General features: G+C 35.0%; 2 protein-coding genes across 3 annotated transcripts; one reads left to right on the top strand and one right to left on the bottom strand.

Moving 5' to 3' along the window:
* Positions 1 to 24,436: 24,436 nt before the first annotated feature.
* On the bottom strand, positions 24,437 to 27,127 carry NAP1L3 (nucleosome assembly protein 1 like 3). Its single transcript, XM_007992216.3, has one exon. The coding sequence runs from the start codon at positions 26,807 to 26,809 to the stop codon at positions 25,286 to 25,288; it is 1,524 nt and encodes a 507-aa protein (XP_007990407.1). The 5' UTR covers positions 26,810 to 27,127; the 3' UTR covers positions 24,437 to 25,285.
* Positions 27,128 to 27,362: 235 nt separating this feature from the next.
* On the top strand, positions 27,363 to 65,193 carry FAM133A (family with sequence similarity 133 member A). Of its 2 annotated transcripts, XM_007992217.3 has the most exons (4): positions 27,363 to 27,785; positions 28,193 to 28,265; positions 51,421 to 51,510; positions 62,239 to 65,193. In XM_007992217.3, exon 4 carries the CDS (start codon positions 62,342 to 62,344, stop codon positions 63,086 to 63,088), a length of 747 nt encoding a protein of 248 aa, XP_007990408.1. In that variant the 5' UTR covers positions 27,363 to 27,785; positions 28,193 to 28,265; positions 51,421 to 51,510; positions 62,239 to 62,341; the 3' UTR covers positions 63,089 to 65,193. The 2 variants fall into 2 exon arrangements, with proteins under 2 accessions (XP_007990408.1, XP_072869635.1); XM_073013534.1 differs by lacking the exons at positions 27,363 to 27,785; positions 28,193 to 28,265 and having other exon boundaries at positions 51,007 to 51,510; positions 62,239 to 65,187.
* The last annotated feature ends 6,896 nt before the right edge of the window (positions 65,194 to 72,089 follow it).

Raw genomic sequence — 72,089 nt, 5'->3', positions numbered from 1 at the left:
AAACAGCAAACTTGTCATTTCTGTATTTAAGGAATGCTTTATTCACAGAATTATACATTTTCACATGTTATACATGCACACACACACACACACACACACATATATAAATATTTATGTGTGTTATACCAATGCACAAAGGAAAAGGAAAACCAGCATTACATAAATAGTAATTTAGTGTAAGTTTTTTAGTGGAACAATTTGTTTTAAAATTTAATTAGCTCTATACAAAGAGAAAAAGTCAATAGAGAAAACAACAATAGGGTAAATAAACAATTCATTTCTAAAATAGAATTGCAAGCTGAAAATGAAAATTAGGGAATAATTCAATTTATAATACTATCCAGAAGAATAAAATACTTAGGAATAAATTTAACCAAGGAGGTATGATACATGTATGCTGAACTACAAAACATTCCTAAAAAAAATTATAGAAATCCTGGATAAATGTAAAGCATTCCACATTTATGGATTAGATGAATTAGTATTGTCAATATGGCAATACTCCCCATATCGATATGGAAAGTCAATGAAATTTCTGTCAAATTTCCAGGTGGCTTTTTTTTTTTTTTTTTTAACAGAAATTGGCATGCAAATCCTAAAATTCACAGTGAAATTAAAGAAAACCAGAATAACCAACATAATTGCATAAGAACAAAACTTGGAGCACTCAAGTTCTTACTTCAAAACTTACTACAAAGCTACAGTAATCAAAACTGTGTGGTACTAGCATGAAGAAGGACATATGAATCAATGCAAGTAAACTGAGAGTCTAGTCGAAATAAAAGAAAAAATGTTAAAGACAACTAAAGAGAAAGGTCAGGTTATCTACAAAGTGTAGCTCTTTGTAGCCCATGTTCTCCAACTGACAGAGGTTTCAGTCCTCCCTGGAGCAAAGCTCCCAGGGAGAGGAGCGGGATGCCATCTTTGCTGTTTGGGCTACAGTGAACCTCTCAGCATCATTTCTATATGCTGACTGTGAGCAATCTGGAAAAGGAAAAATATCCCATTTACAGTAGCCACACATAAAATTAAATTCTAAGGGGTTACCTTAACCAAAAAAGTGAAAAATCTCCATAAAAAATCATAAAATAGTTATGAAATAAATTTCAGATAACACAAAAAATGGAAAGATATACAATGCTCCTGAATTGAAAGTATCAACATGGTTAAAATGTCAATAATACCCAAAGCAATTTACAGTTTCAATGCAATCCCTATCAAAATACCAACAGTTTTCACAGAAATAGAAAAAAAAAATCCTAAAACTTATATGGAACTACAAAATAAATAGCCAAAGCTGTGGTATGCACAAAGAACAAAACTGGAGGAATCACATTACCTGACTTCAAATTATACTACAGAGCTGTAGTAATCAAAATAGCATGTTACTGACATGAAATCAGACACATAGACCAATGAAACAGAATAGAAAATCCAGAAATAAATCCACACACCTACGGTAAACTCATTTTTGACAAAGATGCCGAGAACATACACTGGGGAAAAGATGGTCTCTTAAATAAATGATGCTGGGAAAAGTGAATATCCCTATGCAGAAGAAAGAAACTAGATCCCTATCTATCACCATATACAAAATAAAAACTTAAATCTAAGACATCAAACTAGAAAATTACCAGACAAAAACATTAGGGAAAATTCCCAGGACATTTGTCTAGGCAGAAATTTCTTGAGCATTACCCCACAAGCACAGGCAACTATAATTAAAATAGACATATGGGATCACATCAAGTTAAAAAGCTTCTGCACCGCAAAAAATACAATCAACAAAGTGAAGAGATAACCTACAGAGTGGAAAAAAAAAAAATGGAAAACTACCCATCTGGCAAGAGATTAATAATCAAAATATAGATTAATAAGAAGCTCAAACAACTCTATAGAAAACAGTCTAATAATCCAATCAAAAAAATGGGCAAAAAGTTTTAATGGACATTTCTCAAAAAAAGACATACAAATGGCAAACAGGCATATAAACAGGTGCTCAACATTACTGATTATTAGACAAATATAAATCAAAACTACAATGCGATATCACCTCACCCCAATCAAAATGACTTACCCCACAAGCACAGGCAACTATAATTAAAATAGACATATGGGATCACATCAAGTTAAAAAGCTTCTGCACAGCAAAAAATACAATCAACAAAGTGAAGAGATAACCCACAGAGTGAAAAAAAAAAAAAAAAAAGGAAAACTACCCATCTGGCAAGAGATTAATAACCAAAAGACAGAGAATAACAAATGCTGATGAGGATGTGGAGAAAAAGGAACCCACATATACTGTTAGTGAGAATGTAAGTTAGTACAACGTAAGTTCTTAAACAAAACAAACAAACAAAAGAAAAAACTAAAAATTGAGCTACCACATGATTCCACAATCCTGCTGCTGGGTATATACCCAAAGGAAAGGAAATCAGTATGTTAAAGGGATATCTGCACTCCTATGTTTGTTGCAGTACTCCTTACAATAGCCAAAATTTGGAAGCAAACTAAATGTCCATCAACTGATGAATGGATAAAGAAAGTGTGGTACATATACTCAGTGTAGTACTATTCAGCTATATATTAAAAAAATGAGACCCAGTAACTTGCAACAACATGCAGAAAATTGGAGATTATTATATTGAGTGAAATAACCGAGACACAGAAAAACAAACATCGGATGTTCTCACTTGTTTGTGAGATCATAAAATCAAAATAATTAAACTCATGGACATAGATAGTAGAAGGATGGTTATCAGAGGCTTTGAAGGTTAGTGGTGTGGGGGCTGCAGGGGGAGGTGGGGATGGTTAGTGGGTACAAAAATATAGAAAGGATAAACAAAATCTACTATTTGATAGCATAGTAAGATGATTACAGTCAATTGTGACTTAATTGTACTTAATTTAAAATAACTTTAAAAGTATAATTGGATTGTAACTTAAAGGATAAATACTTGAGAGGATGGACACCTCATTAAGTATAATGTGCTTATTTCACATGACATGCCTGTATCAAAACACCTCATTTATCCCATAAATATATACCCCTACTATGTACCCACAAAAATTAAAAAATAAATAAATAAAAATTTAAAAAGAAAGATAAGTATATAAATAATAAATACAATTTAGAGAAAGTAAAAAGACAACCAACAAAATAGAAAATTTTTGCAAATAATATACCTAATAAAGGGACTTGTATGCAGAATATACAAAGTCTTCCAACTCACTAGAAAAAAGACAAATAAACAAATAGTTGGCAAAAAATCTGAATAAACATTTCATCAAAGATATTAAAATTATCTATAAGCATGTGAAAAGATGCTTAATATTATTAGTCATCAGGGACATACAAATCAAAACCACAATGAGATACCACTTTACATTCCCTAGGATGACTGTAATAAAAAGGACAGAAAATAGTCAAATTACTGTAATTAGCATATCCATTACCTCAAACTTTTATCATTTCCTAGTGATGGATGAATGTTCTTTGAACATTCAAAATCCTCTCTAACTCATTACATATTGTACACATGTATCAAAATATCACCCTGTACCTCATAAATATGTACGATTATTATGTGTCAATTAAAAATAAAATAACACTTTGTAAAAAGACAAAAAATAACAAGTGTTAGTAAGAATGTCATGAAATTAGAATCTTCATACGTTGCTAGTGGAAATGTAAAATGGTGCAGCTGCTTTGGAAAACAGTCTGACACTTCCTCAAAAGGGAAAACATAGAGTTATCATGTGACCCAGCAATCCCATTCCTGGGTTTATTTTTACTCAAGAACAATAAAAACATATGTCTGCATGAATGTTCATAATAGCATTATTCATAAGAGCCAAAAAATTGAAACAACCCAAATATCATTAGTTGGTGAATGGATAAACAAATCATGCTATATAAATGCAATGGAATATAATTTAGCCATTTAAAGGACTAAAGTATTGATACATGCTATGATACAGATAAACCTTGGAAACATACTAAATGAAAGAAGCCAGTCACAAAAGATCATATGTTATATGATTCAATTTCTATGAAATGTCCAGAATAAGCAAATCTATAGAAACAGAAGGTAGATAAGTGGTTGTCTAAAGTTTGGGGCGAAGGAGAAGGAATTTGGAGAAAATGGGGTGCGACTGCTAATGGATAAAGGATTTCTAAACAGGGTAATGAAAACTTTGATTGTGATCATTGAACCACTCTGCAAATATACTAAAAATCTTTGAATTGTATACCCTAAGGTAAACTGTAATGTTTATTAATTATATTTCAAAGAAGTCACCATTTTCAGAAGGACCAAATTGCAAAATAATTGAATAATTACTTTTGGAGGTTGGAGAAGGGTGAGTTGTTCTTGATTTTTTTTTATATGTGATACTGTGGAAAGGAATAAGGGAGAAATAGAGAGCAGAAGGGTGACTCCTTTTACTTTAATATTATTTAAAATGTAAAGTCATAGCCTTGTCTCAGGGATTTACCAAGTATAAAAAATATACCTAATTACTGACAAAAGAACTTGATGTCTTAGAGTGAAGAATGTATAAAAAGTTATGAACTATGTTCAACTTCAAAATTTGTTCTACTTTGATTTCTATGCTTGGGATGTTTGCATTGTTTCGGGCTTTGTCTGTAGTGAGTGTGCTGCTGCTAAGTTATTTTTAATCTTTAAAAAGACAGCAGTCTCTTTTGGATGGTCAGTTCCTCAGCTGGGATTTTAAAAACTAGATCAATTTTATCAATAAACTTATTTTATCCAATTTAGAAGTAAAAACAATCCCCTTGCCTGAGACTTCCAATTAAATTTTACAGATTACAGTATACTTAAGTATGCAAAAAATGCTGTAGAAAAGCAATAGCCAAGCAAAAGTTGACTTCACAATTTGTCCAGAAAGTCAAAAGCAAGAAAGAACGTGCAAAAAAATTAAGATAGAGAAGAGTGATGGTGACAAAACAAGGAGAAAGTAGAACACTAGAGGAAGTGAGAGATACACACTGAAACAAGGAGACAGGAAGAGACATAAAAAGAGGCAGCTGTAAAGATAGTCTAGACCCTGTATTTCAAAATCCTTTTTTTGGTTTACAGAAGGAAATTCACTTACTCTACATATGTCTGAATAATACAGATTGAGAAATATGCTAGTACAATTGCTTCATCTGGAACATCGTGGCTAGATGAGCTGTGGCAAGTGTGAAGTTTCTGCTCAAGGAAATGCTGGCTTTTGTTTTTCAATTTTCCTTTTTTCATTTTAATTTTTATTTTTAGTTCTGGGGTACATGTGCAGGATGTGCAGGTTTGTTGCGTAGATAAATGTGTACGATGGTGATTTGCTGCACCTATCAACCCGTCACCTGGGTATTAAGCCCAACATGAATTAGCTATTTTTCCTATTGTTCTCCCCCCTCTCACCACAACCCCCAACAGGACTCAGTGTGTGTTGTTCCCCTCCCTGAGTACATGTGTTCTCATTGATCATCTTTCACTTATAAGTGAGAACATGCAGTGTTTGATTTTCTGTTCCTGCATTAGCTTGCTGAGGATAATGACTTCCAGATTCATTCGTATCCCTAAAATGGACACAATCTCACTCCTTTTATGGCTCTATAGTATTTCATAGTGTATACGTACCACATTTTTAAAATCCAGTCTAACGTTGATTGGCATTTGAGTTGATTCCATGTCTTTACTCTTGTGAATAGTGCTGCAATAAACATACACATCATGTATCTTTGTAATAGAATAATTTACATTCCTTTGGGTATATACCCAGTAATGGGATTGCTAGGTCAAATAGTAGTTCTGGTTCTAGATCCTTGAGGAATCACCACACTGTCTTTCACAATGGTTGAACTAATTTGCATTCCCACCAACAGTGTAAAAGTATTCCTATTTCTCTGCAAGCTCGCAAATATGTGTTGTTTCTTGGTTTTTTAATAATTGCCATTCTGACTGGTGTGAGATGGTATCTCACTGCAGTTTTGACTTGTATTTCTTTAATGATCAGTGATGTTGAGCTTTTCTTCATACGTTTGTTGGCAGAATGAATGTCTTCTTTTGAAAAGTGTCTGTCCATGTCCTTTGCCCACTTTTTAATAGGGTTGTTTGCTCTTGTAAATTTGTTTCAGTTTCTTGTGGATTCTGGATATTAGCCTTTGTCAGATGGATAGATTGCAAAAATTTTCCCCCACTCTGTGGGTTGTCTGTTTGCTCTGATAGTTTATTTTGCTGTGCAGAAGCTCATTAGTTTAATTAGATCCCATTTGTCAATTTTTGCTTTTGTTGCAATTGCTTTTGGTGATTTCATCATGAAATCTTTGCCCATGCCTATGTCCTGAATGGTGTTGCCTAGATTTTCTTCTAGGATTTTTATACTTTAGGGTTTTACATTTAAATCTTTAATCCACCTTGAGTCAATTTTTGCATAATGTGTGAGGAAGGAGTTCAGTTTCAATTTTCTGCATATGGCTAGCCAATTTTCCCAACATCATTTATTAAGTAAGGAATGCTTTCCCCATTTCTTGTTTTTGTCAGGTTTATCAAAGATCAGATGGTTGTAGATATGCAGTCTTATTTCTGAGTTCTCTGTTCTGTTCTATTGCTCTTTGTGTCTGTTCTGGTACCAGTACCATGTTGTTTTGGTTATTGTAGCCTTATAGTATAGTTTAAAGTCTGGTAGCATGATGCCTCCAGCTTTGTTTTTTTTGCTTAGGATTATCTTGGCTATATGAGCTCTTTTTTGGTTCTATATGAATTTTAATTTTTTTTTCTAATTTTGTGAAGAATGGCAATGGTGGTTTAATGGGAATAGCATCTAATATATAAATTACTTTGGGGAGTATGGCCATTTTTACAATATTGATTCTTCCTATCCATGAGCATTGGATATTTTTCCATTTGTTTGTGTCCCCTCTGTTTTCCTTTAGCAGTGGTTTGTAGTACTCCTTGAAAAGGTCCTTCACTTCCCTTATTAGCTGTATTCCTAGGTATTTTCTTCTCTTTGTTGCAGTTGTGAATGGGAGTTCATTCATGTTTCGGCTCTCTGCTTGCCCGTTGTTGGTATATAGGAATGCTTGTTACTTCTGCCCATTGATTTTGTATCCTGAGACTTTGCTGAAGTTGCTTATCAGCTTAAGAATCTTTTGGGCTGAGATAATGGGGTTTCCTAGATATAGGATCATGTCATTTGCAAACAAAGACACTTTGACTTCCTCTCATCCTATTTGAATGCCTTTTTGAATTACTCTTGACTGATTGCCCTGGCCAGAACTTCCAACACTATGTTGAATAGGAGTGGTGAGAGAGGGTATCCTTGTCTTGTGCTGGGTTTCAAGGTGAATGCTTACAGCATTTATTCATTCAGTATGATATTGGCTGTGGGTTTGTCATAAATGTCTCCTGCTATTTTGATGTATGTCCCTTTAATACCTAGTTTATTAAGAGTTTTTAATAAGAAGAGATGCTGAATTTTATCAAAGGCCTTTAGTGCGTATATTGAGAAAATGATGTGGTTTTTGTCTTTAGAGCTGTTTATGTGATGAATTATATTTATTGATTTGCATATGTTGAACCAGCCTTGCATCTTGGGAATGAAGCCAAGTTGATCGTGGTGGATAAGCTTTTTCATGTGCTGCTGTATTTGATTTTCCAGTATTTTATTGAGAATTTTTGCATTGATATTCATCAGGGATATTGGTCTTAAGTTTTCTTTTGTTGTTGTTGTATCTCTGCAAGGTTTGGATATCAGGATGATGCTGGCCTCATAGAATGAGTTAAGGAGAAATCCCTACCTTTCTATTGTTTAGAATAGTTTCAGAGAAAATGTATCAGCTCCTCTTTGTATTTCTGGTAGAATTCAGCTTGATGTTGCACAAGCATTTGATAAAATTCACATCCCTTTGAAACAAAATCCTTCAAAAAACTGGAGATAGAAGGAACATATCTCAACATCATAAAAGCCACATACAACAGACCCAAAGCTTAGTATCACACTGAATGTGAAAAAATACTGAAAGCCTTCATACTAAAATCCACAACACAACGTGGATGCCCACTTTCACCACTGTTATTCAACATAGTATTGAAAGTTCTAGCTAGAGACAAGAGAAAGAAATAGCATCCAAATTGGAAAGAAAAAATGAACTTATTTTTATTTGCAGATAAAGATAATGTGATCTTATATTTGGATAAGTCTAAACAATCCATCAAAAAATTCTTAAAATTGGTTAATTCAGGATAGTTGCAGGATAGAAGATCAACATAAAAAATCAGTCGCATTTCTATATGTCAACAGCAAACAGTCTAAACAAAATCAAGAAAGTAATCCCTTATACAAGAGCTACAAGGATTGGAAAAATCAATATTGTTAAAATGTTGATACTGCCTAAAGGAATCTACACATTTAATGCAACCTCTATCAAAACACCAAAGACATTCTTCACAAAAGTAGAAAAACAACCCTAAAATTCACACAGACACACAAAAGACCCAGGATAGTAACAGTCATAGCTATTCTGATAAAAGAAAAAAACTGGAGTAATTGCATTACATTATTTAAAATTGTACTACAGAGCTATAGTAACCAAAACGGTACGGTGCCAGCATGAAAACAGACACATAGACCAATGTAAAAGAATAGAGAACCCAGAAACAAATCCACACATCTGCAGTGAACTCATTTTTGACAAAGATGCCAAGAAGATATATTGAGGAGAAAAAAAAACAGTCTCTTCAATAAATGGTGTCAGAAAAAAATGGATATTCATATGCAGAAAAATGAAACTAGACCCCTACCTATCACTGCACACAAAAATCAAACCAATATGAACTAAAGATTTAAATACCAGGCCTCAAAATATGAAACTACTAAATGAAAACATTGGGAAACTCTCTAGGTCATTGGAATGAGCAAATACTTTTTGAGTAATACAGCACAAATAAGCAATTGAAGCAAAAATGGACAAATGGTATAATATAAAGTTAAAAAGCTTCTGCACAGCAAAGGAAACAATCAACAAAGTGAAGAGACAACCAAGAGAATGGGTGAAAATATCTGCAAACTATCCATCTGACAAGGGATTAATATCAAGAATGTATGAGGAACTCAACTCTATAGAAAAAAATCTAATAATCTAATTTTTAAAATGGCAAAAGATCGGAATAGACATTTCTCAAAAGAAGACATGTGATATGGTTTGCATCTGTGTCCCCAAAAAATCTCATGTCAGTAGGTAATCCTTAATATTTGAGATGGGGCCTAGGAGGAGGTGACAGAATCTTGGGGGTGGATCTTCCATGAATGGCTTACCACCATTTCCTTGGTGCTGTTCTTATGATAGAGCTCTCATGAGATCTGGCTGTTTGAAAATGTGTAGCACGTCCCCCACCCCCTTAATCCTACCCTGGCCATATGATGTCTGCTTTCCCCCTTCTGCCATAATGGTAAGTTTCCTGAGGCCTCCCCAGAAGTTGAGCAGATGCTGGCATTATACTTTCTGTGGAACCATGAGTCAATGAAACACATTTTCTTTATAAATTACCCAGTTTCTGGTACTTTTGTATAGCAGTGGAAGAATAGACTAAAATAGATAATTAATGGGGCATTGATATAAAGATATCAGAAAATGTGGAAGCAGCACATGTGGGTAACAGGCAGAGGTCAGAACAGTTTGGATGGCTCAGAAAAAGACAGGAAGATGAGGGAAGGTTTGGAACTTCCTAGAGACTGGTTGAATGATTATGACCTAAATGGTGATGGTGATATGGGCAGTGAAGGCCAGGCTGAAGAGGTAGGTCTCAGATGGAAAAGAGGAATCTATTGGGAATTGAAGCAGTGGTCACTTTTGTTACGCTTAGCAAAGAGATTCACTGCATTGTGTCCCTGCTGTAAGGGTCCATGGAATTTTGAAATTTGAAGTGACAATTTAGGGTATCCAGTAGAATAAATTTCTAAGCCGCAAACTGTGCAAGAAGTAACTTGGCTGCTTCTAGTGGCCTATGCTATATTTTTGAGCAAAGAAATGATCTGAAATTGAAACTTATATTTAAAAAGGAAGCAGAGCATAAAAGTTCTGAATATTTTAAGCCTGACCATGTAATAGAAAGGAAAAGTCAATTTTCAGAGGAGGAATTCAAGAAGGCTGCAGAGATTTGCATAAGTGAAAAGCAGGTAAATGCTAATAGCCAAGACAATGGGGAAAAGGCCTGGAAGGTATTTCAGAGACCTTTGCAGCAGCCCCTCCCATCAGAGACCAGGAGGCCTGGAAGGAAAGAATGGTTTCATGAGCCAGGCTCAGGGACTCATTGTCCTATGCAGCCTTGGGGCATTGTTCCCCATATCCCAGTTGCTCTAGCTCTAGCCATGGCTCAAAGGGGCCCTGGTACAGCTCAGGCTGCTGCTTCAGAGAGTGAAAGCCATAAGCCTTGGTGGCTTCCATGTGGTGTTAAGCCAGTGGGTGCAGAGTGAAAGAATTGAGGCTTGGGTGTCTTTGCCTAGATTTCGGAGGATGTAAGGAAAATCCTGGATGTCTAGGCAGGAGCCTGCTTCAGGAAAGAAGCACTCATGGGGAAACTCTGGTAGGGAAATGTGAATGAAAAACGTAGCGCTTGAGCACCTACAAAAGTCCCCACTGGAGCACTCCCTAGTGTAGCTGTGGGAAGAGGGCCACCCTCCTCCAGCCTCCAGAATGTTACATCCACTGGCTTGCAACGTGTGCCTGGAAAAGCTGAAGGCACTGAACACCAGCCCATGAGAGCCACTTCAGGGAATGAACCCTGCAAAATCACAGGTTCAGATCTGTTCCAGGCCTTGGGACCCCACCCTTAGGATCACTGTGGCTAGGATGTTAGACATGGAGTCAAATAAGATTATTTTGAAGCTTTAAGATTTAATTACTGCCCTGCTGGATTTTGGATTTGAATGGGACCTCTTGCTCCTTTTTTTTTTTTTTTTTTTTTTTTTTTTTTTTGGTTTATTTCTCCCTTTTGGAATGGGAATAATTACCCAATGCTTGTACCCCCATTGCAACACATTTTTGATTTTCCAGGCTCATAGGCAGCAGGGACTAGCCTTGTCTCAGATGAGGCTTTGAACTTTGTACTTTTGATTTAATGTTGAAATGAGGTAAGACTTTGGGGGATTATTAAGAAGGGATAATTATATTTTGCAATTTAAAAAGGACACGAGATTTTGGGGTCCAGGGGAGAAATCATAAGGTTTAGATCTGTGTCCCCAGCCAAATCTCATGTCAAAATGTAATCCCCAATATTGAAGGTAGGGCCTTGGATCAAGTGATTGAATCACAGGGTGGATCCTTCATGAATGGCTTAGCACCATTTCCTTGGTGCTGTTCTCATGATAGAGTTCTCATGAGATCTGGTTGTTTGAAAGTGTGTAGCACCTCCCCACAACTTGCTCCTACTGTGGCCATGTGATGTGTGTGCTCTATGTTCACCTTCTGCCACAATTGTAAGGTTCTTGAGGCCTCCCCAGAAGCCAAGCAGATGTCAGCATCATGCTTGCTGTACATCTTGTGGAACCATGAGCCAATTAAACCTCTTTTCTTCATAAATTACCCAGTCTCAGATGATTCTTTAAGGCAGTTCAAGAATGGACTAATAGAACATACAAATGGCAAACCGATATGTGAAAAGGTGCTCAATATCAGAGAAATGCAAATCAAAACTACAATGAGATATTTTCTCATCTCAGCTAATGTGGCTTTTATCCAAAAGGCAGGATATAACAAATGCTGGCAAGGATGTGGAAAAAAGGAAACCCTAATACACTGTTGGTGGGAATGTACTTTAGTACAATAACTATGGAGAATAGTTTTAGTTTTCTCAAAAAACTAAAAATAGAGCTATGATATTATCTGGCAATCCGACTGCTAGGTATATATCCAAAAGAAGGAAATCACTATATCAAAGAGATATCTGCACTCTCACGTTTATTGCAGCACTATTTACAATGGCCCAGATTTGGAAGCAACCTAAATGTCTATCAGCGGAAGAATGGATAAAGAAAATGTGGTACATATGCACAATGGAGTACTATACAGTCATAAAAAAAAATGAGATCCTGTCATTTGCAACAACTTAGATAGAACTAGAGGTCATTATGTTAAGTGAAATAAGCCAGGCAAAGAAATACAAACTTTGCATGTTCTCACTTATTTGTGGGGGGTAAACATTAGAACAATAGAACTCAGGAGACAGAGAGTAAAACAAAAGGGAAGGGTTTTGAGGTGGGGTGGGTAGTGGGGATGGTTAGTGGGTACAAAACTATAGTTTAGATAGTATGGATAAGATCCAAAATTTGGTAGCACAACAGGGTGACTACAGTCAACAATGGTTTAAAGAGTATAACTGGATTGTTCGTAACATAAAGAAAGAATAAATGTTTTAGATGATCAATATCTCATTTACTCTGATGTGATTACTATGCACTGTTTGCCTGTGTCAAAACATTTTATGTACCTCATATATTAACATACCTATTATGTATGCACAAAAATTTTAAAAAAGAACTGAAAAGTAAGAAACAGACACATTTTTGGACCATAAAACCAAGCCTTCTCTGCTGTTTCTCAGAAATAATTGGAAAAGGAAACTAGATTGTGATTAGTCTACCTGGTCAGATTAGTTAGGTTACTTGGGGAAAGGAATGCTAAGACTAGGTTATTATGGTATTAAAGGGAAAAGTAACCATTGAAGGTCAGAGATGTTGGAAAATCTTTGTTTTTTAGTAATAGTTAATTATTCAAAAAATGGAATGAGAAAGAAGCATGGTTTTGTGAACCTCCTGCTAACTAGCTTTTCTGTGACTTTGGACAGGAATTAGATGCAATGAGCCCAAGATTTCTCACCTATGCAATGAGGAAATAGGTAATCTTTAACATTCTGTTGGTGTCAGCATTGCTAAAATAAATATTTGTTCTTAAGATGACCATTCTGAAGGGAACAACTCCTGTGTGTATGCTTTAATACATTTTTTAAAAATGTAATTCTAATATTGCATAGCTCAAATATGTGCCTATATAGCACTTGCACAATTTTGTATGTTTGTTTTTTTACTTTAGCTGCACATAATTTTCTCCTTGATCCGTATATATCCACCATAATTCTAACACGTTTCTTTTTCTCCCACTTTGTTTTCTTTTGATCACAACTGTAAGTTCTGATCATGATATCAAGTTTAGAATGATAAAAATTATGAATATAAATTACTCCAAATCCTGGGACATATAGATAAACAGTATCTACATATTTGCATATTGCACGTAACATATTTACAGTCATGCAACACATAAAGATGTTTCAGTCAATGATGGAACACATATAAATGGTGGACACATAAATTTATAATGGAACTGAAAAATTCCTATCACCTAATAAAGTCACAGCCATCCAAACATCGTAGCACGACACACTACTCATCTGTGTGTAATCTGTTTGCTGGTGTCAACAAACCTACTGCATTTCCAGTTATAGAAAAGTACAGCACATACAATTACATACAGTACATAATACCTGACAATGATAATAAATGACTGTTACTGGTTTGTATACTTACTACACTTCCTATCATTATTTTAGAATTTATTGCTTCTACTTATTAAAAAATAACTACAAAACAGCCTCAGACATGTCCTTCAGGAAGTATTGTCATAGGAGGTAACAGCTCCATGTATAGTATTGTCTCTGAAGACCTTCCAGCGGGACAAGATGTGGAGGTGGACGACAGTGATATTGATGACCCTGACCCTGTGTAGCCGAGGCTAGTGTGTGTGTTTATGTCATAGTTTTTAACAAAAACAACTTTAAAAAGTAAAAAATGAAAATAAAACATTTAAAAATAGAAAAGGTTTAAAGAATAAGGATATAAAGACAAGAATTTTGTCTACTGTGCAATGTGTTTGTGTTTTTAGCTAACTGCTATTATGAGTGAAGATATTTTTTAAAACTAAAAAATTTTAAGTCAACAGTTACAGTAAGCTAGGTTAATTTACCATTGAAGAAGGAAAGGTTTTTATATATATATAAATTTAGTGTCACCTAATTGTACAGTGTTTATAAAGTCTACAGGAATGTACAGCAATGTCCTAGGTCCTCACATTCACTCACTAAGCACTCACTAACTCACCCAGAGTGACTTCCCATCCGCAAGCTCCATTCACGTTAAGTGTCCCACACAAGTGTACCATGTTGCCATCTGTTATGCTATATTTTCCTCTACCTTTTGTGTGTTTCAATATATGTAAATACATAACTATCTGTTTTATTACAATGGCCTACAGTATTCAGTACAGTAACATGCTGTATAGGTTTGTAGCCTAGGAGTAATGGACTATACCATATATCCTAGGTGTATAGAACACTATACTATCTAGGTTTGTGTAAGTATACTCTATGATGTTCACAGAACAACAAAATCACCTAACACTAGAAAGTATACCTGTTTTTAAGCATACATACATATATTTCCATATTCTGTGGCATTTTTCATTAAACAATTTATCCTAGGTATCTTTCAGTGTCAGTATAGATCTACATTACTACTTTAAATGGTCTTCAAATTATTCAACCTTATGAATAAACTGTAACTTATAAACTGAGTTTTCTATTGCTGGACACTTATATTGTTTTCAATATTTCAGTATTATAAGCAATACTGAAATGAACAGTATTAAAATTGTTTTTTCTTCACTATTATTTCCTTAGGACAAACTCCTTGAACATTTGTTGGTTCAAAGAGTATGCACATTTTTCAGGTTTTTGTTAAGTATCATTAAACAGTACTCCAGTTATGTATACTCTTTTACCTTTCCACTTGCAGCATATCACAGTGCATTGTCATTTTAATTTTTATTTTCTTATTACTAGCACAGGTAATTTTTTTTTTATTTTTCTGAATTGCCTATTCCTTTCTTTTACAAGTAGTTTTATATTTATACGTTTTTTTACCAATGGTGTTAGTATGGTCTTTACTTGCAAATATCAAAACAGATCCTGAAATTGAATGAGGAATGTAACTCAGTCTCTTTTACTTTTCTTTAGGTATAAGTTACCATTAGGAAAACTATCACAAAGCAAGTTGCGAGATACAGAAGACAGGCGAAGTAAAGAAACTCAAACATCAAGAAATTTTGATGTATTTTTTAAAAAGTGCCTAATTCATTTTTACTGGCTATAAATACACAAACACTTTGTGGGAGCTAGATTTAATACCAAATACATGATTCTTCTCCAAAAAAAAAAAAAAAACGATTCTCTCTTTTTGCATATAAATGTTACTATAATTAAAGTTTGCCAATACCATTTGTGATCTCGTTTCCTCATAAAAATATCTTGAAATAAAAATCAAACTGCTGGGTTAATACTTCTTCAAAACTGTACCTTAATACATAGCATTTGTTTTGTTGGTTCTTGTAAAGTTACTTCATCAGTAATAATTATATAGGAGGAAATACTTACACTATCCTTACAAACCTAATTGCAGCCTTTGAAAAGACTCCTTTCTAAAACTGTTGTTCAGAAAATCAACCAGGGATTTCTCTATGCCAGAGAAATTTTCTGAAGACTTTCCCATGTACTGCTTAAAGGTTGTTCCTTTAGTATAAATTGAAACAAGTCAGGGTTTATTTTTCTAAAGCTTCATTATCTAGGTAGATTTTTTAAAATAGCCATGTTCTTTCCCTAGGACTTCAGACTACTTAAATACAGACTACTTAAATACTACTTAAATACACAGAAGAATTTCAATTAATTGACAACCTGCTGACACAATTATTACACTGTGAAAACACATTTCTTCCAATATTAACAGTTATATTACATTTGTTGAAATGCTTTCTTTGTACCCTGAAGCCAGGAAAAAAATTAACAAAATAATAAATAGATGTGATTTATTTTTCCTCGGGCATTTTTTTCATTTACTTTTCAATAAAAAGACTGGAGAATTATATTAAAACTTGAATTACACCTAAATTATTCTGAGTAATGCATCCTATTCCCAGAGTCCTTGTTTTCTATTAGATTAAAGAAACTGTTTTGTTTAATGCAAGCCAGGCTGGTGTGAGTTAATACCAATTCCAGCAGGTCAGCATTATAATATTTGGCCTGAAGTTGTAAACAGTGGTAATAGTTTAAGGAAAATATTTTGAGAAAGACCTCTACTTTCCTCAAATGTCATTTCTCCCTGGGTACAGTGCAAATATTTTAAATAGGTGCCATTTGGTATGTCATTCATTCCCTTTCACCTTTTGTGTCCTCTTAAACTTCTGCAAGCAATGAAAAGAGAACCCTAGGACGCTGTTAGTGGGAATGTAACTTAGTACAACCACTATGGAGAACACGTTGGATATTTGTCAAAAAACTAAAAATAAAACTACTATACAATCCAGCAATCCCTCTGCTAGGTATATATCCAAAAGAAAGGAAATCAATATATCAAAAAAATATCTGCACTCCCATACTTACTGCAGCACTATTGACAATAGACCAGATTTGGACACAACCTAAGTGTCCATCAACACATGAATGGAAAAAGAAAATGTGGTACATATATACAATGAAGTACTATTCAGTCATTAAAAAGAATGAGATCCTGTTATTTGCAACAACATGGGTGGAACTGTAGGTCATTATGTAAAGTGAAATAAGGCAGGCACTGAAAGACAAACTTCGTATGTTCTTAGTTATTTGTGAAAGCTAAAAATTAAAACAATTGAACCCATGGAAATAAAGAATAGAAGAATGATTACCAGTGGCTGGGAAGGGTCAGGGAGGGGCACAGGAGAGTAAGGATAATTAATGGGTAAAAAAATAGATAGAATTAATAAAATCTAATATTTGATAGCACAACAGGGTGACTACAGTCAACAATAATTTATTATACATTTTAAAAATAAAGGATTATAATTAAACTTTTTGTAGCACAAAGGATAAATACTTGAGGTGTTCAATACTCCATTTATACTGATGTGATCCTTATGCATTGCACACCTGTATCAAAGCATCTCATGTATCCCATAAATATATACACCTATTATGTTCCAACAAAAATTAAAAATGTTTAAAAAGGCAATGATTTTGCCCCAGAAAAAATGGATTTCCTGATAAAAATATCTTTTTTCAAAACCAATTCAATAAATGACTGACTGGTCTCTGCATCCTCTATTAATACTCTGGCCAAAACTAAAAGAGGTTTTGAGGAAAGCATTCCAAACTGGAAATAGTTTTAAAATTCCTATCTTATATTTTCACTGGTGTTATCAATGAAATATAAACATAGAAATAGGGGTCTAGGGTTCTAGAAAAGGTTCCATTATATTCAATATAACTAAGGAAAAAAGTGTATATACTAGACTTTCACAGGCGACAGATTATGTAGAGTACTGGCCCTTTGAAGGAACAGATAAAAATTCAAAGTGACATTGAAAGAGTGAAGATGTAGTGATGATACAAAAAGGTAAGTGTTTACCAGAAATCAATGAAGAGCTATTGATTAAGGGAGACAAAAACAAGAAAGGGCAGGAATAATTAAATGAAATACATGAATATCGGGGGAACCTGCCCTTGATAGTTAACATGGGTTCTTTTCCATTTCCCTAAGCATCGGCTGGTCTGAGAAATAAAGGGAAAGAGTACAAGAGAGAGAAATTTTAAATCTGGGTGTTGGTGTCCATGGGAGACATCACATGTCGGCAGGTTCCATGATGCTCCCTGAGCCGTAAAACCAGCAAGTTTTTATTAGCGATTTTCAAAAAGGGAGGGAGTGTACGAATAGGGTGTGGGTCACAGAGATCACGTGCTTCACAAGGTAATAAAATATTACAAAGCAAATGGAGGCAGGGTGAGATCACAGGACCACAGGATGGGACAAAATTAAAATTGCTAATGAAGTTTTGGGCACGCATTGTCATTGATAACATCTTATCAGGAGACAGGGTTTGAGAGCAGACAACCTGTCTGACCAAAATTTATTAGGCGGGAATTTCCTCATCCTAATAAGCCTGGGAGCACTACAGGAGACCAGGGCTTGTTTCATCCCATCATCTTTGACCATAAAAGACAGCAGCACCCAAAGGGGCCATTTCAGAGGCCTACACTCAGGGGCCATTCTAAACTATAAATCTTGACAAAGTTACCCAGACATGAGCTACAAGTGGACTCAGGGGGGGACCACTTAATTTTCCTCTTTAGATGGGCACCTCAACCCCTTGCCTTCATTTTGTACTTATTTCTTCTCTGCTCCTTCCCTTGGCCCTATCTAGTCCTGAGTATGGACAAGGAAGGTACTTTTCTAAGTGGTATAGCACGGTGAAGACGTAGTATTACATAACAATTAAGAATAGGAACTCTACCAGACTGCCAAGTTTAAAGCCTGGCTTTGCCACTTACCAGTTGTATGAATTTGGGATAATTACCTAATCTGTACATACCTGGTGTACTGTAAACACTATATAACCATTTGCTCTTGATACTATTAAACTTTCATACGTTACAAAGGAAAACCTTGTAATTCTTTTTTTTTTTTTTTTTTGTCCCTGTGGGCAGTTCTGGCCACCAGCAGCGCTACTACTCCCTTTCCACCTGGTTTTATTTCCTATTGAATGGTCACAGATTAGTGGTTAACACAACAGGATATACCACTCAGCAATTAAAAAAAAAAAAATCAACCTATTGATACAGGTACAATTTGGATGAATCTCAAGATTATTATACTGAATGAAAACAGGACAATTTCAAAAGGTTACTTATTGTATAATTCCATTTATATAACTATCTATATTATTTTATCATTTAAATAACGAGAACAAATCAGTGGTCGCCAGGAATCAGAGAAAGAAAGTACGAGGTTAGTATAAGGGAGCATCTTTGCCGTAGTGAAAAAGTTCTGAACCTTGGTTGTAGTGGTAGTTACACAAATCCATGTATGTGATAAAATTGCTTAGAAATACACTCACACGCACACGTACACAAGAGTGCATGTAAAATCTAGTGCAATCTGAATAAGGTCTGCAGATTATACCAATGTTAAAAGATTTCCTGGTTTGGGTATTGCACTATAGTTGTGTAAAATGTTACCATTAGGGGCAGCTGGGTGAAGGGTATACAGGACCTTTCTGTTCTATATTTGCAACTATCTGTAAGTATTTAATTGTCTCAAAATAAAAAGTTAAGAAAAATTAGTGATTAAGAATGCTTTTACTTGTGAGTAAACCTGGGCTAATTTACCTATTTGGCCAAAGTCAGTATTCACCAAGCTAGTGTTTCTGGAACACTATTTAGTTAGGAGAGTGGTTGTTAGTTGTGCTGGCGAGAAAGTTTTCTGAGATCAATACAGTTAGAGAACACTACATACTTCCAACTTGAGATTCCCCTCAGTGTTGCTCTATGGCTGTCAATCTTGGCTGTGCCTCAGAGTCATCTGAATAAAAAATTAAAGAATAAAGGATCTTCAATGAATCAAAGAAATAGCCACAACCCTACAATGCACATTGAAAATAATATCTTCCAGTTACAGTGAAATTTGGACCAAAGCAATACAGGAATCTGAGTCAATGTTTGCTTCCATAGATTTCAGGCAGGGCGTAGGTTCTCTTAAGTGTTCAAGCCCTGATGATTTGATTCAGGGCTGTCTCACACAGTGAAAGCAATAGGAATGACCTCCTAGGAAAACAGTCCTATAACACAGAAGCGGAGCTGGAGGAAGGGGGAAATTATACCAAAATATCACCTTCATTTTCTGAGATCCTCCAGAGGAAATACACAGGCAACACACAGTTACACAGATGTTGGCCAGTGAGTCAAAAACAAATTAACTAAACAAGATCACATTGAACACCTCGAACTCAAGGCATTTCACTGAGTCATATTGACCTAAAGCTCATTCCACAGATTGCAGTGAGCTGTGGAATGAGCTTCCTCCCCTAAATTAAGAGGAGAAATAACCTCAGTGGAAGACGTGACAATTTAGAGTGAGATGATAGTGAGACAAACCTGAATTAAAGCTTCTGAGATGCCAAAGTTCATTTCCTCCCACCTCTTTACAGATTGCACTTCAGCAAATAGTTACTTCCATTCAAAGCTGAAAAAAATGACACAATGCCTAATCATAGATGATTTAAGAGTAACCAGCAAAACAGCATAGACAAAAGACAAACAAGTGGGGGAAAAACTAAAAACAAGTTTTTGAAAATGATTCAGACGTCATTTAACAAATAAACTTCAAAATTCTGTTGAAGGATATAAAAAAGGCAATCAAATGGAAAAGCACACCTTGACCTTGGATAAGAAGACTGAGTGGTATGAAGTTCCTGAATCTCTGTAAGTTGGTCTATAAATTCAAAATATGCCAATCTAAATATCAGTGGGTTTTGATGGGAAAGGGGATTGAAAAAAAGCGATACTGCAAATCATGTGGGGAAAAAAATAGGTGAAAATATCCAAGAAAAGTCTTAAAAACTAGTTTTATAAGAAACGATTCTTACTAGATATTAAAATGTATATGAACAAATTTATGTTTTAAAAGATTTATACTGCTACAAGAATAACCCTCTGAACAAGAGTCCAAAAATAGGCCCAAACACATACAATAATAAATTAGGTAATAAAGGCAGCAATTAATTATATTGGATATTCAATATTAAATAAACGGTGTTGAAAAAACTGGTTAGTTGCGTTGAGAGAAAAAAAATAGTGGTGTAGCTATCTTGATCTTCACGTCAAAATTATTTCAGAAAGATTAAGGCTTTAAATAGAACTGTAAGAGTATTGGAAGAAACATCAGTAATTTTAAACAACGATCTTGGCACAGAAAGATTTTTCTGATCAAAATATCCCAATTCCATAATGGGAAAAAACTACATAGCAACAAATAAAGATTTCCTAGATAATTTGCTGTGTTCTTCATCTCAAAGAAAGGTATACTTCTAAATACTATGTCTTTTAATACTAACATTTCACTTTTGACATTTTGAAAATATAATCTACAAAAAACACAAAATGTAAAATTTTAAGTAATGCATAATTGTGTTGAAATATTATACTGCAGGTTATATACGCTGCTTCTTCAAATCATGTTGTTTTCTGAGTTCAGATGTTCAAAGTATTTTCCAGATCTCGAAAACTCAGCTTTTCCATCTTATAAATAGTTGGATCAAGATCTGTCAGCCTTTCAGTTTGCTGTCATCCTAGGTTCCAACAGACTCTTCTGTTTAGTGTAAGTCTCTTTGCGAATTAGAAAAGAATGTAACTTAAATTTCAGCAATCACAAAGTTACAAATGAACCTGACTTATTTTCTTCATGGGTTCCACTTTCAAGCACTGTGTTTCAAGAGAACTAAAGGAAATAAAGCACTGAAGGAAATAAGGGTCTTTGGGAAATTCTTCAGTTTGGGTTGGAGTGTCCGATTTAATATGTGATTACCTTACTTTTAGAGGGATGTTTTTTTTATTTTCCTGTGGTCTATGTGACATTCTTTACAGACCTCATTTTCTGAATATTCAAAGAGGAAGGGATCAGGAAATCTCATTTTAACATCAGCTCCTATCTTCTTCAACACCTTAATTTTGAAATATTTTGTTAAAATAAAATATAAATTATAACTTCAAAAAGTCAGCACTTGCTCAGTTCTTTAAGGAGTTTCTTCCTAAATCATTTTTCTCCTTTCCCATCTTTGCCCCTCCTTTTGTTTCTCAGCTTTACCAGTTACCTTAGAATCCAGATTCTCCTTATTCAAAACATCATCACTTTCAGGACATTCACTTTGTAATCTATAGGCGTAATCCCACATCTTCATACATGTGTTGGTGGGCTCAAACACCTCATAAAGTGAAGATATATACCTTTTCCCAGAGCCTGCAATTCCTGATAAAAAAAAATCAGCTTCTATCTAATTACATCACCCTGAAGCTTTTTAACGGCAGATGAACTGGCATTGCCGGATAGTGTGGCACCTCCAGGCTTGGAGCACTCCAGGCTGCAGAACGTGACGTTTGCATCCTTTGACCGTGTTGTCACTTTCTTTGCTCACAGCTCAGGTTCCTTCCATTACCTTTTCAGTAGTCTCTGCTGCTGCTGCTTAGGGATGTCTCTTGTTATCTGAGTCTGCCACATTAAACAAAAAAGACCCAACATTTAGAATGACTAGGTGGATGCTCAGAGCCCAACTCAGGAGGGAAATGAGCTCATTAACAAGGAGGTGGTCTGGACTGCAAAGGAAGATAAAGAGGGGGTGGAGGAGCAGTCTGGAGGAGGAGGTGACCTTTTCCTTGGGCTGGGGGCAGCTGGCCTCAGCTTTGAGTTACAGCAACAAGAAACAGCAAACCGTAAGGAAGGTGCGGAAGATGACTCACTGAACACTTCTCACTATCTTCCCTTCCCCTTAGCTTAGTTCCCAGTGGGCTTCTCCTTCTAACATCATTCATTGTCTGAGCCAGTGTGATGGGCAAACATGCAGCCAAATACGTGTGCCAGCCCAACAAGTTTTCTGGCTCTACCCACCTTCCTTAACATGTAGAGGTGGCTGAAGCATCTACTACTGGCTGATTGCATTTCCGGTGTCCCATTTTACTGATGCGTAAATCTTTGGCTCTCTGAAACCCTGCCCCATCCCTAGATCTAACTTTGAAGTTAAAAAGAGCAGTAATAAAACCTTATCAAGAGATAAACTGGGAAAAAATACACCAATCCACAAAAGAGCATATCTTAGTATAGTGTGCTTCTGAGTGATTTTTATCTTCTGCATTTCTGCTTCTATTTTGCAAATATTCTATAACATGTGTTCCTTTAATATAGAGAACACAGAAAGGGAAGGTGTTAAATACTTTGCTAAGAGTTCTAAGATGCAAAAAGTATATTGCATCCTATGCAGAAGTTTTAAGGGCTCTGCTCTTTGTGATGTCTGGCAAGTACAGTATATATCCAATTTGGGTACCTATGCATCAGGAGCCAGGTACACTATATTTGTTACATTCTTCATTTTAGTTTTGGTATATAAGTGAATCTGCCATATCCATTCTTCATGGATGCAAAAATCTCAGAAATAAAATAGGCACTGTAAAAAAAAAAAAAAAAAAAATGCAGTGGGCTAGACGCAGTGGCTCATGCCTGTAATCCCAGTACTTTGGGAGGCTGAGGTGGGCAGATCATCTGAAGTCGGGAGTTCAAGACCAGCCTGACCAACGTGGAGGAACTCCATCTCTACTAAAAATACAAAATTAGCTGGGTGTGGTGGCACATGCCTGCAATCCCAGTTACTTGGGAGGCTGAGGCAGGAGAATCACTTGAACCCAGAAGGCGGAGGTCGCACTCCACCCTGGGCAATAAGAGTGAAACTCTGTCTCAAAACAAACAAACAAACAAAACAAAACAAAAAACAAACAAAACAAAACAAAACAAAAAACGCTGTGGTATTGCTAGAAACAATAATTTGCTTCCTGATGTTGTGGAAAATCATAAAGTAAACCTAACTATCTGAACACATGTGGTTGGTTAAATATGACATCGGTTTTAATATTTTTACATTATAGAAATTGAGGAGTGACTATTGTTAAGCAGAATAAAAGTTAGATGCTAAACTATATATGGTGGGGTATGGAAGACTATTATAGATCATTTTACGCCTAGAGAGCCAGAAATTCTAAAATCCTGTCTTACTTTGGCTACAGTTTCCTATGAGGTTTTCAAGGAAAACATATGTGGACCCGGAAATGACAAATGTGAAATAAGATACCACTTTATTATATGCTGTTCTTCTCCCTTTATGTCCAGTGCAAAGCTCCCTGGTAAACTGAATTTAAGTGTGAGGGAAGCTCCTCACACTTATCTCAAACCAAAATCTTAGGATCTCTCTGTGACCAGCTGCATGGTGAAGAGATGAAAGCCTGGTGTCACCTGTAAGAAAAAATGAGTCAAGGTAGTGTGACCTTCCATAGCTTGTATTACATATAAGTGGCGTTGTGAGTGAGGTACTCCTGCTCTCCTTCCCGTCTTCTCTCCAGTTCCCTTTGCCTCCTCCATTCCTTCTGCTACCCACCTTCCTCCCTTTCCCTTTTTCACCTTTCTTCTCCATCCCTCCTTTTTCCCTCCTCCCTTACCCACCTTCCTCCCTTTCCCTTTTTCACCTCTCTCTTCTTTCTCCTCCACCCCTCCTTTCTCCCTCCTCCCTTACCCATCCCCACCCTCTTCTACCTTTCCCTTCCTTTCCCACCATGCCCTGTTCCTTCTCCTTGTCCCATTGCTCTCCAAAATCTTGAATGAGTGTCCTCCAACAGAAAAGCTAAGATGTGGGAAATACATCAGAATGTTAATAATAGTTATCTTTTTATTAAATTGTCCCTTTCCTTGTGATCCTCTACTTTTTTCTATGATAAGCATCCCTCTTTTATAGTCAGGAGAAAAGGCTAGATTTTCATAGTATAACACACTTTAATATTTATTTATTTTAGGTTGCAATAAAAGAACATGAAAAACAGTATCAAATGAAGTGATCATTTTCAGTGAAAGGGAAGGTAGAACATAATACAAAGAAAACATGGTATCTTCAGTTTACAATTACACAATATAAGATGAAGAAACTTTTTAAAAAATACTATGTCATATTAACACCTCGGTGGTAAACAGTAACATCATTATCATTAAATTTATAGGCCACTATATGTCACATACACAAGGTCTCAGTTGAATCAAATATGGTCTTGACATTCTTAAATGTATGCTAATCTTTTTCAAGCAGTCAAACTTCAAAATACACTGTTTTAGTTACTATAAGTACTGGATTTCTATAGCAAACTAATGAAGGCACAGCTAGTGCAAGCAGATTTAACGCTTAGTCTTCTGGGTTGGAAAAAAGAAAAAAATAAAGCACTTGCATTGGTACTTCATGAACTTTTTTTTTTTTCAAGCAAATATTTGTTTCAGTTAACAATTGTGACAGTTTCACAGCTACAGTCTAACAGAAACATGACCAAAGGACATCACAAAAATCAACACTGTAGCACCAAACTAACATGCTTTAGATAATTGACCACAGCTTACATATTTTGAAGAATATTATACCACAACAGTCTAGATAGAATAAACTGGCACTTAGACACTTTTTAGGACAATTTTTAAAATATAGACTACCAAGAAACCACAAAAACATGACTATAAGGAATAATAGTGTTCAGGTTACAGGTCAGGGTTTTACTTTTTTCAAGGCTGTATGAATCTGCTTCACTTCTTGAGATTTTAAGATTCTTGAAAAATCTTTCAGATTGACTTATTTTCTGTATTTCCTGTTTCCATAATGTTTGCCAAATTGATAGTAGGTACCATTGACTTCTCCAGTATAGTAATAGATTGATTTCAGGATGACATTATCATGTAAAATCTGCCCAATTTCAAAGTCCTCATCCAGGATAGCATCTTCTCGTGGTTCCAGCTTCCCAATCATAGGAATCTCAGGAGGACTAAAGAAATTGAAGAATGATGCATTAGGAACCACTCTTGGCTGGATTTCAATTTCTCCAGTAGCAGTTGTGCGACTCTGGGTAGTTGTCACAGTAACATCTTTTCCTCTTCTCCAGTCTATCTTGCAGCCTTTGCAATCTTCAATTTCCCATCCCCAAGAAAAGAAGGGATCATTGTGATCTGGTTTTGACTTTATTATATATGTCTTCACCAGCACCTCATTTCTGAAGTATGGATTGGGTAGAAAATGAAATTCAAAGGTATAACTTACAGGCTGGCCAGGTTTTGAGAACTTCAGGCTAACATCCGACAAGAACTTCAGAATGGGCTCATCATACTTCTGAATCATAGGCCCGAGCTTGTCAACATTCTTTAAAACAATCAGCCAATAGTCAGGAATGCCTTTAGGGGCTTCTCTTTTAGGCTTTCCCCTCCTAGCTCTTTTAAGATCTACACTGTCCTGAAGCCTTTCCTCAGGAACTCTTTTATGAGCCTCTCTTACTGCAGCCCTTGCCTTAGCCTCTGTTGCTTTAGGCTGTTCTTTATCATCTGCCTTTACCTGGGGGGCTTCTTTAGGATCTTCTTTTACTTCAGGGGTTGCCTCCATACAGTCTGCTTTAGAATCTGCTTTTTCTTCAGCCTTTATCTCAGGAATTTCTTTAGGAACTTCCTTTTCTTCATCTTTTACCTCAGGAATTTCTTTAGGAACTTCCTTCTCTTCAGCTTTCACCTCTGGGCTTTCTTTAGGGTTTTCTTCTTCCTCACCCTCTAAGGGAGGCATTTCACTAGGGGTGTTATCCTGCACCTCCTCATCACTGCTGAACTCCTCATCCTCTGAATTCCATTCACATTCCTCTTCTGTAGGCTCGTATTCTGCATTGATGATTTGAAACCGCCTATCATATAGAGGCTTGTTGAGTTCAGCATATTTTCTTTCAAGATCATGAATTGCTTTTAAGAACAGGGTGTCTACCTTGTCACATTCATCTTGAATGTTTCTAAGCGCTTGCACACGATTTCTAACTGCCTGAGGCAGCCTATCCACGAAATTTGTTCCCAACGGGGCCCGCCGCGCCCTGCTGGAAGGCTCAGGTACCCTCTTCTTTCTATATAAGCGGCTGCGGCTGCTAGTGCTGCCGCTGCTGCTGCTGCTGCCGCTGCTGCTGCTGCTGCTGCCACTAGTGCTGCTGCCGCTGCTGCTGCCACTAGTGCTGCTGCTAGAGCTACTGCTGTCAGATTCTTCCCCAGAATCACTAGTGGAGCTAGCCATCTCCTCTTCGGCAACCCCATGGGCGACGGGTTCCGAGACCATTTTAAAATCTGCTTCTGCCATCTTGCAAGCCTGAAAAACTCTACCGCTGAGACCGCGCGACCAGAGATGGGCAGAAAATGACTCACGGATGCTTGAGTGGCCGCGGCGGAGGCCCAGGTTGCGGAGGTGGCAGCGGCGATGGCAGCAGCGGCGCAGAGCTGAGCTGGAGCTGGGGATGCAGAGGCCGGGGCTGAGGTGGCAGCGGCAGTGGAGGCCTGGGAGACAGCGGTGGCGGCAAGGCCTCTCCCGGCTGCAGCTACAGAGTGCCGAGATGTACCGCAGCCGAATGGCGCAGTATGAGACCCCGAGATCTCTTCTCGTTTTAGATCGCGAGCCCCCTCCCCTAGCAGTCAGACCTCCCGTTAATTTCGTTCCCAGTGTGCCTTTAGTTCGCTCCTCATTTGCTGGTCCACCTTAATTGACAAACCGTACGCCCAACGAACGGCCAAACGCCACTACTCCTGGCTCCGCCCACCTTCCCAGACGCTGCTAGCCGGCTGAGGTGCGACCCCCTGGAAGGTGTCCCCGTGCCCCCCAAAAAGTCTATATTTATAGTTTTATAATTAAAAGAGGAAAAAAAAGCGTAGACATGCGGTAAAAATACCAGCCATAGTTCCTAACAAGGGCAGAAGAGGCGTGTCTTCCTTCTCCCATCCGCCCATCCTGAATTCCCGTTTAGTTTGTCACGGGTCCTTGACAAAAATCTGTAAAAGAAAAAAGAAAAAAAAAAAGAAAAAATTGAATGAAAATGGTCCAAATGGCGTCATTGGGTAGTGTGACTGTGGACGATTTAAAAACAAAACGATTTTCTCTAAATATTCTATGAGCATGTATTTTTACACCGGATAAAAAAGGGGAGAGTCGGTTATTGGCAGAGGGGGGAGGGACTAGACAGCAGGCGTATTGCATTCCACGAAGCTGATTTAATAAGTGCTGTCTGTGATGTTTGGCAAGCCTGGTTTATATCCATCTACAAGGTTTGCGAACCCATGTTGCCGTGAGTCAGTTACACCATTTTTATTATATTTCTCTTTTTAGGCTGGCATATTATATACCCCAACCTTGCTGCTAACTTGCCACGTAGCCCTTCTCAATGCTTGCAACAACCTTGTAGATAAAACAAAGAGTGTATTAAATGTTAGGTAGTATTGTTAAAAAGCAAATGATTTGCGTTATACTTTTGTGCAGCAGGTTTCAATTCCAAGAACAGTGGGATGGGAGGGGGAATTTGTGCTAATGAATGTGCATCTTCTGTCAGTGTATGCGATGTCATCTGCCACCAATTTCCTTCTAATGTTGTAAATTTCTAGCCATACTATAGTATGATTTACAAGTCCAGTAATATGTGAATAAACTTTTGCAAAATGAAGTTTAAAAACGGGTATTTGTTATTTTTATTTACAGGATTTTTTTTTTCTGCTACAGAACAACTCCCTTGGTACAATAAAAAAGACGAGTATTTACTTTTCATTGAAAGGTAAGGATCATATTTAGCACATTTTAAAGAATGACAAAAATTACTCATCTCCATCTGAATAAAAGTTTACAGGATGCAGTCATTTAGATATTTATTTTAGATAATAATCTTGATAATTCTATGGAAACAGGAAAATCCACAGAGGTAATTTGGCATACTAATGTAGACAATAACCTACTTAACCACATTAACTATCTAAACCTGGTCATAGAATACAAGTGGTAAATTAAAATATGAAATATGATAAATAATTCATTTCAAATGAGGAACTGTATTAAAGTTAGATTAATCTTTATAGAATTTGTGCTTTGTCATGTAGTCACGTTTTTTAAAAGTTATGAAACGCTTTTCTGTCTCATAAATGCATTTACTTTTATTGTATATCTCTAATTGTCAAAGTCTGTGAACATTGCAAAGATAAAACCTCAATACAGAAAATTCCAACAGTAGTAAAAACACACAATCTTAACCACCAAATGATAAGAATTACTAGCATTTTGATGCACTTCCTTCTAGAAATTTCCTTGTGCATATACATACCTGCCTATTTATGCATACTGCTTTATCTACGTGATACCATATTATGTTTTGTAGTCTTTTCATTTAATTAATCAGTTACTAATGGCTATATTTTCATGGCAAATGATCAACATCTTATTTTTAAATAAGTGCATATTCCATGGAAATAATTGCCTTAATTTATTTGAACAGATTCCTCTTATAGGGTGGCTATTTCTATACCATCTCTCCCCTTATATGCATACTATTTTCCTGCTATAATAAAAGTGTCCCTGGATACCTAAAGCATATATTTCTATGCACTTCTGAAAATTGGTCATAAGATAAATTCCTAGAAATGAATGGCCTGGGAATGATCATTTCATATTATGGAATTATTATTGTATACATATTGCCAAACTCTCTGCAGGATGATTATCACAATTTACAGTTCCAACAGTGCATAAAGGTTCATTTTTTTGTCATTCAGCTAATATATTTTTGTGCCTGTCATATGCTGGGCAAATGTGGTAGAGAATTGTAGTATAATGGTGAATGAAACTTACTAAGTGCATATCCCTTCGCTGAATAATTTTAATCAAAGCATATGTTATAGAAACAATGATTTACATCAATGGTGTTATACCATAAATATTGTTCTGAGAATCACTATTTCTTTTTAAATTATGGAGATTTAAAAAAATGTATGCTCTTATGTTTTAAACTTTGTAGCATCAGGAATTAGTATTTTAGAGTGAGTCATGAGGTAGGGATCCAGATTTTTAAAATACTTATTTTTATTAGCTAGCTAATTCTTCTAGTACCATTTATTTGGTAATCTTTCTATCTCCTGCTTACTTGAAATGCTACTTTGATCACATTAAATAAATTGCTTGGGTCTGTTTCTAAATTCTTTTCTGATCCATTGGTCAACTTTTTCTGCAAACAACTAATGAGTCGGTGTTAAGATAACTTTACATTTTGTGAAAATGATATGTGTTCATTGATAAAGTCAGACAATACATTGAAATACAAAGAAGAAATTAAAAGTAACTCAAAACACCACTGAGAAGTAATCACTACTTACATTTACAGTTGTAATCAACATCTCCAAATTAATTTATCAATATTAGTATTTGTATTTCTTAGATTAGTGGTAAGATTGTGTTTTCATATGTTTATGTTTATTTGAGAACTGTCTATTCATATTTTTTGTTTTCTACTGAATTAAGCAAGAAGTTAATCAATGGTGAAATCCTAAAAGTAAAATGATTTTGGCCTTGACTTACTTAAGACAACTATGATTTCTTCAGGAAATAATGCATGATATTGGGCAAATGTGACTACATTTCATATTAAAATTGGTTGGGTTTTTTTGGGGGGGATGCTTGGGGGTTTTTTTGGATGCTTTTCAAGGATTACGGATAACTACTTAACCACTCACACTGATCCTGGAAAAGTTTGGAATGGAACATGGAGATGAAAAATAGAAAAAAGCTTACAAAAACATCATATAAAAATAATGTATTAATCAGCAATTGTGATTTTCAATTTGGAATTATTTTTTCCTAGATCTAGGCAATGAAAATGTTGAAAGTAGATGACTTTTTCTAATCACAATTCTCTACTTTGTGTATCCATAAGTATCTTGTAACACACTTTTATTTTTGTAGCACTTTTTTTGGTTGATTAGTTTATTTAATTTTATGTAGTAGGTATCTAAAATAAAATAAGCTTTTTCTTCATAATCAATTTAATTGCTGCATTATATTCTATTTGTTCTACTGTGAAATGTACATATTAGTTTTATCATATCATATGCTTATTTTTCTTAATAAGGTTATATATAAATTATTTGCATAGTGATATGTTCTTTGTTCAATTACTAGATGATTTTTTTTGTGGGAGGGCGGCGAAATGTTAATGCTTCTACATGAGATGATACATAACACAGAATCTGATAGTATACTCAGACTGAACATAGTACATTAACATCTGTTGATACCTCCCTTAATATGAATATACACACAATCCCTTCCACCACCCACTCCTGCCACACAAACACACAAAGTGTATAATGACACGTGTAGCAGCATTATCTTTTTTTGTAGGTATCTAAGAAGCGAAGCATTGCAAGTTCATTTATTTTTGAATGACTCTTCCTCCTGTTCTTCTTGGACAAATTTTATCTGAATATACAAGTTAATTCTTTTTTAAAAACCATTTTATTGATGTATAATAGGCACACAACAAATGTGTCTATCTGTGAAAGTATCACCACAGACAAAATAATGAAAATTGTATCATCCCTGAAAGTTTCCTCATATGCCTTTGAATCCCTCCTCTTGTCCCTAGACAATAGCTAATCTGTTTTCTGTTCCTATAGATGAATTTGCATTTTCTAAACTTTTATATAAGTGGAATAATGTAGTATGTTCCTCTTTTTGCCTGTCTTTGCGGAATTATTTTGAAATTTACCCATGTTGTTGTGTGTATCAGGAGTTTACTTTTCCTGTTTACTGCCGAGTAATTATTCATTACTTGGCAATACTATGATTTGTTGAGGGGCATTTTTGTTGTTTTGAGTTCTGGGCTACTACAAATAAGCCTGCTATGATCATTTGTATATCAGTTTTGTATGGACATATGTTTTAATTTCTTTTAGCAAAATACATAGGACTGGAATGACTAGATCACATGGTAGGTGTATGTTTCACTTTTTAAGAAATTACCTATCTTCCAAAGTGGTTGTTTTGCATTTCCACCAACAGTGCTAACATTTGATATGGGCAATGTTTTAAAAGTTAGCCATTCTAATAAGTATTCAGTAGTATTTCATTGTGATCTTAATTTATATTTCTTTGAGAGTTCTTTATATACTCTGGATGCAAGTTCTTTGTCAGTTATAACTTCTGCAAATATTTTTTCTCAGACTGCATATTTTCTTTGAATTCTCTTAAGGGTGTCTTTTACTGTTTTTAAAGAGGAAACGTTAGTAATTCTTATATTGATACATCATACATCATATTTTGGGGCACATGTGATTTTAATACGTGAATACAATGTGTAATGGTCAAATCAAGGTAATTGGGATAAGAAGTTTGCAATTTTGATGAAGTACAATTTATCTTGTTTTTCTTCTATGGAGCATACTTTGGGTGTCATCTCTTAGAAATCTTTGCTTAACCCAAAGTCACAATTATTTTCTTCCTTTTTTTTTTAAGTTTTATACTTTTAGGTTTTGCATTTAGGTGTGGTACAGTTTTGCAAAAAGTACAAGGTATGGATTGAAGGTTTATTTCTTTTGATGTAGATATACAGTTTTTCCAGCACTGTTTGTTGAATAGACTGTCTTTTCACCACTGACTTGCCTTTGCACATTTGTCAAAAATTAGCTGTCCTTGTATATGTGGGTCTGTGTTGGACTCTCTAATCTGTTCCTTTGTGTACTGATTTTAATGACACAATCGGTAGTTATCCATTTGTTAGATACATTTGGGAAAGAATGAGAACAAAATTGTGTGATAGCAGATTTTCATTACAATGGAGACAGTCACAGGAGCTGGATCTTCATCCTTGACCTTTCACTTCTGCTCCCAACTATGTGAGATAGAGGGTCAGATAACAGCAGTAAAAACCTAGAACAGAAATAACAAAAAAAAAAACATAAATGTTCTTCTATTTTGTGGAGTTGCCAGTGTGTAGATGTCTACAGCCCAGCCACAAGAATGGTAGTTAGCATTATTCAGGAGCACAAATAATGCCCTGTTTTTCTCACATCTGATAAAGAGAGACCTACTTGCTCAAATGGAAATATTAAGTAGAAAGTATATTCAAGCTGTTAATAAATTATGGTTTAAAAAAGAATAATAATAAAACATTGGTTGTTATGATGTTGCTATTATTAATAGTAATAAATACAACATTTGCTGTTTTATAACATTTTAAACGATAGCAGTGGTTTTCAAACAAAAATATTTCATTTTATACTTATTCTTATAATATGGATATACTCAAATGAACAGAATATGGTATGTTGTTATAGATTTTTATTTTTTAAGGAACCATTTCTGAATTGCATTTCTAGCACTATACCCTTAACTACATGGCGTTTAAAAGGGAAGTTAAAATTAATGCAATGTAAGGTAAGGAAAATTATTTCCCAATTTGGATATTTAACATAGCGCTATTTTTTTTAAAGAAAATTTAATTGTCATGTAAAAATTACATATATTTTTGCCATATAACATGATGTTTTGGTATATGTATACATTATTGAATGACTAAATCAAGCATTTTAACATATATGTTACCTTAAATACTTATTTTTTTCTGGTGAGAACCCTCAAAATCTCTCTTACCTCCCTCCTGTCTAGCTGAAATGTTGTGTCTTTTTTTTTTTTTTTTTTTTTTTTTTCACTTTGTCGCCCAGGCTGGAGTGCAGTTTGCGATCTCGGCTCGCTGCAACCTCCACCTCCTGGGTTCAAGTGATTCTCCTGCCTCAGCCTCCCAAGTAGCTGGGACTACAGGTGCATACCACCACACCTGGCTAATTTTTCTTTTCTTTTCCTTTTTTTTTTTTTTTTTTTTTTTTTTAAGTAGAGATGGGGTTTCACCATATTAGCCAGGATGGTCTCTATCTCCTGATCTCATGATCCACCTGCCTTGGTCTCCCAAATTGCTGGGATTACAGGCATGAGCCACTGTGCCAGGCCATGTTGTGTCTTTTGAACAGTAGCTCCTCAAACCCCCAACTCCCAATCGTCTGGTAACCACCATTTTACTCTTTATTTCTATGAATGTGACGTTTTTATGCTCCACATGTAAGTGAGATCACGTGGCATTTGTCTTTCTGTGCCTGGCTTATTTCACTTAGCATATTGTTCTCCAGGTTTATGTATGTTGCCACAAATGACAAGATTTCCCTTTTTAAATTCTGATCAATACTTCATTGTGTATATATACAATATTTTCTTTATCCATTTATCAATTGATGGACACTTAGGTTTATTCCATATCTTGGCTATTGTACATAATGCTGCAATGAAAATGGGAGTACAGATATCTCTTCAATGTATTGATTTCATATCCTTTGGATATATACTCAGTACTGGGATTACTAGATCATATGGTAGTTCCATTCTTAAGGTAGTTTTGAGGAATGTCCATACTGTTTTCCATAATGGCTATACTAATTCACCTTACCAGCAACAGTTTACAAGGGTTAGCTTTTCTCCACATTCTCACCAACACTTACCTTTTGTCTTTTTGATAATAGCTATCCTAACAGGCGTGAGATGATATCTCATTATGGTTTTAATTTGCATTTACCTGATTAGTGATGTCAAATGTTTTTTCATATACCTATTGGCCATTTGTACGCCTTTTGAAAAACCTCCTTCAGATCTTTTGCCCATTTTTTAAATTATGTTTTTTTAAATTACTGAGTTGTTTGATGAGTTCCTTATACATTTTGAATATTTAACCCCTTATCATATGTTTGATTTGCAAATATATTCTGCCATTCCATATGTTGCCTCTTTACTCATTTACTTCCTTTATTTTAGGAACATTTTTAGTTTGATGTGATGCCTTTCGTCTATTTTTGCTTTTGTTGCTAATGCTAGTTTTGAATGTACAAACAGCATGTATTTTTCAAAATGTAAAAGCATATCACAGAAGAATATTTTTACAAGGGTAATGAAGATTTTTTTGCCTGTAGTACTCATCTGAAGAATTTCTATCCTAAAATTCAAGTAAAGCAGACCTTTTTATTGCAAGTTTGAAAGTATTTTATTTAATTTTACTAAAAAGGAAGGAAAAATCCAGACTTTGAAAAATGAAAAATGTTTACTATATATAGATAGATAGATATATCGTATGTGCATATGATATATATGTATATATCTTATATGATTTCTTAGATATATCTATCTGTCTATCTATGCAATGGCTATTTCCCCATTTTGCAATTTATTTGGACAAAGTAGAAGCAGCCCAAAGTGACATTTTCTGCCGAATTTTTTCCAGAATATCCAAATATATTTAATTAATTTCATTAGGTACCTCCTCTGAGAAAAAAAAATAGTTATCCATTCTGGTAGATGTTTCTATGAAAGTATATGTTTAGTATGTAGTATAGACTAATGCTTCAGCAAATCTGCTGTTGATACTTTCAAGGGAATGATAGCTAACACTTCACAATTCTCTAAGAAGTGAGTAAACAAACAAGATGTCAATGAACTAATTGTTGCTTTTGGTTAAAAAATCTGCTTCTCAGAGAAAGAAGAAATAGAGGCATGCATTCTCCAGATTCATTACTTTGATTTAGCAACTCTCTTAAAACAGGTGTAAACAAAATTTTAAAATGATAATATTGACCACGTTTGTCTGTCTTCTCTTATAACCAGCATTTGTCTATCTGAAAGAATGAGTATTTTTGTTTGTTTGTTTAGAGGTAACTGGATACCTTAATTAAAACTGTTTCATTTTTTACATCATGAGAATGTGTTATAGCCTTCTTTGTAAGAAAGATTAAATAGGACATGAAAAGAAAATTATGTAAATGATTAGACTAGTTGACCAATCTGCTTGTAGCAGCCCCCAAACTGGTCCTTAGCCTCTCAGATATGCTGTACATAGTTCTTAGAAAGGTCTTTCTGAAAACACTTCTATCCTTTCTCTAATCCTAAACTTTTAGTGATACTCCACTGTCTGGAATCAAACCAGTGTATAAGTACAAGCTGTGTCCTTTACCCTCTAGTGACCGTGGGCAAATTTCTTAACTCTCTATGCCTCAATTTCCTCATCTGTAGAATGGGGATAATAATAGTGCCCACCTCACAGAGCAATGGTGAGCTTGAAATGACATAGTACATGTAAAATTCTTATAACATGGTGCATGTCCAAACAGTTTTTACTAAGCTTATCTTCTCCAGGAATAGTTACCCAATGGAACATAGTTCTTTAACTCTTTCTTTCCTTCAGAGCTTATTTGCTTGGGGTGTATTACATTTTTGTGTGCTTTATGATAAACATTATAACAGAGCCGCATACATCATTTGTTGCGTGTACACACACATGTTCTTTTCCTATGTATATTTTAAATTTACCTAGGAGAGGGATCAAGACATTTTCTTATTTATAATCCTCTGTCCTCTCTCAGAGAATTGCTCTGCACAAGAATACATTTAGTACTGTACTAATTAACTTCTTAAACAAATGAACTGGCTTCCTTGCAGCAGTGCCATTTTTTTTGAGACAAAGTTTTGCTCTTGTTGCCCATGCTGGAGTGCAATAGTGTGATCTCGGCTCACTGCGACCTCCACCTCCCGGGTTTAAGCCATTCTCCTGCCTCAGCCTCCCAAGTAGCTGAGATTACAGGCATTCACCACCACGCCCAGCTAATTTTTCTATTTTTGGTAGAAATGGGGTTTAACCCTGTTGGTCAGTTGGTCTCGAACTCCTGACTTCAAGTGATTCATCTGCCTCGACCTCCCAAAGTGCTTGGATTACAGGAGTGAGCCACCACGTTCAGCCAGCAGTACCATTTTTATTTGCTGTTCAAAGAAAATTTGTTTTTAGCCTTTAATTGCATTCTAATTTAACAATTGTCTCTTAATTGTGCCTGATTTACTGATGCATAATTGTTATGCAACAAATTACATTAGTTTACTAAATTTTCAGGTTTTAAAGAATTGGTGTTTTGCCAACCAACTTCTAAATAGTAACACCTCATAAACTATTAACAGTTAGGAGGACACACAGAGTCTTCAGGAGAAAAATTTTGGAATTTAATGATGATCCACACTTAATATTAAATTAAAATGTCTGTTTATTTAACCCTTTTATTTCATCAGTATTTTATTTCTAAAGGACAATATTCCTAGATAATTATTGCAAAATTGCTTTACATATAATGAGCATTTAAAGGAAAATATAGATCAAATTACCAGAGCTTCTTATTTTAATAAACAGTACTCTGAATATCTCATAAAATGGCTACCCTAATGACCCAATTACTTTTATTCTTATCAGAATCTGTTGCTTGAATTAAGCATAATCAAACTTGCCACATTGCATTTTCCTGTCTCATAAATTACTGAAAACAACTTCCCTCCAATTTCTTTATTGTTTAAAAGATACTTTTCTTTGGAAAGTCAAGTCATATTTCTATTATAATTATAAAAATAATACATGCTTGTTTTTTGAGGAACCTCCATACTGTTCGCCAGTGGCTGTATTAGTTTACATTACTACTTAAAATGTTTGAGTTCCCTTTTCTATGCATCGTCACCTGCATTTGTTAATTTTTAATCTTTTTTATAATAGCCATCCTAACTGGGGTGAGATGATATCTCTTTGTGGTTTTGATTTGCATATCCCTGATGATTAGTGATGTTGAACATGTTTTCATATATTTGTTGGCCATTTGTATGTCTTCTTTTGAAATGTCTGTTCAGATAATTTGCCAATTTTTGAAAAAAAATTTTTTTTGCCGTTTTGAGTTATTTGCATATTCTGGATATTAATTCCCTGTTGGATGAATAGTTTGCAAATATTTTCTCCCATTCTCTAGGTAGACTTTTCACATTGTTGATTGTTTACTTTGCTGTGCATAAGCTGTTTAGTTTGATATAGCCCTATTTTTTAATTTTTGCTTTTGTCGCCTGTGTTCTTGAGGTCTTATTCATAAAGTCTTTTCCCAAACCAGTGTCCTGAAGCATTTACTCTATGTTTTCTTCTAATAGATTTATTGTCTTGTGTCTTACATTTAAGTCTGATCCATTTGAGTTTATTGTTGTATAGGGAGAGAGGTGGGGGAGTATAGTTTCAGTTTTCTGCCTAAGGTTATCCAGTTTTCCCAGCACTATTTATTGAAGAGTCTGACCTTTCCCAATAAGTGTTCTTGGAGTCTTTGTCAAAAATCAGTTGGCTGTGGATATGTGGATTAATTTTTTGATTTTCTGTTCTGTTCTATTGAACTATGTGCCTCTTTTTGTGCAAGAAGTCAAATTTTTTTAAATACAAAAGTCAGTTATTGAAACATTTAGATGGTTGGGAAAATGCCAGAAACCAGAGCTTAAGGACATATCTGCCTTGGTAACTTAGAACAACAGAGCTGGTTCTCAATATGTAAAAAAGATGTCCATAATAGAGTTTCAAATGAAAAAAGTAGGTTGTGAGACAATATCTATTATTTGATCCCATCTATATAAAAAATATAGATGTATATATGTTTGTGCATGTGTGTTTGTTTTCATTTACATAGAAAAATGTCTGACAATATATACATCGAACCAGTGAAATTAGACTGAAGGAAAAGCTTTAACTTTTTATTTTCTATCTGAATCACTTTTTGAATTTTTAAAACAAGCATGTATTATTTTTATAATTAAAAAACAAACATTTAAGACAATACTGAATAACATTGTTTGCTTAAATTGGGTCATTATTTGGTCAAAGTTTATATAGAGAGCTGAAACAGTGTTTCAATTACTACTTTTGCAAAGTAGGAACTATCTTTCACTTCAACAGCACTCATACAGGCTGCTCTGAGGTATCATTATACATGGGTGCCATGTAAATTGTACCATTTTTAAAGAGTTTATGCTTTATTCTGATAGGTATTTGAAGCTTTTATGTATTGTTGTTCTTTCCAAATAGCATGGTATTTTCTTGGGATGACTATAAAGTTATCAGAGGCAGTACTATCCTCCTCTCCATTATGTTCACTGTCTAAGTTCTGTGAAATTACTTTTATTTTAATTGTTTCTTCTTATTTCAAAACTTCTATTCTTTTTCTTATTGACTCATATAGCTGTTTTTAATGGAGAAAATGACTCTTGCTTCTAGAGACTTTTCTTGCCTGAAAAATGAAGATCATAAGTTGGCTAATCATTCTTCTGAAAAGTTTATTTTTACTCTTGTAGGAAAAACTTGAGCCAATTTCTACAAATGTCTATCTTAATTTTATGATACCTTTTTTCCTGTAGTTTTGTGATGATTTGAAGAAATTTCAACCTATAAAATATTGCTTGATCACAAAATCACTAGGCAGATTGTACTTTTTCTGCAAATGATGTGTACCTAATTTAGCTGCAAATGATCTATGCATGCTTATAAATTTATAATATGCTTACCAAGATATTCTATTTAATTCAGTAAGACTTATGCTTACTGGACTGAAATTTGAAGTCATGGGACCAACGTTATTATAAAATAGTAAAAAGAAAAATTAATAGTATGCAAATTTCAGAGAGATAGCCATGAACACTGATAGAATATTCTAATAATTGTTCCCTTCTACACTGTCTTATGTTCCAATAATCATTTCACTATTTAGACTTCTGTCATTTCCCACATGGATTATTCACCTCAACTTCATTTATCTTCCAACCTCAAGCTCTCTTGCTTCCCTTCCAACATACATACTCTGAAATTAACCCTTTTGCCGGGCTTGCTGGCTCATGCCTGTAATCCCAGCACTTTGGGAGGCCAAGGCGGGCAGATTGCTTGAAGTCAGGGGTTCAAGACCAGCCTGGCCAACATGGTGAAACCTGGTCTCTACTGAAAATACAAAAATTAGCTGGGCGTGGTGGCAGGCGCCTGTAATCCCAGCTACTCGGGAGGCTGAGGCAGGAGAATCACTTGAACCTGAGAGGCAGAGGCTGCAGTGAGCATAGATGGCGCCACTGTACTCCTGCCAGGGTGGCAGAGTGAGACTCCATCCCCCTGCCCCCCCAAAAAAGAAAAAAATAAAAGAAATTAACCCTTTTAAAATGTAATTTTCTTTATATCATTCCCTTCTCTAAAATCTGCAGTCACTTCTCATTTAAAGTCAGCATGACATAGGGATAAGAACATCAGTTTTGAAGATTTAAATTAGAGTTTAAACTTTGGCCTGCCACATAGCCTCTAGTAGGTAATTTTATACAACTTAGATTCCAGAGTCAAACATACCCACCTTTGCCACTTGCTAGCTGTGTGGCCTTGGGAATTTACTTTCACAAATACATAGTCTTCTTTTCAGTGAAACGTGGAAAATAATACATAGCTATGTCAATTGGGACTTTTTAGTTACAAGCAACCGAAATAGACTCTGGCTAACTTATGTAATATTTAATTCATTGGAAAAATATCAGGGTCTCACAGAATCAATGGGAGGCTAGTGAGTCAAGTGTGGAAACAGGCAGAAACTGAAGTAGCCCTGCAGACCAAGGAAACAGAGTACAACATGGCCCCATAGCCAGAATAGTCTAATCATGATGTTGAGGCTGAGATAAACTGGAACATCAGTCATTTTCAATCCAATTACTTGCTACTTGGCTAGGGGAGGATGAGGCTGCTGGTCATAGTCTCACTTGACTACTGTCGAAAGAAAACAAGAGTGCCATGAGACGGAGGAAATGGATTTCCATTGTCTAATGTGCAAAAGATGCCCACTAGGCATGTGACCCACCAGTCACATAATAGTGCTTAGTAAAGGGCTGTTTTAACAAGTCTAGACTCATTTATCAGGCATTCGTGGCCATTCACTTTCTGGCCTCAGCCTACTTTTTCAAACTTAGTTTTCCTCTGCATAAGCCCTGAATTTTCCTATCTGCTCTTCTCACTCAGCCCATTCCCACTGCCTGAAATGCTTTTGACCTGTTACTTCATAAAAAGATGTATGACTGCACATGCATGTTTAATAGCAGCATAATTCACAATTGCAAAAATATGGAACCAACCTAAATGCCCATAAACCAGTAGTGGATAAAGAAAATGTGGTATATATACAACAGCCATAAAATGGAATAAAATGGCCTTTGCTGCAACTTGGATGGAACTGGAGGCTCTTTTTCTAAGTGAAGTATCTCAAGAATGGAAAAAGAAATACATGTTCTCACTTGTAAGTGGGAGCTAAGTATGAAGATGCAAAGGCATAAGAATGATATAATAGACTTTGGGGACTCGGATGGAGGGATGAGAAGAGGTGAGGGATAAACAACTACATATTGGGTACAATGCACACTGCTTAGGTGATTAGTGCACCAAAATCTCAGAAATCACCACTAAAGAATTTACCCATGTAACCAAAGACCACCTGTGCCCCAAAAACTATTGAAATATAATTAAAAATGTTTTAAAAAATTAAAAAGATATGTGATTGACACATAATGGTTATACATATTTATGGGTCACAACATGGTGTTTTGGTACATGTATATATATTGCATAATGACCAACTAGGGCAATTAACATATACATCACCTTAAACATCATTTCTTTGTGATGAACATTCAGTAACCTTTCTTCTAGCGATTTTGAAATATACAATGCATTGTCGATAACTCTAGTCATCTTACTATGCAATAGAACACCGGAATTTATTCTTCCTAACTGTAGCTTTGTAGCAATGACCAATCTCTTCCCATCCCCAGACGGATTCACTACCTTCCTCATCCTCTGTTAACCACTAATCTACTTTCTACTTCCATAAGAACAACTTTTTAAATTCTACGTATTAGTGAGACCATGTGGAATCTTTCTGTCTCTGGATTATTTCACTTAACATAATCTTCTTCAGATTCATCCATGTTGCTGCAAATGACAGGATTTCACTCTTTTTATGGCTGAATAGCATTCCATTATGTTTGTATATCACATTTTCTTTGTCTGTTCATCTGTTGATGGACATTTAGGTTGATTCCATATCATGGCTATTATGAAAATTGCTTCAATAAACATGGGAATATAGATACATCTTTGATATACTGATTTTTCTTTATTCTTTTTTTTTTTTTTTTTTTTTTTTTTTTTTGGCAGAGGTATATATACCCAGCAGTGGGATTGCTGGATCATATGGTAGTTCTATTTTTAGTTTTTTAAGGCACAACCAAATTTTTTTCAAAATGGCTATACTAATTTACATTCCCATCAGTATTGTGTAAGGGTTGCCTTTTCTCCAAATCTCTCATATTTTAATATTCAACTTATCTTTTCTAAGGCTTAGCTCTCCTTTTTCTGGTCCCTGAATCACTGGTTTTCTGTTTCCTCATTTTCTTTTAATCATGTATTGCTTGTTAATATCTTTTTTCAATGGTAGTATTGTATCTTTGTCTAACTATTTATGTGCCTCACTTTTCGCATATAGATTATAAACCCCTTGAGAGGAGAGATCATGTATCATTTATTTATTTGTTTTCTTGATAACCCAGTGTTATGTATGTAGTAGATGTTCATTAGCTTATAATAAAAGTTTTTTCATTTCATTTCATTTTCTCGAAATCATTTTTGCCAAATGAACTTATGATGCATGAATGCAAGAATGAGAGTCATTAATTTAAATCAATACTAATTTAATTACCTACTGTATATGTACCACCATATTGATTGCTTTTGGGGGACAGAAAAAACAAACTTGAAAATTGCTTTAGGAGTAGCTCACAATCTGATTTAGGAGAGAAAAAAATACAAGTATGAGACACTCCCAGAACAATTATATAAATAAGTAAAATAAATAATGTAAAAATTTTAAATATCAGTGCTAAGGATATAAGAAAATATAAATACATGACTTAACTATATATATGTATATATACATGTATATATATAACTATATATATATGTGTGTGTGGTACAAGCAGATTGCTTTGTCTGGCATAAAGGGATTATGTTGGAAAATATAGAGATGGTATTGGAGAATACAACGGTTATAAATTTAGATTTAATATAATAGGTAACAGCAATCATTTTTTCGTTTTTGCTTTTGTTTTTTGAGACGAAGTCTCACTCTTGTCCCCGAGGCTGGAGTGCTATGGCGCGATCTCGGCTCACTGCAACCTCTGCCTCCCGGGTTCGAGTGATTCTCCTGCTTCAGCCTCCCAAGTAGCTGGGATTACAGTTGCCTGCCACCATGCCCAGCTAATTTTTGTGTTTTTAGTAGAGATGGGGTTTCACCATGTTGGACAGGCTTGTCTCGAACTCCTGACCTCAGGTGATCTTCCCACCTCGGCCTCCCAAAGTGCTGGGATTACAGGCGTGAGCTGCTGCGCCTGGCCACAGCAATCATCTTTTAATTAAATTTTTAAAAATTTTGGTAAAAGTAATAGTTGATTAAATACAATAAAGTCCATATATCCAAAGAAACACTAATCTGCTATCAATAGTGATAAATATTTATTGACTTAGAAAAATGATCATGATACAGTATTTAGTTATGTAAGCAAGTTACAAAATATTGTGTATATAATCTTGTTTTTTTAAATAAAGGGTATAAATATGCATTAAAATATCTGGAAGTATAATCAACAAGGTATTAACTATGTTTACATATAAGTAGTGTACTCCATGGTTATTTTTTGTTTATCTATATTTTTTTTTTCAGGAGGTATTTTTGGTTGAAAAAATGCATATGTAAATTTAAAGACACTACAAGTTTCCAAGGACTGTGGTGATGTGAAGATAGAACATGAGGTAGATTGCTTTAGCACCTATGCATAAGGATATAAAAACCAGCAAGACTTATTTGATGAGACAATGGAAACAGCACATTTAAGAGATGCTTTGGAGAAAATTTAATATTAATAAATCTAATTTAATATGGGATTAAGATAAGGAGACTGAAGACAACACTGAAGTTGTGAGAAACATGGGAAAATATAGGTGCCACTAATAGGTAGAGGAAAATTGAGAAGGAAAGCAAGAGGTGGAGGAGTTACCTTTTGCCAGGAGGAGTATAAGAGGTAACCAACTGTATGAGGTGAAAACTGGAAAAAAAAAAAAAAAAAAAAAAAAAGCTTAGAAGTCAGGGCTGGAGATATAGATCTAGGTGTAAAGAGTGTTAGTATAGAAGTAGAAATTATGAAAATGGGTGCATATGGTGAGCCTAATAAAGCTAAGTAAGGACTTAAGAAAATCCACTAAATTGTTTTTATTCACTATATCCCTGTGTGTTTTTTAAAAACCTTTATTGAAATAGAATTACATACCATAAATTTCACTCATTATATGTGTATAATTCAACAATTTTAGTAAATTTATAGAGAGTTGTGCGACCATCACCATAATTGTTAGAATTTTCCTGTCTCCCCAAAAAGTTATCTAGGGCCTGTTAGCAGTCAATACTTGTTTTTACATCCAGGGTTAAGCAAATACTCTTCTGGTTTCTGTCTATATAAATTTGCCTTTTCTGTACATTTTATCTAAATAGAATCATACAGTATATTCCCCGTCATGCCCGGCTTCTTTCACTTATGTTTTTGAGGTCCATCCATGTTATAGCATGGATCAATAGTTTTTCTTTTTAATTGATGAATACTATTCCATTGTATGACTGTATCACATTTTATTCATCCGTTTACTAGGTGGTGAATATTTGGACTGTTTCCAGTTATTTTTGTTATTATGTGTAATGCTACTATACATGTTTACATACATGTATTTGTGTAAACATATGTTTTTGTTTCTCATAGATATATTTCTAGGAGTAGAATTGCTGTGTTGTATGGTGTATTTGTGATTAATTTGTTAAGAAACTACCAAAATATTTTCCAATGTGGCTGTACTATATGACATTACCAGCAGCAAATGCACTGTGGGCCACTTTCTGTGTGTCCTCATCAACACTTGGTATAATTTGCCTTTTTTATTATGGTCATTCTAGTGTATATGTAGTAGTTTCTTGTTGACTTCTGATTTGCATTTCCCTAATGACTAATGATGTTGAACATCTTTTCATACCTCTTTTAACCATTTTGGGTATTTTCTTTGAAGAAATAATTATTCAAATTATTTGCCGATTTTTAATTTTTTGGTCGTAATAATTATTGACTTGTAAGAGTTTTTCAAATATTCTGGATATGATCAGATGTATGATTTGCAATATTTTCTCTTATGTTCTTTTAATGATGACTTTTGAGTAACACAAGTTGATGAAGTCCAATTTATAATTTTTTTTCTTCTTTGAAACATGCTTTCAATATTTTACCTAAGAACTCTTTGCCCAACCCCAACTCATGGAAATGTTCTCCTATATTCTCTTCTAGAATTTTATAACTTTAGCTCTTACCTTTAGGTCTTACATTTAGGTCTGTGATCTGCTTTGAGTTAACTTTTTATATATGATGTGAAGTGTCTAATTTCTTTCTTTCCAAAAAAGATGGATATACAAATGTCCATTTGTTGAAAAGACTATCTCACCACTGAATTGTCTTTGTCCTTTTGTAGAAAATCAATTGACCATAAATGTATGGATTTGTTTTTAAACTATCAATTCTGCTCCACTTATTTATATTATATGTCAACACCACATTGTCTTAACTGGCTTTATAGTAAGTTTTGAAATCAGAAAGTATGAGTCATCTGATTTTACTCTACTTTTTCAGGATTGTTTCAGCTATTCTGGATCCCTTGTACTCTTATATGAATTTTCCAATCAATATGTCAGTCTTAGGATCAACTTGTCAATTTCTGTGAAGAAGCCAGCTGGTATTTTTATAGGCCTTGGATTTAATCTATCGGTCAAACTAGGGAGAATTGCCATGTTGACAGTGCTGATCCCTCCAACCCAAGAATATGAAATGTCTCTTTAGTTAGTTAGATATTCTTTAATTTCTTTCAGTAATGTTTTATGTTTTTCATTGTATGAGTCCTGATAGAACATCTGAGCTAAATGAGCTGGGGGTGGGGAGTATGGGAGCAGCTATAGGTTACAGTTACTTACTATTCTTATCCAAAAGTCAGAGATTTTTCAAGCATAAATGCTTCTCAAATGGAGGTGGGTTTTTGGTTAATTTCCAGAGTACCAAAATGGTTGCTTTGTTAATTTTGTCCACGCTTATACAGGTAAGTATTTGCATTATACTTACCGATTCCATAACCCTAATCGAAAATTCAAAATCCAAAATGCTCCAATAAATATTTCCTGTGAATGTCGTGTTGCCACTCAGAACTTTTTGGGTTTTGAAGCACTTTGGATTTCTGATGTTCAGATTAGGTATACTCAACCTGTAATACTTTTGGGGGAAAGGATTTCCTGATCTTCTCATCTAGTATTAACTGGAAGTTCTGTCATCTGTGTATGTTTACGAGAATTTATGTTCCAAGTGCTTCTAGCTCCAAATGCTCAGTAACATAATATGTATTGAGATGCCAATTCAGTCAAAAAAACAGTTAAACTACCACTTGTCTTATAAAGACAAAACATTTAGGTTACTAAATAGTTTCCTTTTTTGTATTGAATAGACTCTATGTTTTAGCATGGTGATAAAACAGTTACTGAGATTGGCTACATAATTTAAGTAAACAACAGATATATTCCAGCACTTCTTATGTGTTCAATACCACAGGAAATAATGGATGAATAAATCATCATTGCTGCCCTAAGGATCCTGTAGACTAGGCAGTAGTAATGTGCTGCCATTGAACCTTTATGGCACTGTCATATTTTTAATTATGTAGTTACTTGTGATTTATTTAATATGAACATCCATAAAATCTGTGAGGTTAGGAACCATGGTAGTATTGTTTACCTCCGTGTTATAAGCATTTCCTAGCACAGTGTTTGGAACATAATAGACACTCCATAAATACTGTTTGAATGAATGAGTGAACAACATGTCATGAAAATATAGGGTAGAAGGAAATTATTTCCTACTAAGAGGACCAGAAAAGTCAGTGATTAAAGGAAAGGTTTCCAGTGAAAGGAAACGATGATGATTGTTTAAAGTCAAAGAGTTAGAAAAGACCCAGAAATATTTGAGGAACTGTAAGATATTTTCTAGGGCTGTAGCATAGGAGTCATAGTGATGAGTCAAGGAAGAAAAGAGAATAAGAAGAAGAAAGTTAAGGGGAGATAAGTTTGGAGAAGCAAGTGGAAGCCAGGGTCTTTCTGACAAACTAATGACATTTTTAAAAGTCAGGGTTTTATTTTAAAGTAGGTAACTAGAGTTGGCAGTATGGAAGATGGACTGGACACAGAAAAGAGTAAATAATATGTATGCAAGCTGGGCAAACCCAGTGTACAATATTTGCATAGTCATCTGTATTATGTATAGGATCCTCCTAAAAGCTGACCTGAGAGAGAGAGAGAGAGGGAGAGAGAGTGTAATGTCACTGAGATATATATTCTTTAATTTCAAAATTTGCTTTGGAATTTTTGTTAAATAGAGCCACATGGTCCTCCCTTTATATCCTTGTGACAGCATGATAATTCTTAATATTAACAATTCTAACAATATGAAATTACATCAGTATGACACATTTGCCTTTTGGAAGTGTGCTCATATTAGTGCCATATTTGATTTTCACAAAAACTCACAAGATAGAGACAGCTTTTTTCATTGTACCAATGTGAAGACTGTCCTAATAAAGGCTAAAAGATCAGCCTATGGTTTCATAACCAGTACAAGTTAAGATGCAACATTAGAACGCTTTTTGAAGTCCAAACCCCTTCTAAAGGTAGCATGCATCCATGCATTTTAGTACTAATTTTAATGCTTTTGCTTTTTGTAACTAATGTTTCTTATAAAAGTTTTATAAGAAAATTTTAACTTTGAAATAACGACAAGGTTAGCATTTGCTTCTTTGAAATTGTTCTTTTGAAGTATTTCCACAGTGTAAAAAGTTGAATAAAGAATTACCTAGATAATAGATTATGAATATAATATTTGTTAAAGTTAAAATATTGGTTATTATCCAGTACAATAAAGCACCTGTATTTTAGACCTTTTACAAAACCCAAGGTACATTTTTTTAAAGGGAAAGAACAAGTGAGCACAGAGAAAAAATAATATTGGGTTGGCAGCACAGGGATCATCTATGTTTAGAAGGTGAGAGTAAGATCAAGAGAAGCACAGGTAGAAATGCAAAATGCAGATGAAAATTGTCTATTACTGAGCATCTTTTGAGAAAGATATTACATGCTTGTTTATAATGGTTTCATATGGAATATCTTTTGATGCAGTAAACCACATTGAAAATATTCTCCAGTTAATATAACACAATGAAAAACTTCTGCCATGGGATTTTTACAATTAATAGACATTATACTAAACATTCTTGAGATCTCTTTAAAAGTTGATTGCTTGTACTTTAAAATTCGATGTATTGTGTGAAATCAATTCAAAGGGTCAGAAATTCAAGGTGAAATTAGGAAAAATTTAAATCCCCAGTAAGATAAAACACCTGCAAAATTAACCCAAGAGATGACTGGTGAGTAGATAATTCAATTTGGAAGCACCCAGAGTTTTGATTGAGTCTGAAGGAGACACAAATAGACCGTGATTATAAATTGAAAAATGAAATCTAATCATTTAACAGGAGAATGAATTATCAGAAAGAAAACTCCATTAGGGAAAATCAGAGACCTGGTTGCAGGTTTCCAGCACTGTCTAGGAAAAAGAGTGTCCTGATTAGTAGATTGGAATGTTCCAGTCCCCATCTCAATAATGGAGATGAGTAAGTACATCAAATTAAACCTTGAGGTTTAATCAAAAAAAAATCATTAAAAAAATCTACTGACTCCCTTTTTAATGATTCCAGGCTCACCAAGGAAAACTCTGATTATGATTTTAATGTATGATATCCATACAAAAGTATGTATATCCTCTAATAGAGACAGAATATGCTGGTTATTAAACTAAACATTCCTGTGTTTATAATATTTACCAGTATAAGCTATTGCATGGGCATTCTGATTTATACTTAAATATCTTATGACTTTAGATAGGGAGAATTAGCCTCACTACTCCCGGTACTACTAGGACACTGAAAGAATAGCAGTGTCTAATTGGAAGGAAACAAATATGTCTATATAGAAGGGCATGTTGGTGACAACATCCATCTGTTTGCAATTGGTAAAAGAACTAGGTGATGATGATAAAGAATATGCATTTTTTCCTATTCTCTGTATTGTTTTAATGTGAAATTTTTCCTATGGCAATGGTTTTCAGACTTTAGTTTCTGAAGTTTTTTTTTTTTTTGAGATGGAGTCACCCAGGCAGGAGTTCAATGGCACAATCTCGGCTCACTGCAACCTCCGCCTCCCGGGTTCACGCCATTCTCCTGCCTCAGCCTCCCAAGTAGCTGGGACTATAGGCACCCGCCACCACGCCCGGCTAATTTTTGTATTTTTAGTAGAGACGGGGTTTCGCCGTGTTAGCCAGGATGGTCTCGAACTCCTGGCCTCAGGTGATCTGCCCACCTCGCCTCCCAAAGTGCTGGGATTACAGGCATGAGCCACCATGCCTAGCCCCTGAAGACATTTTTTAAATTCCTAGGTCTTATTCCCAGAGATTCTGATACACTTGGTCTGGGATGAAACACAGGAATCTGCATTTTTAAACATCGCTCTGTATAATTCTCATGCTGAGGGTTAATGAACTATGAGCAGTACTCTTATACAGAGGAAACACTTTCTTAAAAGGATGGTTCACTGCTGGGCAAAATGTCATGGGTTTCTGTTAGGTTTCTGTTAACTGACTGAATTGAAACATTCTAACCAGTTCTAAGCCTGTGATTGGTCAGAACTGTGTATTCAAACCACAATGAGCATTGAGGAGGTAGCAGGCAGTTTGATAAGAATAACTGATTTGGGTTGGGGCTAGGGCAAGACAAAATGGCTGCCGTCTTCACCGCCATATGCTTGGAGGTGAAGAAGAGGAAATAAAATCTTTTGAGGGGGCCCTTGCTGTTCTATAGCAGAAGCAAATAGGTAAGTGTCAATGGCAAGGAGTAGCCTGGGAAAGAGAATCCCATTAAAATCACCATCATCTTCTCATAGCCACCTCAAAACAATTTAAGTAAAAACAACGTGCCTCTTACGGAAGTACAAGTGTCCTTTCCAGTGTCCTTTCTCTCAGACCCAGATTACTGCCTCTAAAACTTCTCTGATACAAAATCTTGGAGCTTCTTCAAGAGATGAGCAATTATTTAATTGAATATATGCAGTTAGAATAGGATTCCGGACATAGGGGGAGGGGAAACTAAGAGCTGGAAATTGCTTAAGAGTAGTATAGGGGGCCGGGCGTGGTGGCTCATGCCTGTAATCCCAACACTTTGGGAGGCCGAGGCGGGCAGATCACGAGGTCAGGAGATCGAGACCATCCTGGCTAACACAGTGAAACTCCGTCTCTATTAAAAATACAAAAAATTAGCCGGGCATGGTGGCGGGCGCCTGTAGTCCCGGCTACTCGGGAGGCTGAGGCAAGAAAATGGCGTGAACCCGGGAGGCAGAGCTGGCAGTGAGCCGAGATCGCACCACTGCACTCCAGCCTGGGTGACAGAGCGAGACTCTGTCTCAAAAAAAAAAAAAAAAAAGAGTAGTATAGGCTAGGGTTACAACCAGGAAGTGTCCGAGCTAGAGTTTGAATTAAACAGACTTCAAAGTCTATATACCCCTTCCCTTGATTTTTCTAATTTTAATGTGTATAACAATCAACTGGAGTCCATGTTGAAAATGTAAAATATATATATATAAAATAGGCAGGTTAATATATTAAAAATAAAAATATGTTTTTAATTAAAAAAAGGCAGGTGGTCAGTGGGTATTATTTGAGAAACATTTTTTCAGAGCGAAGTTACTCAAACTTTTTAGTCTCAGGATTACTTTACGCTGTTACAAATTACCAAGAACCTTAGAAAGCATTTGTTTATGTGGTAAATAATATCTGATATATAGTAGCTACTGGTAGTTGTGGTATTAAAAGTAAAACTGAGAAATGTTTACAATATTTAACCTGTTTGAAAATACCAAGAATAAACCCATTACCTGTTAATCAGGTAACATTTTATAAAATATAATTTTATTTTCCAAATTAAAAACATTTAGGGAGAACAAGATATACTATTGCATATTTTTAAAACTCTCCTTAATGCCTAGCTTAATAATTCTCTTATCCGTTTCTACTTTCAGTCTGTTGTGATATGATATTTTAGTTGAAATATATGAAGAACATCAGATCTTACACAAATACATGGTAAGAAAAAGGAGAACCTTAGAGACTCCCTGAAAGGATCTTGAAGATCCCCATGGTCATGGGACCATACTTTGAGTCCCTGTTTTGTAGGAATAGCTGTTTTTACTGTCAGAGAGTTCTATATTCATCAGTTTTTTTGACAATCAAAGTTTAGAGAAACTGAGGATCATTAAAAATGAATTTATTTCTTAGATTACTTAGGGTGGGGAAAATTATTTTATAAATATTACCGCAGTCACTCTTTCATTAATTTACTTTATTAGGTTTAAAGTACTATTGAAATATAAAAAAGAAGTGTAGGTGATGGGGAAGAATTTTGTTTAAAGAAATTGGGTTTTAGAACAATGATTAGATTGAGGGTAGAGTGGTTTCAATAGGCAGTGAGGAAGGAATACATTAGGTAGACAATTATAGGTAGAAAAAGTGGGAGAGCAGGGACCAATCTATAGTTCTTCATAGTAGATAGTTGTTTACAATTGAATAAATGACAATAATGGTAAGAAAGTGCTAATTGTAACTTTCTAAAAAGAGTGATTAATTTGCCTGATAAAACAATATTTTGTTCTGGTCACGTACCTCTTCAAATTTTCTTACATTTTTTCTAAGTTTTAGTTCTGTAACCTAAAATTTACTGCCATGTTAGTGCAATAACTTTGACAAATATTATCTTATTTCTCATTTATCTGTGGTAAAAGTGGAAGAACCTGAAAAGGAACTTAGAAAGAAGCAGCTGGGAAAGGTGAGAGGAAAACCTAGAGTGTGTGTTATCCTGGAAGCCAATTGAGGTAAGTGTTTCAAGAAAGAGGGAGTGATCCACTCTGTCAAATTATGCTGATCCATGAGGTTAAAATGAAGAATAATCATTGATCATGAGATTTAGTGACATGGAGGTCATTCATAACCTAGACAGGAAAAATTCCCATGGAGTGGTTGAGGTGAAAGTTCCATTGCTATGAATTCAAGAGAAACTGAGAAGAAAGGAGTTGAAAACTTTTTGTAAGTAGCTATTTCCAGGAGTTTTGCTATAACAGTAAGCAGAGAAATGGAGCAACAGATTTTAGAGGAAATGAGGGTAATACAGGTGGTTTCTTTTGGTTTATAAATGAGATAAATAATAACATGTATATTTGCTTATTTTTTTGAGAGCTTTAGTGTTGAACTCTCAAGACATTAATCCTTTCCTCATAGAATCCATGATCTAGTTGGGGGAAATTATATTAAATAAATGATTACACAAATAATTAGAGTATAATTACCACACCTAACTTTTTCAAGGACATCAAGAAAGACTTCCCTATGTAAATGATACTAAGGTTGCACTTAGGGAGGGAATAGTACTTGAAAAGGTCTTGGGCAGAGGGAATATGGCTTATCAGGGATACTGACAGAAAGAAGCTACTGAGCTTGAAGTACAGACAGAGGGGAGAATGAATTTGGCAGAAGATAAAGAGGAAGAGTTAATCAGTGGCTAAATTATTTAGGTTGAAGTTCATAGATTTAGTTAAGGTCTTTGGTTATTATGCCATGTACCTTAGGGATTCTTGACTTTTATGTGTTTGGCGTAACAAAAGTAAACTAGCCAAAACTGAAAGGTAAAAGATGGGACAGAGAAAGCAGAAAGGAAAGGTGAATTGCATTACCGCTATTCATACTGCCGCACACATGACATTAGGCCAAGTCTGTCTGTAGTTTCATCATCAATTATTTTTTCTAATAAATACTAAATGTATTCAGTATTCACAGCATTGAGATATTTCTGTCTAACTGATCAAATCATATAGTAAGCAGGTCCAATTTGTTTGTTAATATGACCAGTAACAACAGATTGTCATTCCCTACCTATTATCTTCCAGTGACTTTCTTTTAATCTCTTAAAAATAATATATTTTCCAACTTTTTCTTATGAAATTTTTAAGCACTTGGAAAACCTGAAGACTAACACCTATATACCCATAATCTAGAGTCAAGAATTTTTATCATTTTGTTCTATTTGCTTTCTCTGTTTTGCTGCATAATTTGAAAGTAAGTTACAGACCTCATGATGCTTCATATGCACATATTGCAGCATATTTTGCCTAAAAATAAAGCCTTTCTCTGTAATCGCAGTATTATCATATTTAAGCTACTTAAAGTATTTTCCTATCATCTAATGCCTAATCAGTATTAGATATCTTCGATGCCTGCACCCAGTTTTTAAGTTTCATTGGAGTTTTTATACCATGAGAATTATTTATTTTAGGTGTACAGTTTGATGATTTACTGCAAATTTACAAAAGTTGTACAGCCATCATCTTAATCTGAGAACATTTCATCATTCTAGAAAGAAGTCTCTGATACACGTTTTTTTTTTTTTTTAATTGAACTAGGATTAAATAACGGTTATATCTCTTTAAAGTTTTTTTCCTAAAATAATTTTTCTTTTATTCCATGAAATTGATTTTTAGAAGAAATCAGCTGTTTGTTTTATGGAATCTTCTACATTCTAGATTTATCTGCCTGTTTTCTCATTATGTCACTTAACTTTTTCCTCTATCCATCTCCCAACTGCCACTCCCAGTATTTTCTATTAAAGTCCTGGTTAGACTCATTCTGATATATTTGGAATAAAACCCAAATTTGCTAATTATTTTCCTCCTCTAAAAAGTAAGCCCCATAAAGCCTTCTCTAATACCAGTGTGTGGTTCACAGTAGGATCTCAGTAAAAATTTGTTGAGTGAATGAATGAATCACCTACATTCAGATTATATATTTTTGCCATCCAGTTTCAACCTCAGCTTAAGACATTTTTCCATTTTAAATTTTCTCCCTCTGAGGATGAATACTGAGTGATCCCTCCACTTGGTTTTTCAAATCATGCCAGTTATGGAAATGTAGTCCTTTTTGATTCCAGTATGATAATGATAATATCAATTAGCACAGTTTTTGATGCTTCTGACCATTCCATGCTATTATTTTCAGTAGCCATCTATAATTTAGTTATGTTAACAAATGTACTCTGGCCTTTGGATTTTAAGGACATGTACATATATATAGATATTTCTAATGTGAGAAAATCTAAAACTCATATAAGTATATCCAGCTTCAATAAATAACTGTATTACTTTTGGCTGTTTCTCAGCCAGTATATTTGCATCAAATTCTCTGTTCTGTTTTCAGAAATACATTAAAAAATTTATGTGGGAGTGGCAGTTTGCAGAAGGCACTGATACATGTAAAACCAAGTAAAAGCCATGCACAAATAGATATGTTTTGAATTATGTTCACTGGGAAAAATAGTAAAGAACTCCCCTGGTATTTTGCTTCCTATGCTTAAGGCCTTATCTTTGATAACTTGTTAGATGAGATGACAAGTATATCTTGGCACTAGATGCTAGGGAATTGTTGACATATTTTAGATTGCAAATCAGTTTGTATGCACAGTGCATTGCCTCAAAGGGCGTATTATGGTCCTCTACTATAAAATATATTGCTTTAGTTTAAAATGTAGGTGAAATTATAAGAAATAAATGGAAAATCCAGTTTGATCTCACCATGAAAGTTTGAAATAATTTTTCATTTGCATACTGGTCAAATCAAAATAAAATTAATTTTAGGTGTTCAGTGCTGAACAACACTAGCTTAATAAGACTGTAATTTGAAGAACCTTGTCAAGGATTTCTACAAAACTTACATTGTTAAATAGGAACGAGGACAATGGGCAGAGAATATAGGGCAAACCTTATTTGTTTGGGGTGTATTTTTATATGAGTAGTCATATCACACAGATGGAAAGAAACTAGTATTTTATTAGATTTGTTTCATGTAAGGTGACCCGTGGAATAGAGGGGCTGGAATTCTCAGGGCTCTAGGACATTTTGGTTACTTCATGTATAGTCATGTCCCACTATATCTGAACATAGTGCTCTAGAGCAAAATCTGTTGTCAAGAAAGAATCAAGAAAGTTGCTAGTGAGTATCCAAAACATGAAATGCATTTTCAAAACAAGTACCTTCTTGGAAAATGCATATTTGAATTTGGTATTTATGTATATAATGGTTTTCTACAGAGGATTTCCTAAAGCATTGACACTGGAACTATAGAAACTGTTGTTATTTAGTTCATGACTTCTTGACTAGGGTAAAGTGCTAAAGGGACAAAGCTTGTGAATTTAGTTTCTCTGACGACCTTTACCCTTTTTATTAGACTATACTCTTAGACTTTCAAATAATTTCAGAAGTATATACAGGACAGATCCATTCCTGCTACTTGAGAAATAAATGGACTTTGTCGATGGTGACTCAGTCATATCACCTAGATGTCCGTTATAGTCAACACAGTATTCTATATATCATCTTTAAATAATTCCTGTCTGGTGCCAAGTACTTAATTTAAACTTAATATGTGATTGAATGAATTGAAAACATTTTATATATTTTGTAGCTCTGTCCATTGAGAAGGCCTAGAAGAAACAATACCCAATAACAATGAGCACACCCAGTGCCAAGGTCTTGTTTCCTATTATAGTTCTACAGTAAAAGGAACCTGGGCTCTGTAGAAATGGCTGATTCTAGGGCTAATGCAAGGGTTATACAAAATTATACTGGAGCATCTTGTAAGAGCCAGCAAGTAAGGGAGTACTTAAGAAACAAAATGAGGGAGTTAATGTCAGAGGGGCACAGGAGCTAACTAAAAGAGCTTTCCATGGCCAAAGCTGGAATAGTTTAAGCAACAAAATAAAATTGTATTGAAATATTACCCAAAGTATAAAATTAATAATCATGAATCCATACTCGTATAAATAAGTGACTTAACACATGGGGATAAATGGAAAAATCTCCTGTAACAGATGAGTTCCAGAAAATTTATGTGGGCATATTGCCATCAAGAAGTTGGAACATAACTTCCCATTCTGTAAGTGTGGGCTGCACATAGTGACTTTTTTTTCCAAAGAGTACAGTATGGAAATGGGAGGAGAATAATCTTAGAGTGGAGAAAGCTGATAAATACTACTTTGGTCAGGTGATTAAAGTTAGTAACCTTAGTGATAAGTTAGTAGTACATACCCTTGATATGATGTGATGAGAATGGTACTTGCCTTTGTGTTATTTCTCCCAAAAACTTACAATCTAAGTATAGCTATGATAAAAAAAAAAAAATACTAGACAAACCTAAATTGAAAAGCATTCTAGGCTAGGCACTGTGGCTCACGCCTGTAATCCCAGCATTTTGGAAGGCCAAGGCAGGTGGATCACTTGAGTCCAGGAGTTCGCGATCAGCCTTGGTGACATGGCGAAGCCCTGTCTCTACAAAAAATTACAAAAATTAGCCAGATGTGGTTGCACGTGCCTGTAGTGTCAGCTACTCAGGAGGCTGATGCAACAGAATCGCTTGAGCCTAGGAGGCAGAGGTTTCAGTGAGCCAAATGGTGTCACTGCACTCCAGCCTGGGCAACAGAGTGAGATCCTGTCTCAAAGATAAAATAAAATAATATAAATATAAAATAAACACTCTATAAAATAAATATCTGATGATTACTCCTCAAGACAGTAACAGTCATCAAAAACAAATTCCTCTGCCACAGTTCAGAGGAGTCTAGGAGACACGATGCCTACTTGTAATATGGCATCTTAGATGGATTTCTGGGACAGTAAAAGGACTTAGCTGAAAACTAAGGAACTTTGAATAAGTATGGACTTTAGTTAACAATAGTGTGTCAGTATTGGTTCATTAGTTGTGGTAGATGTTCCATATCAATATAAGATATTAATGGTAAGAGAAACTAGATGCACGGGATACAGGAATTCTCTGTACAATATTTGCAAATTTTCTGTAAACCTAAAACTATTTTAAATAAAAAGCATGTTTAAAAATACATATCACTTGATTGGCATAAAAGCTAAACAATAGTGATGATGTGTTTTTCTGAACACAAAATTCAAAATGTCTTACTATATTAAGGTAAATGAGAGGGTGAAGTGCCCATTTCTTCAAAGCAAACATTTGACAAACATTTATACTTGGAGCTTCTACCCTCTCACATCATTCTTTTCTATCTTATCACTTCCATCTACAATATTTTGTTGCTTCTATAAGCTTTCAGATATCATCCTTAAGATGGCAGAGATTGACTGTTTGTCACTTGACAGTTCTGTAGAGGGAAGAAAGGGGAAGACATATTTTAAATTCTCACATTTTCCTTAGAATGACTAATGCTGCATGACAGAACTATGCTGGAGGGAATATACATGAGAAGAATTGTTTCCACACTGCACAGTTTTCTACCATGTTGATTCCAGTCAGGATAAGAGTGATAATTTCTGCTTCAGAACAGTCATGTTGACAACTAGAATAGGATGTGCTCATGCTTGGCTTCTATTTAGGAAAAAAAAGATATTATATTACACACCATTGCTAGAGCTATATATTTCATGGAAATTATGATATATGATTAAATTTTCCAAAAATCCCTCTTTATTTTTCATTTATCCTGTGACTTAGATTGCACTATTGTTATTTTCTATATTATCATCCAATGTGAAATGGCCAAACATATTGTGGTAATTAAAGATATTGTTATATGTGAAGATTATAGTCATTTTATAATTTGACAGACCCATGCCTATCTTAAATCCTTTAAGAAACTTTCTAAGATACATTTGTTTCAGCAGCATGGTAACTTACATGAGCTAGTGTGAACAAAGAACATTAAGGATTTTTTAAATAGGAGCCTCATCCAAATGCCCAGATATTTGCAGAAGAGTTGAATGTTTCAGATTAAGGCTTAGAGGAATTGCCAGCTACTTTGAAAAAGATGTTTCAACTCAAATTTATGTATCTGTGAAAATTTATCTACAATTTTGCATCTCAGTGAAAATTCATTGGAATTATTTGTAATCTTTAAATGATGTAGAGGTGACCTTTAAAATAACTAGTTTTAGTGATATTTGTGGTAGAAACTACATTGTGAAACATTAAAATATCTTTTCTGTGAGCTTACATTTATATTGACATTTACCTAAGTATGTTTCATAACAGATGGTATAATCATTTTCAAAAAGGAGAAATTGAGATGATTACTAGTTTATAAAAGTAATATGAATGTTTTGCACTGTATTCAGCTTGTCCTTTGTACCTCAAGGCCTTAGCATCTGATATTCCTTCTGCTTGGGGCATTGAATCAATTTTGGCTCTTTTATTACTCCCATCCTGTTTAACTGCTTTTTCTGGCTAGCTCTGGTTTATGCCACAGGTCTCAGATGATATGTCAGTAATTCAGACTTGACCTTCCCTTCTGAATTATGTCTCTGTTTCTTTCATAGCATCCTGTACTTTTCCTTCATCTCCCCAATCATGATTATGATTATATACTCATTTGTTTCATATTTGTGTAATAACTATTACCTTTACTAAACTGTAATATCCATTGCATAGTTATCTGGCACATAATATATGATAAAAAGGGAATTGTAAGAATCAATGAACAAATATTATTATAATATCCAGATTACTTGCATGATTGTCACAATTTACATCTAACCTTTATAGGATTTTAGCATATTTCATGAAAATAAGTAGACGTACAGAAAATCAAGTTACTCTTGTTCTATGATAGAAATAGAGAAAGTAAGCCGCAATGCTTTTAAAACAGAGTATTTGACCAAGAGACTTTGTTGGTGTTACTTTTTCTCTTTTCTCAATATGATTTATCCTCTAGGAAAGGATCATACAGATTCTTCAGTTCAGAATAACTCCAGCAACACTTACATGGTGACAACACCCTCTCCCATTCTCTGCTGTTAGTCCAAATTTTAATTACTGGTCTCAAAACTTCTATCCTGTCTTAATCTGAGCAGACAGACGACCTTGGCACCTACCACTGAATGAAAATGAAGGCTATTATGTGAGAAATACTTCATCTTTCTCCCTTTTACCTCCTACCACCCTCCAAAAAATCCTGCATCCATTCCCTTTCTTTATTCTTTGCCTCTGCTCTTGGGAAAAGAAATTCTTTCTACCTCTGAGTTTAATTTCATTCCTTTCTGTTTTCTCTATGATGTTGCCACATTAGCTATTTCTTCTCTTACCTATGTTTTTAAAATATGTTTTCTTTGTACTTTATCCTTCTAGATGCCCTATGAATATGCTCAAGTTTCTTTCATGTAAAAAAAAAATAAAAGAATTTTAACTCCGCATCTTTTATGATTGCCTTCTTATCTCTTTACTTTCCATATTGACTGTGTCTGTGTACTCTCGGTCTCTACATTCTCCTTTCAATTCAGTCTTTTAACCCACTGTCACCTGGCTTCTGCCTTTACCTCTTAGTTGAGATTGCATTAACAAAGGTTACTAATGACTTCTTAATAGCTAAGTATAATGGACATTTTCAGATCTGAATTTAACTGATCTGCTGCATTTAATACTGTTGTCTGTAACATCTTTTCTATTTTTATGAATTTTTCAAAGGTAAGGATACTTGCTTTTTGTAGAAAATTTAAACATTACAGAGTCATAAGGATTCTTACGCTTACCTTGAAACTTTATTCTCCCTGTGTTTCTGTGACTCTTTTCTGCTGCTAGTCCTGCTCTTACCACTCTGGCTAATTTCTTAGCGTATACTTTGTAGGTTTTTCATTCACTGCCAACCCCTTGCATGTTGGTGTTCAGTTGGATCCAGTGCTCAAACTTTTTTTCATTTGAAATTTCCCTGCAAAGTAATTTAGTTTTCTCTCGTGACCCTAGCTATCACTCAGTGGCTGCCAGCTCAGTATCTCTAACTCAGATCACTTTCCAAAGTGCCAATACCCACACATCCTCTTTCTTACATGCATAATTGTTCATAAATCTCATAGACACTTCAAACTTCAGGAGTCCAAAATGGAAACTACAACCATTTCTTGAAGTCTGTGCCATTTTCTCTACTATCTAGTCATTGTCATTGCCTTTGGTCTAATGTGTCGAGCCAGAGCCTTACCCCAGATTCCTTTCTCTTTTTCACCCTTTGTATCCAATTTGTCACTAATTTCAATAGAATCTTCTCAACATATCTCATGTATTTCTCAGTATTATCATTCACAGTGTCGCTGTTTGAGTTCAGACTCTTTCATTTCTTGTCTACATGAAAACTTAAGTGATCTCATTGCCTTCTGTCTTAACCTGACTTCAGTCCATCTTTTACTCTGTGAATAATTGTCCTTAAACACTCAAATATGACCATATCATTCTTCTGCTTAAAATAATGTCTCCCCATTAGCTTCACTGTAAATTCCACAGGAGAGATTCCAACCTCCTTAGCATACCACCCAAAGCCTTTGTTAACTGACCTTTGCCTATCTTTCTAGCTGATGTCAGGACTAGGTCTCAAGGAACTGAAATTAGAATGGATTATTCTATTGTGTCAAGTAACAGAAAGAAGCTGCCAGTTGAATATGAACTGAAGTATTTAAGAGTTTCACATGGTCAAATCAGAGACATGATGATATTTGAGAGTAAAAATGAAAATTACAGAAAGACCTAAAAGGGCTGCCTATAACTAAAGAGGAAGGAGCATAAGATCAAGAACACAGAAAACAAGATGTTGGAAACTATCACCAAGAGTCACTGAAATGTCTATAGCATTGAGCTTATGATGGGTCCGTATGCTAGGTTGACTTAAAGGATTAGATTTAAGATGGAGACTGATAGAAAAATCTGTGATATGTCTGATCATCTTTCTCTTCTATATAAAAGACTTTATTGGCTCCCTATCAACTATAGGACAAAATCTAAGATTTTCAAATGACCTAAGAGGGCCTCCATATTTAGGCTTCTTTTTATCTCTGCAAACTTAACCTCCTTCCCCCTGCCCTCTTGATCTTTAGGTTCCATCAACACTAAATATCTGCTGCTCTTTTCTCATGTTTCTTCTGCCAAGATTGTCCTTAATTTCCTCATTTTCTAGGTAAATGCCTGTTCATTCTTTAAGACCCTAAACAGACATCACCACCTCCAGGACACTCCCCCTGAATCTTCCTCACTCCCAGAGTTACCCATCCATCCATCCATGCATTTATTTGTTTGTTTATTATTGAGAAAATATTTTTTGAGTGCTTAATATGGGCCAGATTCTATGTCATGTAATGGGAACACCATGGTGAATAAGATAGGCCACACATGACCTTTAGCAGTGGTTACACATATAACAGAATAATCAGAAATAAAATAATTACCAATTTCATAAATGTTTTGAGTAAAAGAAATGATGAACTATCATACAGAAAAATGAAGATGAGCGTTAGACAGAGAGGCAAACCACTTTAGTATAAGGTTAAGCCATAAAAAGTTGTTGCTCTTTAAACTGTTTGTGTCCCATAAAATAGTTTTACATAGTTTAACCTAATAGCTGACTTTCTGAGGAATTGATATTTAAGCTGAAACCTGAAGGATGAGGTGGAATTGGCCATGCTGGCTAAGCCTATAATTCAGCATGTTTCAGGAACCAAATGAAAAGAATTGAGAAAAAGAGTGAGTGAAACAAGACAAAAGTAAGAGACAGAAGTAGGGCACATCATATAGGACCTTATGGGAGATTGGATTTGATTTTCATTAAAATGTAAAGCCACTGGAGTTTTTTAAGATCCCTCTGTTTACAGTGTGGGACTAGAATAAAAGGGAGTAAGGGTGGAAAAATGCTATTAAGAGGTTGATGTAAGGAGACAATTTGGTGTTGCCTTATTTGTGCAGAGTTTGGAATCAGACTGCCTTTGGTTAAATCCTGGATATGCCATTTATTAGCCATGTTACTTCATGTTCAAATTTTGAGTTTTACTCGAATTCTCTAAACCTCGGTTTATCTGTCTGTGAAACAGAGATAATGATAGGACCAACTTCATAGGTTTGGCCTTGAGATTGAATGAGATAATCCATTGCAAACACTAAGCAGTCCTTGATGGAGAATAAACACTAACTAGGTACTAGAGATTAATAGCCCAAGTGAGAGATAATAATGGCCTGGACTAAGTTGACAGTATATTTGGAGACAAGTGAATGGATATGAGGCCTATTGTGGAGGTTTAAATATCTGGATTTAGTAATGTATTGGATTTGACAGTTGAGGGAAGGATTTTTCAATTATGACTCCTGGACTTCTGTCAAAAGGAGTGGAGAGGGTTGTGTTGCACTTTCCTGAATTGGCGAAAGTCTGTGTGGTACAGATTTTAGTTATATGAATTTCTCTATATATACTATATAAAGCAGGAATGAAATAAAGGAAAAAGGTAAGTATCATACAATGTGAGAGAAAATGGCTATTAAATATTTTAGGGGTCTGTCAGAATCTTACATGAGGTACATGAAACACATTTAGTTTATATTATGTTTATACCACAGTGTCTGTAATATGTAAAATTTTTAAATGTGTATATTGTTTGTTCCCGTGGTATAAGATTTTGGAAATTTCTACTGTGCTATGTGATAGGCAGTGAACAATTAAGCTTATATGTTTCTTTTGTCTTTATATTAAAGTTGATTTGTAATCATTCCATCTGCTTCTCTTACAGAGTGGAGCTTGCTTGATATTTCTCTAGATAAAGAATTTAAGGAGAGCATCTATCTTTGTTCTCTTTGGCAACTGAGAGTCTGCCCTTGGAAACATCAGGCACCATGGGGAAGCGGGATAATCGGGTAGCCTATATGAATCCTATCGCAATGGCCAGATGGAGAGGCCCAACTCAATCTGTGGGCCCAACAATCCAAGATTATCTAAATCGACCCAGGCCCACCTGGGAAGAAGTAAAGAAACAATTAGAAAATAAAAAAACAGGCTCAAAAGCATTAGCTGAATTTGAAGAAAAAATGAATGAAAATTGGAAGAAAGAACTTGAAAAAAGCAGAGAGAAATTATTAAGTGGAAATGAGAGCTCATCTAAAAAAAGAGAAAGAAAGAGAAAGAAAAAAAAGAAATCTTGTCGGTCTTCATCTTCTTCATCAAGCTCTGATTCTTCAAGCAGTTCTTCAGATTCTGAGGATGAGGAAAAGAAACAAGGAAAAAAAAGAAAGAAAAAGAAGAACCGTTCATACAAATCATCCCAAAGCTCTACGTACGAATCAGAATCAGAGAGCAAGGAGTCTGTAAAAAAGAAAAAGAAGTCAAAGGATGAAACAGAGAAGGAAAAGGATATAAGAAGCCTCAGCAAGAAGAGAAAGAAAAGTTATCCTGATGATAAACCTTTATCATCTGAGTCCTCATCTGAATCAGATTTTGAAGAGGATGTGCAAGCAAAAAAGAAGAGAAGGTGTGAAGAGCGAGAACAAGCAAAGGAAAAAGTAAAGAAGAAGAAGAAGAAACAGCACAAGAAACGTAGTAAGAAGAAGAAAAAGAAGTCTGGATCAAGTCACAAGTCAAGATAACATCAAGAAAAAAAGCAAGAATGAGTTTGCCGAGTTTCCCTGTGTTAGTAGAATTATTTCTGGACTTTGAGTTGCCTATCAAATCCCACTGTGCCAGAAAGGGGCATAATGGCTGCTGGCAACTTAAATATACATTTTTCTTTGTTTGCTTGTCCTTCCTTCCAATGGTCAATTCCTCTGAGAGCTAAAATTCTGTTGTCATACCAGTGAATAAAATGTTTGAAATTAAAGTAAAATGTGTTAGATAATGAATAACTTTGACGAAAAAAAAAGTGTATCTAAGGTTAAATGTATTTAATTTGAATACATCTTTGAAATATCATCATAAGTGAAATATAAACGTAATTTCCAGACAATTGTAGTTGGTGTTTTTGATGCAAGGACTTAATATTGATGTCTCAAATACCTTGCTTTTGTAGATAAGTTTAGTTCATTTTACTTTTTTCTTTTATGAATCTTTGTTTACATGGGGAAAGAGCATGTGGGGTGGGAAGGGCAAGTGTTTGCTAATCACTGTGGCTAGCTGAATAGTGTGCCTTTGACTCTTACACATCCTGTTTTTGCCAGAGCAGCAGCCATCCTTTTCTTACTTCATGAAATTCTGGGGTGTTGTATGCTGCTTCAAGTGAACAAGAAGGACAGAAGTTTACAGCATAAGTAAGCCCCCATATCTATGAAATTTACCTCTTCTTCAGCACTGTTTACTATACAGTACTGAATAATATTTAGTATTACAATATTACATGATTTGAAATAACTTTATACCCATTTTGTATGGAAATCATTCTAAACAGACCCTGATGTTTTTTGATTAAGAAATATTCTGAAAATTGTTTTGCATGTTTTATACTGTTAAGTTTTAATTATCTGACCATATTCTATATAACTGGTGATCCTTTTTAAAGATATGATTTATGCTTAGGATATAAGTTTCAAGTTTGTAGTTTCTTAACCTTGCTATATTAATTTCATTACTGTATTTAATTGCACCCTTGCCAAAATAGCATGTGAGAAGGTTTTTTAAAAAAAAATATGTAATGCCTTCATATTGAAGCTGGTTACTGTACGCAAGTTGAGTGCCAGACCTCTAGTACGCCGTGTGTTACATGAAACTACTGCCAAAATCTTAGTAAGATTGTTGTTGAAAAGATTGTTGTCTTAAGCATTAATATTGAATTTATATAGAAGTTAAATGTAGGTGATAATGACATCATTGATCTTCCTGTGTCCATATTTTACTACAATTTGGTGCCTTGTATCTGTTGCTGATTCACTTTTACCACTAGTGTAAAAATAAGTGAAAAAATATTTTTACTTTACATTTTTATATATCAGAGTAACATAAATTATAAATTTGTGTCTCAAAAACCACCTGTGATGGAGGATGTGCTAATTGTAATGTCATAGGTACAAAGTATTTTGGCATGATGAAAGGCTCAATAGCTATTGTTTTTAAATAGCAGATTTTATCTCAGCTACCTTCAATCACAAGTAAAATTATAAGGATAAAAAACATCTGCTACATAAATAACATGTTGGCTTGCCAAATTTTTTGCATTGGAAATACTGGAACCTCTCATTAATGTTCTTGGAACATATAGTGATGCCATGTTAGATCACCTTGGAGCTTCATAACTTTAGCTTTTTCCTAAGAATATATGTTTATGCTGATAAAAACTATTACATTTATGGGATATTTTGTATCCATATAGAGTTTTTCAGAATTGTTCATTAAAATGCTTTTTATAAGCTTATATTATTTGTAGAATATGGCAAAAGCATTTACAGCTCATCGTATATCTATCTGCTCCCATTCACTTCCAAACCTCTTGTAGTTAGGCAATGCCATTTGACTACTTCAAGCAGAGGGATTGTAAACGGAAGTGATTTTCTATTTCTATTTTGGACTGTAAAAAGTTCTGCATGACCCTCCAGTTTTCTTTTGCCTGTCATGGTGACCTGAAAGCAAGATGTTCCAAATGGCATACTTACAAGACGGATGCAACCTGGATCCTTAGGTCGCTATTTAGAAGGGACCTGACTGGAGTGCTGATGGACTTGCAGCACATTTTTTAAATGTAAGAAATAAACTGTTATGTGTGAAACCACTGAGATTTGGGGTCTTTTTATTACTGCAGAATCACCTAACCTAATCTGACCAATAACACAGAACTCTAGAACATCTATTTCATTATTTACGTAAAATATCTCACCTCCTTGTATCACATTCTTCCGTAGTCTACAGATTGACTCAGAAGTGATATTTATGCCATAGTAGAAGGAAATACTCATTTTATTTGCATTGGTTTTTGTGTAATGATTGAGGGAGAGAGTGGTCTACCATATTTCATGCTTATCAGAAATGCTGCCTAGGAAATAAAACTACATTATTCTGTTGATTGCAGTAAAAAAGTTCCAGTAAAGTGTTTGAGAAGGAAATTTTAAAAGTACTTATGAGGACTTGATGAAGAAGAGGAATGGTATTTTTTATATTAATTATAGAACTTATGGCAGAGACAAGTGCTATAGAAATATGGAGGATAATAGACTGAATAGATTTAGTTGAACATTTAATATGTAGCTTCTAAATTAAGAGCAACGTAATTTTGTCCCTATTTGAAAAGCACTAAAGTGGTTATTAGTGATCTGCCTTATGTGATTAGTAAGGAGTATAGCTTTAGCTATAACATTCAACTCGCTTTGGCTATGGAAAGGGCAGCAGTGAGAGAGTAAATAAGAAAGAAGATGGCAGATGGGAAAAATCGATACACTCTAGATTCGCAATTTAATTTTGATCACAAAAGGAATTTGAAACATCTCAGGCTTCAGGTGAAGATTTAGATTGGAGATAAGGAAACAATAAAATTTAGAGTTCTTATTTTTTATCTTGTGACAACTCTCTTGATAATTATAAATTTATTTTGAAGAAAAGTTTCATTTGACATTGTAACATTTCTGTAGTCATTTCTGTTTGGCCCTATTTATTTTACAAAAAAAGACATATTTAATCTGAGATGTAGGTTTGTAACTACATCATGTCTCATGAAAATATAGACAACCATTCAAAATCATCTATGTAATTTAATGTTGAACTGACTTTCTCATTCCTGCCTGAGCTGCAAACAAAGTGTGTTCTTCCATCATATGGCTCTAGCACTTTTTCTTGACTCTTCATACCACTTAAGTTTAATTTGCTTTATATTATGTATTTTGTAGACTTATGGACTCTACGTGTTATGAGCCTCAGCTCTCAGCTCAGCACAAGGTTGAAATTTTCATTCTGCCATTTCTTGACATGTGACCCAAAATAAGTTATTTCACCACCTCCATGACACAATTTCTTCATATACAAAATCAGAGAAAATGGTATTTGTATTAAACCATTTTTGCGTTGCTATAAAGAAATACCCGAGGCTGGGTAATTTGTAAAGAAAAGAGGTTTAATTGATTCACGGTTCTACAGGCTGTACAACGTGGCACCAACATCTGCTCAGCTTCCGGTGAAGGCTTCAGGAAGCTTACACTCATGGTTGACGGCGAAGCAGGAGTAGGCACCTTACATAGTGAGACAGGCAACAAGGGCAAGGGGAGAGGTCCCAGACTTTTAAACAACCAGATCTCTTGTGAACTAACTGAGTGAGAACTCACTTGTCACCTAGGAGATGGTACTAAACCATTCATGAAGGATCAACCCCCATGATCCAATCACCTCCCATTAGGCCCTACCTCCAATATTGGGAATCACTTTTCAGTATGAGATTTGGAGGGTACAGACATCTAAACCGCATCAGTACTTATATCTAGGATTGTTATGAAAATAAGACAAAATAACATTGAAAGTATTTAAACGTTCCTGGCACATAGTAAATGCTCAATAAATGTGTTTTTTTAATCCTCCACCTCCAATTATCATCATTATCACATATGACATAATAATGATGATTTCATTATTATGATATCACCACCTCCTATGCTGCATTTTAACTTTTTAAAAAGTAGCTCCTGCTTCATCTTTTATCTCTAACAATGATAATACATGGCGTTTTGCGTATGATGGGTGTCTCCTAATTTTCATTAAATTGAATTAGTTGATCAAGACGTGGGAGAAAGAAAACTCTGAATAAATGTAGCGTACTAGATGTTGTGTGTAAGCTCCTTGCCTTACGTTTTACAGCAGTTGAATTGAGATATAATTCATATACCATAAAATTCACCTCTTTAAAGTATACAATTCAATGGTTTTTAGTGTATTTACAAATTAATGGAGACATAATCAGACTTTATAAAAGACATACTAGGGCGATTAAACAGTCACTGCTCCTGCTTTATGGACATATATTTCTGGACCTAAACAAGAATTCCATATAACCACAATGTTAGAACATGTAAATCATCTCAAAAAGAAACTTTGTACCTTTTATCTTCCCTACTCCTACCCCACCCATTCTCTCAAGCCTTAAGCAACAACTGACATACTTTCTGACTCTGTATATTTCCCTCTTGTGGACATTTCATATAAATTGAATTATATAATTATGGTCTTTTGTGACACTTCTTTCACTTGGTATATTTTCAATATTCATCCATTATTTGGTATGTATTAAGAGCATTTATATCAAGATAAAAAGAAAGAAAATCTAATGCAGTCCATAGAATTTCTGCTAGAACCAAGAGAAAAAAAATCTTCCATATTTAAATATGCCAGACATCATTAATCCAACTTGCACTGATTTAAAAAATACTGATTATACAGAAGGCTATTGAGAGTTTATACTTCTTGGATGTAAAAATATTCAAATATGAATTAATAGAGAAATTGGGTCAATTTTTATGATAGATACAGGTAACATTAACCCAGCATGAGTATGATTTGTGTTCAGAAACTTGGCAAGTTAAAATTGTTTTAAGGAGAGCACGGATGTGCTTTTTTTCCCTTCAATAAGCTACTACTCTGAATGATTTAGTCAAGAACTCTAGTGTTTTGAAATGTCTTTTCCCAGAAGCTGTTTACAAAGATCAAAGAAACAGATTATCTCCCTTCAAAGAAGTCGTTGTAATCCTTTTTTTCCTTTAGTGCCCCCAAATAGCTTTATTACTTAGTATCTCATTTTCAACCCATCCACCCACCGTCCCATCTTCATTCAATTACTTTAACTAAATTTGTTTTTAAGATGTGTCCCATTTACCCGCTACTCAAACCTTCACAGGATTAATTTATCTAGACACTATTCAGATATAATACACAAGAATATATTTTCTCTGTTGTAGTCTCTTTACTGACATAAATATTTTACTAGTACAACAAACATAATACGAAGTAAAGAACCACAGCTAAGCCCTATTACATCTATTACAAATGAACAGGGGGAAACCAGTGGATGAAATCCACGAGCTAGTGTAACTCAAAATGATCTTAATAATGTTCCAGTACATAAAAATAAGATAAAAATAGAGATAAATGTCAACCAAAAAAATGGAGACTTTACAAAAGACATACTATGGTCATTAAGCAGTTACTACTCCTGCTTGATGGACGTGTATTTCTGGACCTAACCAAGAATCCTATATAAATAATTTCTATAAGTCCAATGGTCTTTTGTAATACCACATAGATCTTTATCTATCATATTCTAGAAGTCATTGCAATCAATTAGCAGGTCAAGATTTGGTTATCCCCAATATATAACCATATATGCACATGTATAAACCCTTTAAAAAATTTCTTATAAATATCTGTCATATACCTGCCCAGCCACTGATAGCAGGCTGTAGGCTGTACCAAGAGCATTCCCTGGGAGATTGCATCAATCAGAGATCCAATCATTTAACAGATGGCACACTCCAGATAATTTGAAAAGGGTTTATTTACAAAAGGGCTATTTACAAAGGTGTTGGTAGAGTATAGGAGAACCACAGGGCTAGTGCGGTAACCTTGAGGGTAGTAACAATGAGCTATCACTACTTTTAGACCCAAAGAGACTAAAACTGAGCTGTCATTTAAACAAATAAATACTCTAAGTTCACTTCCTTTCTTTCTTCTGATCTTTTGCCTGCTTCCCCATTAGCCGATCCCAATTGGAAATCAGAAGTCATGGGATCTCATTGATGTTATCTATACAGGTCAGCCTCCTCAGGCACGGGGAAGGTGAAAGAAGGATAGAGAGTGGAGCTGGAGGGGCAAATGAAAGGTATACCCAGGACTGCACACCTTTTTTGCACTTCAGCATTCATTCTTATCCTTCGACTGAGTGAACATTTTATGTCTCCAGCCAAGACGTTTCATGAAGTCACACAAGTTTCATATCATCTCAAGGTGATGTCAGTTTGATCACACTGCAAGTAAAATATTAGCCACCACTGACATTATTCATTAAAATAGTGGTGGTGTATGGGAAGGTGAGAGGAAAAGGAACATAAAACATAGTGCTACATCTTTCTCTTCTGTAACTGTTCATGAGGCTAAATTGGTTTCCATAGCTACCTTTCCTCTCCATTCCATGCTCCCCTTACCCGCTGCCAGCACCTGGATGGATGAGGTTCTTTACCTACTCGGGTATAACAAACCTTTATTCCTGATGGATCTGAGACTTTGTGGTCCTGCCTTTATTGGGTTGTTGCAGTTTTCAGTTGACAAGGACAATTGGACAAGGGAGTAAATAACAAGAGGTGCCCCAGTGGAGTACTTGGATTCTAAACATAATCCTCTTGCTGTCATTGCGCAGCGACAACCCAATTTTCCCCTAAAAAATACAACCAATTACCTAGTCCGATACAGTGACTTCCTTCTCTGCTTGTTGGTTTAGTGGCATCAGGAGCTCAAAAAAAGGCCATGGGGGTAGTCTCAGCTTCCTACTCATCAAACACGTGATTTTTTTTCCTTTTTTTCTGGTAGAAATATTATTCCATTTTGTACACTAGGATTTCCAAACATACCAAGACCAAGACTGTGAAAACGGAAAAAAAAAATGTTCAAGGAAATTATGAATTGTACTAGTAAGAAGAGCCCCTCCTACCTACCTTTTAATTCTTTGTTATGAAAGAAATTGCACCACTTATTGGCCACATGGTTTAAGCCACATGTTGTATTGTTCAGCATAGCGTCCTAACCTTGCAGGTTGGTTTTTTTTTTTTTTTTTTTTTTTTTTCCAATTTGGAATAACAAATTAATCTTTAGTAGGCCATATAAGACCAGTTTATTCTGTGGGTGTGAACTCATTACTATAAATGTGTCCTATGGTTAGAGACAATATTGTGTGGGATGCCACGGCAATGGATAAAGGCATTCTGTAAGTCCAAGAAAAATTGTGCTGACTTATCGCATCAAGGACAAAGTTTTCTCCTTAATAAGGGAAGGGGTCCAATATAATAAATCTGCCACATGCTAATGCACAGCAAATTATACCATAATAGGAGTTCAACATTGGCCTTTGCTATTAGCAGGTTGGGCAGTCAGAAGAGTTGGTAGCCAAGTTAGCTCTGGCAATGGAAAGACCATATTGCTGAGTCCATGTACACTTTGTATGTTAACCCATTGAATAAACATCAAGGTAACTGGGGAAAGGTTGACTCATTGAAAGAACAGGTCATCTTGCCCAGCTGATTATTGAGAGCCTCCTCGGATATGGATACCCCCTGGCTGGCATTTGCATGGGCTATGAATGTGTTTACACTATTCTAAGAGGAACCATTCTAAGAGGTTCATCCAAGTACCTTCCCCCATTCCCATGACTTCTTTTTACTGATTTCCCAATTATGATCTTTCCAAATCCCTAACCAACCTGTTAGCCTTTGTTCATTAATTGATCTAAATCTATATGTCAAGCTATCTTTCCTTCCACTGATGTGTAAAACCACATATACTGCCAAATATTCTGCTAACTGGAAGGGTTTCCTTTCACCACTGTTTTTCACAACCATTTCTTCTTGGTCATATTGGCATAGCATGCATATCCATAGGTAAATCAAACCCACATTTTCTCCTCCTCTTTAACTACTCATGAGGAACTCCTCATGGGGTAATAGGTGTGGTTGAGGGCAAGTGGCAAAACAATAGAATCAAGTAACATTAAAGCCTGAGATAATTGTCCATAATTTTAATATACTATTTTTAGAGTAATTTTAGGTTCACAGAAAAATTAACCAGAAAGTATATAGAGTTCTCATATACCTTTTTTCCTACACATATACAACCTCCTTCACTATCAATATTCCATACGAGAGTGGTACATTTGTTACAATTGATGATTCTTCATTGACAAACCATCATCACCCAAAATCCATAGTTTACATTAGGGTTCACTCTTGGTGTTGTACATTCTACTGATTGTAACAAATGTATAATGGCATGTATCCACCATTATAATATCATACAGAATGGTTTCGTTGCCCTAAAAATTCTCTGCGTTCCATCTAATCATCCCTTGCCCCTCTATAACCACTGACAACCACTGGATTTTTTATTGTCCTCACAATCTTGCCTTTTCCATATATCATATTGTTGTAATCATATGGTAATGTAGCCGTTTTAGGTTGGCTTCTTTCACATAGTAATATGGATTTAACGTTCTTTCATATCTTTTCACAACTTGATAGCTCATTTCTTTAGAGCACAGAATAATATCCCCTTGTCTGGATGTACCACAGTTTATTTGTCTATTAACCTAATGAAGCGCATTTTGGTTGCTTCCAAGTTTTGATAATTATTCATAAAGCTACTATAAACATCTGTATGCAAAGTTTTGTGTGGCTATCACTTTTCAACTAATTTAGTTAAATACCAAGAAGTGCGATTGCTGGATCATCTGCTCATAATTTTTATGTTGCCTTTCAAATATATTTAGGCTAGGTATATACCATTTCTATTTTATAATGAAAAGTTTCTGTGCACATCCAAATTCATGGTTATCTGAATCAGATATCACCAATTAATGATGAGCAATACAGTCTTTTCTAGGGCCCATTCATAAAGCAGGAGCTGCTTTTCTAATGGAAATAGGGTAAG

Source organism: Chlorocebus sabaeus, chromosome X (genome assembly GCF_047675955.1).
Source record: "Chlorocebus sabaeus isolate Y175 chromosome X, mChlSab1.0.hap1, whole genome shotgun sequence".
Classification (NCBI taxonomy): Eukaryota; Metazoa; Chordata; class Mammalia; order Primates; family Cercopithecidae; genus Chlorocebus; species Chlorocebus sabaeus.
Note: the sequence above shows the minus strand (reverse complement) of the source record. Positions and strands in the feature narration are given on the sequence as shown.

Excerpts from the sequence above, each read along its gene's own strand:
- NAP1L3 (XM_007992216.3), bottom strand. The coding sequence starts at position 26,809 with ATGGCAGAAGCAGATTTTAAAATGGTCTCGGAACCCGTCGCCCATGGG.
- FAM133A (XM_007992217.3), top strand. The coding sequence starts at position 62,342 with ATGGGGAAGCGGGATAATCGGGTAGCCTATATGAATCCTATCGCAATG.